The 72,089-nt window shown below is 45.0% G+C and overlaps 1 pseudogene; it reads left to right on the forward strand.

The window, feature by feature from the left end:
* Positions 1–43,015: 43,015 nt before the first annotated feature.
* Positions 43,016–44,541, forward strand: LOC147708040 (uncharacterized; annotated as a pseudogene).
* The last annotated feature ends 27,548 nt before the right edge of the window (positions 44,542–72,089 follow it).

A 72,089-nucleotide genomic window follows, 5' to 3' on the forward strand; every position in this document is an offset into this window, starting at 1 on the left:
TCTAGTACTTCTTGTCTAGCATCAAGCCACCGTTCAGCTTGTGACTTCACTACGTACATTGATGTAGTGCTTCGCTGCATCGCAGTCTCACGAGCTACGCGATCTGCAAAGGCATTGCCTTGTCCTGTCTTATCAGTCACTTTCTTGTGTGCGCTACACTTAAAAATAGCTATTTTCTTTGGATATGTCAGTGCAGTCAGAAGGTTATGCACTAGTTCTCCGTGCATTATCTGCATCCCATGGGACGTAAGAAAGCCTCTTTCCTTCAAAAGTAGGCCAAAATCATGGGCCACTCCAAAAGCATAGCGGCTGTCTGTATAAATGTTCACACGCAAGTCAGTGCTAAGTTCACACGCTCGTGTCAAAGCTATTAGCTCAGCTGCTTGAGCCGACTTCTGTGGTATACGAGCTGTCTCCACTACTGTCTGAAGTGTCGTAATTGCATATGCAGCTGAAGTCGTGCCATCTGGTAACTTCAAACAAGACCCATCAACCCATAGTTCTCCATCTACATCCGAAAGGGGCGTATCTTGCAAATCGACGCAACCCTTTGTCTGTTCCTCAGTAAGGAATATACAATCATGAGATTCCTGTGACTGAGGCTGAGTCGCTGGATATGGTAACAAAGTAGCTGGGTTCAGAGTCGCACACCTCTTCAAGGTAATGTGAGGGGCCAACAGTGTCAATTCGTATCCTGTCAAACGAGCACTAGTCAAGTGTTGCGTTTTAGTCTGATTCAAAAGGGCATCGACCGCATGGGGTACTAGCACCAACAGTTTATGTGACAAAACTATCCCTTCACTCTGACGTATGGACACAGCTGCTGCTGCAACTGAACGGAAGCACCCAGTCAATGCACGAGCAACTGGTTCAAGAACTGATGAAAAATATGCACAGGGACGTTGCTTGTCGCCGTGTGTCTGCACTAAAACTGACAATGCACACCCATCTTTCTCGTGTACATAGAGTGTAAAAGCCTTCGTGTAATCACAGTGCCTAACACAGGTGCAGAGCAAAGAGCTTGACGTAACTGACAAAAAGCATTCTGGCATTCCGTCATCTATGGAAGAGGCATTGGAGTGTCTTTGGTCAAAAGTGCTAACAGGGGTTTAACAATGTGTGAAAAACCTAATATCTATTGCCTCCAAAAAGAAGTAAGACCAATGAATGCACAAACATCTTTCTGAGTAGAAGGTACTGGTGTGTCTAAAATTGCTTGAATACGATCTGATGTAAGTGCACGTCCCTCCTTAGACAGAAGGTGACCTAAGTAGGCAACCTTCTGTCTACAATATTGTAATTTCTTCTGTGACACTTTGTGAGATGTGAAGCAAGAAAGTAAAGTAAAGACAAAGTACATTTTTCACACTGCTCCGGCGTATCGGCTGCCAACAAGATGTCATTGACATATTGTATGAGACCCACTCCTTCAGGCAAAATGAAAGAATCGAGTTGTCTTTTCAATGCTTGGCTGTAAATACTAGGACTCTCAGTGTACCCTTGAGGAATTCTACAAAATCTGTACGATTGATTATTCAAAGTGAAGCCGAACAAATATCGGCTATCAGGATGAATGGGAATCGAAAAGAAAGCGTTTTTGAGGTCGATAACAGTAAAAGTAGTTGCTGTCGGAGGAACTAAAGTAAGTAGTGTTGTTATATCAGAAACCACAGGGTATTGTGGTACTACAATCTTGTTAACTTCTCGTAAATCAATTATGAATCTGTAAATCCTAGTGTCAATGTCTTTTTTCAAAATAGGAAGAATAGGACTGTTGCAAATGTTATAAGGAATCTCTTCCACAACCCCCACTTTAATTAAATCATGGACAATGCGAATAAGTGTTTCTTCACCTTCTTGAGAAATTTTGTATTGAGGCAAGCGCGGTAGTGAACCGCCCTCCTTGACACTAATATGTACTGGTGGAATAACCATTTGCCCCACATCGGTGTCTGAAGTAGCCCACAAAGTACTAGGGAGTGAAGCTAATGCAATAGTCTCTTTAACAAGACAAGATCTCTCAATCACTGGGTAGTTGTCATTCAAAATAACACGTACACTTTCTGGAGAACATCGTATTGTAGCCCTGAAATATTTGAGCATATCAAGACCCACAATATTGCCCGGTGTATTCAGAGAAAGCAAAAATGGACATGGAGCAGTAAATTTGTCAACATGAAATACAAGTGGTTGTGACAATGGGCTAAGGGAAGGTGTTCCATCGAAACCTATCGATGTAATGGTTAAGCCAGACAGGGGAGCCCTTGGAACCAATTGTTTAGACAAGGCGCTACGAGTAGCTCCTGTATCAATCAGAAACTGATCAGTAGAACCCAAAACATGTACTGTAACAAAGGGACCCTTCTGATCTACTGGAACTTCAACTGATTCCTTACCCCAACCTAGGCAAGCCTATGCATAAGCAGAATCTATCAATTCAGACGGCACATAATCGGACATTTGATATTGCTTCCGTCTATCAAAAGCGTTAACCCATCCTGTCCATGTGTATTAGCATCAAACCTAGCACAATAAACCAATACTTCCTCTAGTCCTGAATATCCTGAACGATTTCTCATTTGTCCCTGTCCACGTGGATACTGCTGAGCACGCAATGCCGGACAATCGGCAGCCCAATGTCCAAATTTCCTGCAGTACGCACACTGGTCAGCAGACAAAGTCGAACGAGTATGAGGAGCAGAAGATGGACCAGAAAACCCACGTCCACCTCTATCATTACCTCTAGAGGGCGGACCATAAACCTGAGCTAACATAACCTTAGTTTTTAACTCTTTAGTCTTCTTATCCTCATTGCCCTTTGCTTCTAACTCCTGGCGTTTGTAATACTGACCATGGTCAAAAGAGAAACCGGAGAAGAGGTAGTCCATGAACTCTCACTGGCCTTTAGGTGACTAGCTATTCTTGGCAACAGGTTGGCGACATATTTATCTACAAACAGATGTCTGCCCGTGTCATCTGTCAATGACTGGCCACTAAAATCGTGGAATGCCTCCTCAAAGCGTGTAAAGAAGTCAGAAACCGATTCATCTGCTTTTGCTTACAGGATGCTAACATGGTCCAGTCTATCTTTTTAGGGGAAATAATCATCTTTAACTTAACTAATATAGCGGCGGGAAGTTCTACAATTAACCGACATGGTTTCTGTGAGGGTTCCCTTTTTACGTCCATTTCTTCTATGTCTTTCCATAATGCCCCAAAAGTCGCACAATCATCAACTTTACGAACAGTTCTCCACATGTCAGGGGGTAATATCAATCCGAAAAACATATCAATATCAGGCATAGTCATGGTACAAGAGCTAACAGCTCCCTCAACTTCTTCATAAAAAGCGGCTGGATTTTTTCGCGGATCAGGCAATGCAGCTTTAAGAGCCATAACATCCGCTCTATTCCAAGGAGTTTAAACCCAATTATAAATAAAATAACCCTTTGCATCAGTGAAATCTTTATCATCATCTATTCCCGCACCTCTAGGAGGAACATACAAAGGTGCGGCCTCCCGCATAGGTTTCGTATGAACTATCATAGTCTTATCTGTTCCAGAAGCAGAAGCCTGTGCCACGCTGGTCAAGGATGTTTGTGCAACTCCCTTAGTTCCTTTTTTCTCCTCTCGCAGACGGACTGCTTCAGTACGTAGTTTAACCAAACGCCTGATTTAGTCAGCCACCTGAGAAAAGACAAAAAGCATTTGCTTACAGTAATTAACTACATCATTTGGCTCTAACTCCTCAGAATATTTCCGAAACCGCTCAAGGACTTCTGCGGCCAATGCCTCAGTAAAATATATTTGCTCCCTTTCCTGTCAACCTATCATGTTATCTAAAAGTTCAGAAGCAGGAGCAATACTACGAACGGCTTTACGAGCAGCAGATCTAAGCTCAGACGACCGCTCTGCGGATAACATAGAACGAGTTTCTCATGCTTTCTCCTGCTCCCTACCTTCTCTCTCTTTTAGTTCTTTTATTTCTTTATTTTTCAACTCTAATGCTTTCGCATAAATATTCTTTCGTTGTTCCTTGTTGACCAAGGCTGGCTCACGCTTCATTCGTTCACGCACTTCTTTCTCCCACATTCGTACACAGTCAAACATATCTTGCCTAGTCTTTCGCTTAAACATACATTGTTTCACATAATGAATCTTTCGTAAATCAAATGACCCATGCATAGGCCAACGCAACTCAGGATCCTTACTAGTATATTTATTCCATAACGTGCTGTACATTATAGAAGAAATACCATACTTAATATACATGTCCCTTTTAGGGGTCCCCTCCGGGGTGACCGGTTGTGCTTCATCGAGTCTCAAACTGGTATCACCACAAAAGCAACACATTCTACGAAGTGTGCTAGAAACAGGCATGCCGAAAACAGTGCAAAATATGCAGTATTATACCCAAAGTAGCACTTAAGGTACACTTGTACGGTGTGCCATTCAAATCCTATTCAAAGTAGAGAAAAGTCTCCTCATTACCTGCCTATATAAATTGCAATTTATATATTCCTAATCACAGATTCCCAAAATTGCCCATTACAAATTCCAAAACCAACAGTAAGTCGCATAAACGATTTTACCAATCCCTGGTATTAAACCAACAGCAAGTGTTGAATCAAAACGACCCCTACCAATCCCTTGGTGTCCAGATTCCAAGTACCAAGTTCTTGAATCGACCAAATGGTCACTGCACGGTGAATCAACAAAAGAGATTGCAGTCAAGGACCGGCACCACCTGGAGGGTCAGATCAGAAAGAGAGGAAAAACGCCGTGGTTGCCAAGACGCGGGTCTCCTCGGGCAGCGATCGTCCGCAGCGAGATTCCAATCCACCATTTCGACCACTCCTTCGGGTATCCCTACCAGTGCTAGGGGTTCGCCCTTCTCTGCTCCAAGTCCTCAGACCAATAGGATAGAAGTTGGCACGGAAACTGGAATATAAAAACAATCTTTTATTAATTTCATGAGATGGAACTACATTCACACAACACCCTTCGGTAGTGTATGAAATAGCACACTGACCAGAAGGAGCATGGTCCTTTTATACCCACACAGGGGCTCAAAAGAAGGCGGTACAAGTACAAAAAGAAGGTTTTATGTACATATAAGGTCATATAGAAAATGTATAGTCAACAAGAGGGAGGAGCTAACAGTTGCTAATTCTAGCAAACGCATCCTGACAGTTACAGACTAAAGACAGCTGCATGGACAACTACAAGCTCAACTGAGCATGTGCAGAGTAGAAGAAGCTAAATATAGTTTGTTCCTAGGCAGAATACAAGAGCAAACAACAGTAAGGAAGGACAGAGCACATGGTGAGCACATGGCAGCACATGGCAGACAAGATGGCTGCCGAAAGCAAGATGGCTTCAGCTAAATGCTAACCCGAATGGCTGCCAATTTACAACACGGGGCTGTGATTGTCCAGAGAGAGACAGCTTCCGGGTACCGGGTGGTATAGTCCACCAAAACCAAGATAAATGTGTTGCCTAAGGCTGTCTTGGGTTCCAGTGGCCCCACAATGTCAATTCCCACCCTCTCAAAAGGGGTGCTCACCACTAGAAATGGTTGAAGGGGAGCCTTACACTTCCCTCCACTCTTGCCACTGGCCTGGCAAGTCTGACAAGACCTACAGTGTGTGCCAATGTTCCTTCTCATCTGGGGCCAGTAAAAGTGGGTGACAAGCCTCTGAAAGGTCTTGTTGCACCCCAAATGTTCTGCAAGGGGCACGTCATAAGCCAGACCCAGGAGGAAGATCCTGAAGCATTCGGGTACCACCAGCACACGGCTGCACCGGACTCAGCAACCTTAGGCTCACTATACTGTAGTGTAGTTCCAATTTTCCCAATAGGCTCTGCGCATTGGAATAACATAAACAATAGTTTAGACGTAGGACTGAGGTCGACTAGGTCTCTATTGAATATGTTAGACTTAATTTAGGTTTGCCAGCTAGCTCAGAGGTCACTAGACATTTTCTCGAATGAACAGGGAGGAGTGAACTTCCCTGATTAGACAAGAAGGGATTCAGCTTCTGACAACCGCATAAACATGACAACTTGGCTCCCCCAGAATAAGGAGTATATCTCCAGAGTTGTGTGAAAACAATAGATAGCTATTTCACTCAGTCAATCGTGCATACTTAGTTTTACCAGAGTGCAGAGAAATAGAGAAACAGGCGTTTTCAATAAAAGGTGTTATTTATTGAGCAGTCTTCTTTCTCATGCAAGAGAAACGAATTGCCACAATTGCAATACTTGTTATAAAGTAAAGTGCGTACAGTAAAAGGAGTATTATGAAATAATACTGTAAAAGCATTGATATGGTTTCTGAGCCATATGATACTTAAGAGGTATAAAATATATACAGTTACATGCAATGATAAAAGTTTGACTAAACGTACTCAACTGGTGCTTCTAAATACGCCTACCCCGGTGTACCTAACCTAAGCCTAGTACGTGGGAAGGAGTAAATGAGCTGTAGTTTAAGTTAAGTTAGTTTTTGCCAAGAATCTGACTCAAGAATTCTCTACGGATCTAATCAGCTCCGTACCTTGGTTTTAGAATGAAGAAGGTCTTGTATCTCGCTCTCAGGACTCGATCTCCCAGTTACCCGCAAGGGTGACTGGAAACACTGGAGCTGGATTTTCTCGGCAGGAGAAAAAGACAGCGTCTTTCTCAGTGCGTCAAATGGGAGGGACGGCTCCCTTCGGCACTTGCGGCACTTTGAGGTAGTGTGGCTCACTGGTTAGAGGCGGCAGACCCGAGAGCAGAGGACGGCCCGGGACCAAGGGTTCGATTCCCGGCGCGGCAGGTTTCTGGACCAGGGTCAGCGGACTCGATAATTCTCTTGCCTCGGTGCCCACTCTGATCAGCGATCACACTCGGCAACTCTGGGCATTAGCTTGCCTCATCTTCACTAACGGCCCCACCAGACCGCCGGGGATGCCTGGTCTCACCCTGGAGATACCCATTAAGGGACCATCTCTCAGGGAAGCCAGGAAGGGTTTCGCAGCGGTCGAAGCGCGGAGATACTCCCCTGGGAGTGATTCTAGCGCTATATAAACACGCAAATTAAATTAAATTAAATCAGCTGGGCTTCGAATAAGTAGATAGCCGCTCTGCTCCACACCACCGTGTGTTGCTTAAGGCAAACGCTGGTATATTTATACCTGGAAGGTGCCGTGTTTGACGTAAGGTTGGACATAAGACGTCAATAAAAGATGTCACTAAGAACTGGCCGTTCTTTCAGTGCTCGCATGAGTTCTAGGACAAATCAAAACAAAAACATGGGGAATTCACAGGTTGCTGGAGGTTTGGTTTGTTGAAAGAACTTGTTGTACTTTCTAGGAGTCTAAGGAAGTAGCCTTGCCGTATTTGGTTTGCATTGGCTATTCCTAAATATGGATTTGATTCTTATGCCTTGATAAGGTTATGATTTGTTATAACCACATAAGGGCATAAATCAGGATTATTTAAGTAGGGTCCTAGATATGATCACAACAATACAACAATCCATCTTCCCAGTAAATCAGATGGGATCTGGACTGCTTACCTGCTGCCTGGTCTGCAGGCTGTTGCCACAGACCAACAAGAGTAGGGCACTCCATCTGCGCTTTGCATAACTCCTCCCTAGAGGGACCCCCTTCCTGCTGCCAATGGGTCAGCTCATGCAGGTCTCCCAGTTCAGCTACTTGTTCCCCTGTAGGTTCCAGGGCATCCCCTTCAGATTCTGCCTCCTCCTGGAACGTGGGAACTTTGGGGTCTGGTTTCCCACGCCCCCTGCCTCTCCTCTTCCTGGAAGGCACCTGGGCCACTGTTTCAGGCTCCAGGTCCTCTTGAGTACCCCTACTGGCAGCCATTGACCAAGTGGTCACACAGACCCACTCAGGCAGGCCCAACATATTCAAATGAGCCTGGCGTTCCACCTCCCTCCATGGGGAACTCTCCAAGTCATTTCCAAGCAGACAGTCTACAGGCATGGATGGACTGATAACGACCTTCAAGGAACCTGAGAACCACCCCCCCCCACTCAAAGGGAACTAGTACTTCCTTACATAAGCGCTCAGAGTTGTCTGCTGACACTAAAGGGTTAAGTACATTGAGAATAACCTGCTCTTCAGATACCCATTGACAACTGACAGATGTCACACTGGCTCCTGTGTCTCTCAGAGCCTCCACCCTCCACACATTGATGGTCACCCACTGCCTGTATTTCTTAGTGATCTCAGGCATATAGGATCTCTGGACTATCTCTCTGTCTCCTAATGAGACAAGGGTCTTAACTGCTTGTTCCACCCCTTCACTAGATACCAATTCCTGCCCCCGCGCTACACTCACTAATCCCGGTGACTGTGCACCAGTGGGTGCTGGGGGTGCGTTGGGGCACTTGGGATCTCTTGCAATGGGGCCCACCTGACCGCATGAATACCACCGTTGGGGACCCCGGTTGTCGTACCTGCCCTTAGAGAGCCAGGACGTTTTAGGCCTGGGGGGCTGAGACTTCTTAACCTGGGAACTGTTTTGGGGCCCTTTAGAGAACTCCTTTTGGTTACCCTTGTCCCCCCACTCTTCTGCTTGGGACCCTGCCTACTGGATCAGTTATCTTACTATCCAAAAGATGCTGGCACAGCTCTGGAACACACAGACTACTCAAGTGCTCCCAACTAATCAAGTTGCACAACCCCTGGTAATCAGTTACCTTGCTGCCTTTTATCCAACCTTCCAGTGCACGTGCATACATGTTCACACATTCAACCCAAGTATGTAAATCAAGCTTTTTGAAGTTCCTAAACTCTTCTCTGTACTGCTCTGGAGTGAGCCCATACCTGAGGCATAAAGCCTCCTTCATATTGGGATAGGTCAGGGTACCCGTCTGCTCTAAAGGTGGTAGGGTGTCCCTCCCAGTGGCCTCAAAGTGTTTCCACAGGCCCGCCCCCACTTCTTCTCTGGAACCTCATTCATTCTCAAGGCTATCTCCTATGCCGTAAACCATGCATAAATATTATCACCCTTCTGGTAATTCTGAACTAAGTCCTTGGGTATGTACACCTTACCCCCTTGCACTGGCTGTACGCTGCCACCATTTGAACTGGACTCCACTTGCATGGCCTTAATGTTCAGTTCTCTCATGCTCAACTCATGAGCCAAAAGCAATTTATTTTCCTCGAAAGTGAGAGCCTTCTTGCTTTCCTCTGCCATTTTCTCTCTCTTTCTCCATGGCAGCCTTTTGGTTTTCCATTTCCAATTGCTTCATTTTAAAGGTTAAAACTTGCAACTCATGATTTCTGACCCTCTGCTTTTCCTCCAGCTCCTCTGGGGAAAAGCTCCTAGCGGAATGATGGCTGCCAGCCCTGGAGGATGCCCTGGACACAGGCAGATCCTGTGACCTGAAACCATCCCCTTGTGCATCCCCTTCTGCATCACCTGTCTCCCCAGCCTCTTTGGCCTCCCACCAGGCCCTTAAGGCCTTCTGCAGCTCCTCTTTCTTAGAACTGCTCCTCATGGGACATCCAACATCTTTGCAAACATTTTTGAGCTGATCTACTTTGTAGGTATGCAAACCTCAATGTAAAACTCCAATTCTGCCTACTCACTTGCTGGGTTACCCTTATGAGACATGATGCGTGGATACTTTAAGGGTCATTCAAAAATAGAACCAAAAACGAAACACAGTATGTGGCTGCGTTGTGGTCTGCACTAAACTAGAGAAGTACGCCAATCACTTGGCAAGTAAAAAATACAGGTTCGAATCCCCCCACTGCCACCAATGTTAGAAATGGGGGTCTCTAGTTGCCAGAGGTAGGTACCTTTGTCCAAATAGGGAGCCTTACTTCTAGTCAGGGTAAGGGGGATACCCCTGCTCACCCCCTTTGTAGCTTGGCACGAGCAGACAGGCTTATCCCAAAGGCAATGTGTAATTATTTGTACCAACACTCACAGTAACCCAGTGAAAACACCACAAAAGGACACCATACCAGTTTAGCAAAATATAGTATTTTTATCTAAACTAAACAAGACCAAAAGGACATAAATCCAATATACAGATACTTCAGAAAAATGTCTTTAAAACGGATATTGCAAAAATAAGCTTGCAGAAATCAAATAGCACCAACTGAGGCTATTGCGATGTCAGGACATCACGAAATCCAAAGTACGGCGCCGCCCACGAGGATTGCAGCATCGGGCACACAGTCCCACAGATCCCCAAACAACTGTACCTTGTGAACAATGTCGGTGACGATGCACGGCGTTGAAGATGGCGATGTCGGCTCCGTTGATGATGCGACATCGGCAAGTTTCTCGAATCACCCTCTGCGGTTATCGGCGCAGCGATAACAAGATGCAGGTGCTGGCGATGACTAAGTCGATGCGAGAGCTGGCATCAGGCACAGCCGATCACTGCTGGCATCGGGGGCGTCATAGGGCATCAGAGCTCTGGAGCAGGCCGGGCAATGCATCATTCACTTCACGAGCGGCTTCCCGGGCCCCGGTGCAGGTCGCAGCACTACAGCGTTGGCGTTGTTGGACACAGGGTTTCTTACTTCACTTGGGTTTCTCCCAGCTCCCAACAGCAAAAACATCCTCCAGAGGCCCAACACAGTTACGGGCACCTCCTGGCAGGTCAGAACTCCCAGCAAGGAAGTTCAGGGGAGCTGGGGGTGACGTCTTTATGTCCCTGAGACTTCAAAACAGGAGGCAAGCTCATCTTCAAGCCCTTGGAGACTTTCCTCAAGCAGGGGACACAGCACACAGCAAAGTCCTCTCCTTTCTTTTGCAGAAACAGCAACTGCAGGCCAACCCCAAACACAGCAAGGGCAGTACTTCTCCTCAGTTTCTTCAGCTCTTCCCCCCAGCAAAGGTTCCTCTTGATTCCAGAAGTAGTCTAAGGTTCAGGGGTTTTAGGTCAAATACTTATACCCCAAATTGCCTTTGATCCCTGTGTGCAAGTGGCTCTAAGTCCAGTCCACACAAGTTCTGTCTTCACTGGTGCAACATGACCACAGGAGGTGGAGACAGCATCGTGCAAAGGAGACAGGGCCCAGGCAGGTGCAAGGTAAATTTCCCCCCATCACTCTATATGCAGACAGGGTCTATTCCGCTCAGGGCTGGGTCATCCAGGAAGGGCCACGCACACCTCAAACCCCCAGCGGCTGTCTACAGGGAATGCACATCCTCTGTCTCTGTCACACTGAAACCAGCAGTCAAACCACAAATAGGTGGAGGGAAGCGGAAAGATTAAACAAGACAACAGCCACTTTCTAAAAGTGCTACTTTCAAGCACAGAATTTAAAAACCGTCCTTACTAAAAGATGTGTTATTAAATTCTGAGTTCAGGGAGGCCAGACTCCAATTTTCTATATTATCCCTATGGGAAGATATGTTTGTAAAATGTTACAAAACATTCCCCATTCTGTCCTATGGGGACTAGAGCCTTTTAATTGTGAAAAACGAACTTGGCAGTATTTCACTATCAGGACATGTTACACACACCAGTACATGTCCTACCTTTCACATACACTGCACCCTGCCCAGGGGGTACCTTGGGCCTACTATAGGGGTGTCCTATGTGCCAGGAAAGGGAAGGGTAGGGCCTAGCAAGTGGGTGCACTTGCCAGGTCGACATGGTAGTTAACAAAACTGTGCACAGGCACTGCGGTGGCAGGCCTGAGACCTCTTTACTAGCATTTGCGTTACCAGCCCTTGCACACTCAGTGCACTTTACTAGGGACCTACTGGTAAAACAAATATGCCAATCAGGGAGAACCAATCACAATATCAATCTATACAGGGAGCACTTGCACTTTGACACTGATCAGCAGTGGCAAAGTGCCCAAAGCTTCTAAGCCAGCAAAAACGAAATCCGGCACAGGGAAAACCAGGCCAAGGATGCCAGGTCTAACACTGTGCAATTGTGTAAAAAGTGAAATTATAACAATTGTGGTGTATGGCTTAGTTGCCTTCCATGTACGGTGTTGATCTCCAAACAATAACTTATAAATGTTACTAAAAGAGGACAGTACCTTGGGGCTTTGGGAAAGGAAAACAAATGGAGCAAAAGAGCACAGAAGGAAGGAATGGAGGTGGGAGATGGATGGATGGAACACAAAAGTGATAGGTGGAGAGAAAGATGGATAGATGATGGAGGGAAGGAAGTAAAATGGATGGATGGATACGAGAAGGAAAAAAAGAGGAGGAAAGACTTACACAAGTATGGATGGTTTGCAATTTTAATTGTAAATTGTATTTATATAGGGGTTACTATCCCTAACAAGGCATTGAAGTGCTTTGCTGTGAGTAGCACACTACTCTAGAATCCAAACTTAGAGTTTAATAAATTGAGATACAAAGTATTCCATTTTTTCAGAATGTCTTCCCAGCGTAGGGGCTAGGGGTCAACCCTGAATGAATTCCAGGCTTTCTTGCTTCACTTGCTTGATCATTGTTATTTGTGACCTGGTTCAAACTAGGGGTTATTTTACTTTCTGTCTATTCTCCTGCTTTGCCATGAACTTCTTCTTGCTTGGTGGCACCGTTAGTCTGCTTCACAAATACCCTCACCAAGCAGAGTGCATGTTTCTATATTTTTTTACTCCAAACCCAATCTTGGCGAACTGCAGTTTATGATGGCGTCTTTTTAGTGCTTAGCTGCCTTGAATTTTCAGCACCCACAATTTTGTTTCTTTCACCCCTTTATAAATGTTATTCCGATTGTGAAAACGCTCCCACCCCCATAGATAAATAAATGTATCTCATAGGTGATATAGTGAAATTATTAAATGTAAACAATTAAGACAAGTAATTTAGTCATCAGTGTTACCACTTTCTGAGCAGACTAAAACCATCCTATTTGATAATACAATGGAACAAGCATTGGCAAAGCCAATAGGTCTGGCCTAAGCAGGAGCTTTGGGTTTGCTGATGTGTTTTAGCCATGTGTTACACCAGTGTGGCTGCTGTACAGCATGGCTAAAAGTGAGGAGAGTGGTATGGAGTGTTGTAGAGTGGAATGTGGAAGAGTGGATTAAAGTATTGTAGAGTGGAGTGGCAGAAATTGTTGTGTATCGGAGTGGCATAGAGTGGAGTTGTGTAGAGTGACATACACTGGAGTTGCATAGAGTTGCGTGGACTTATGTAAAGTGCATTGGCGTATAGAAATGATGCTCAAAGTACAGCCTGGGGGTCGCATGTGGCCCCCTGGGCAACAGCAGCACTGGGCTGCTGTTTACTGAGCTCAGCACTAACATTTAAAAAAGTTAAACAAGCAACAAACATTTATTTGAAGGGTCATTTCAGTTATAGAAAGGCAGTGACTAGGGTGTACTGCACCCCCCAGGTTGTCCAGTTCCACATTATGCAATTCAGTCCAGCCACTTGATGTACATGCTTCACTTCCATTCGACCCACTTTACAACCCCCCTTACACCACCCTTCTTGCATTAGTGCAGCCCTCGGTCACACCAAAGACAAAAATGTTCAATCCCATGGAATATGTTTGTGAGTACACATGGCGTAAAGTGTTGAAGAGTATAGGGGCGTACAGTGCAGTGGCATTGAATTCAGTGGCATACAATGCAGCGTCGTAGAGTGTAGTGGTGTAGATTAGAGTGCTGCATAGTAGAGTGCAGTGGTGTGATGTGCAGTGGTGTGACGTGCTGTGGCTCAGAGGGGAGTGGCGCACAGTGGAGTGGCGCAGAGTAGAGTAGAGTAGTGTTGTGTAGAGTGAAGTGGCGTAGAGTGCAGTGGTGTAGAATAGAGTGTTGTAGAGTGGTTCAGAGTGGAGTGGCATAGAGTTGTGTGATGCAGAGGGCAGTGGTGAATAGCAGAGTTGAGTGGCTAATGAGCAGGGGAGTAGAGTGGTGCAGCATAGAGTATCATCGAGTGGTGCGGAGTAGAGCACAGTGCTATAGAGTGCAGTGGCGTAGAGTGGAGTAGCTTAGAGTGGAGCAGAACCGAATACAGTGGCGTAGAGTTTAGTAGCAGAGAGTGTTGTGTTGTAAAGTAGAGTGTCAGAGTGTAGTAGTGTAAAGTGGAGTAGAGAGCAGTGGCATAGAATACAGTGATGCACAGTAGAGTGCAGTGACCCAGAGTGCAGTTGTGTAGAGTGCAGTGGCATAGAGTGAAGTGGTGTAGAGTGGAGTGGTGCAGGGTAAAGTGCTGTTGCGTAGAGTGCCATAGAGTGTAATGGCATAGGGTAAAGTTGTGTTGAGTGCAGTGGTGCTGAGTAGATTAGGGTTGCATACAGTGGATTGGTGCAGATTGCAGGGGCATAGAGTCCAGTGTTACAAAGTGAAGTGCACTTGTGTAGAGTGTATTGACATAGAATGCAGTGGCGTGGAGTGCATTATTGCAGAGTGGCGTATGGACGGCGTGGCGCGGCGACGCAAGATGGCCGCCTCTTGAGGAGCTCCGTCTCTTCGAGCAGCGCTCGAAACAGCTGGGACCTTTCACGGGACTGGCTGCTTGCTTCCGACTGTGGTTCCCGACGTCGGAATGTTTGGGGGCAACATTGAGCAAGTATCAGACCTTGTCATGGTCTGAATGTTTTGTTTTTGCGCATTTGTTTCTCCTGCAACCCTGCGGCCGCCATTTTAGCTCATCTCCTCAACGCGCGGAAACTCCAGTCAGCGTGATGCTCCTACACCATTCTCTCCCTCACAAATCTTCCTCCTTTATTCTTCCTGCATGAATACGCAGTTTTTTAGAGCGTAATTGAATATTTAATCTCCTCTGCTGGTTACTTCACTACTACCAAGGAGTTGCATAGGTTTACTGCGCCATCTCTTCTTGCTTCATTTTTGTAGTGGCAGTCCTGCTTCCATGCACCGCTCTCTTGACTTTTATTATTGTTTGTCTCTTGCCAATTCTTCTACGGTGCTACTTTGCAGCCATAGCTGGGGTGTTTGACGCAATTTTAACTGTTACAATCCCGACATCACCTGACTGCTATCAACTGCCATTATTATTCAATCTCCGCAATAATTATGGATCACTCTCATAAATCTCAGGGTCCTGCTTCAGGTGGGTGTAAGGATGCCAATGCCGCACCAGGCAAGCAACTTAAAAAGGATCCGCCTTCGCCCTTCAAATCACCTCCCACACTGGAGGACATTATGGAGGAATTGCGCCTCATACGCCCTTTTATGACTGATACTGTCGCCACGCTACAAGGTATCAAAGAGAAATGTACTTCTCTTGATTTAAGACTCTCAGATGTTGAACTGAAGGTCAGTGATGCCCAAGATGTCGTCGCCAACGTAGAGACTCTCACTAAAGACGTTAATCAACTGAAATTACCACAGAGGATTTGGAAACCACAAAAGACGCAATAATTTGCGCATTTATGGTATGCCGGAGAATTCTGACGACACTGACTTGATCGCGTTCTTGAAAACTCAAGTTCTTCAACTTGTTGGCCTCCCAAAGTCAACGGACTTCAATATCCAAAGGGCACATAGACTTGGACCCAGGAGCGCCTCTACTTCTTCGAAGCCCAGAGGCATCATTGCCTATTTTCTTCTTTATTCAGACCTCATTGCAATCCTCAATGTTGCAAAGCAGCATAAATAATTCTTCTGGTCTGGCCACAAAATCTTCTTCAGTCAAGATGTCGCTAAATCGACCGCCACTCGTCGGAAGGAATTCCTTGATTTGAGTCCTACAGTGCGCTCCATGAATGCACGTTATGGTTTAATCCATCTCTGGTTTTTTAAGGTTACTTACAAAGACAGAACATGGAGCTTCGAGGATCCTGCTGAACTTCGGAAGTTTATCCACTCTCACAAAGGAGAATCAATGGAATTGAGCAAGCCATGAGAATAACTTATTGTTCTTATTGTTTGTACTGTTCTATGTTTGTAATGTTCCTCATCTTTGTTTAACATCGTTTTCTTTTATCCTCTTTTGTGTCTTCTAGATTAGTTTCCCACAATGTAGTTTGGACTCCCCATCCATTTGTTGCTCTCATGTACACCCTGTGCGTATTGTATCCTTCGCGGTCCTGTTTATCCCAGTTTATGGTAAGCCTTCCTTATTTTCCCATTTTATTATCTCTTTTTGCTCATTGTTCCTTTTCTGTGTGGTAGTCTTGCCTCTCGTCGCCCCCATTCCCTCTTCATTGTTTTTCCTTATGTCTCACCCTATGGCTACAGTCTCCGGACTTTTAGTCATCTTCTTTTGGATTTCTATTTGGGTGGAGCTCTTTCCTCCACCTCCTCTTTCTTTGGCTTCTGTTTTCTTTCTTTCGTCTCTTCTCCTCTCTTTTCTTTCTGAATCCTCATATGCTCATCCAATTTTCAGAGTTATTTTTCTCTTTGCATTTGCTCCTTTATCTTCTTCTTTTTTCTTGTCCTTCTTCTTAGGGTCCTATTCGTTTCTTTTAGTCCTCAGATCTTTTTGTATCTTTCTCTTTCTCTTTTTTCACCATGTTTTCTTCTATCAATTGAGGCCTTGTTCAATTCACATTCTTCAGTGTTTTTTCTCCCTATGCACTGTTTCTTTTGCTGTACAACTTCTTTATCCCTCTCTATTCTTGATTTTTTATATTTTCTCTGCACATCTGTTCATACTATCTAATTATTCTTAACTACATTTCAAAATACTCACTGTTATTGTTTTTCCTCCTAAATTTTCTTACAATTCTCTATCTCTTTACCTCTCTTATCTAAGAAAGAATTACGTATTATATTGTGGAATGTTAAGGGAATGCGCAATCCTATTAAACGACAAATGGTGTTATGAGACCTTGCTAGACTGAATTGTCAAATTGCAATGTTGCAAGAGTCTCATCTCAAACTTGAAGGTTTATCTATGTTATGTAAGCATTGGGTTGGTGAAATCTTTTGTTCACCTGCTGTTAATAATAAGAATGGTGTGATTATTTTGTTTCACAAATCTTTACATATTTCATTACAGAATGAATTTGCAGATGCTATTGGCAGGTGGTTGTATTTAGACGTTACAGTTAACAATCACCAGTTATCGGGGGAAAACATGGCGGCCGCTTGCTAGTGCGGCGCGCTCGTCCTCAGCGGAAGGTTCCTGTCGACATGCCCCAGACAACGAATTGAGCACATCGGTCACTTCTGACCACTTCGGATGGGCGAGTGGTGAGGCGGCAAACAGGACGTTATCAAAATTATGTGAGGATATCGAGATGAAGGCTTAGAGCGGGTTCGGCAGGTTCGGCAGGTGACAGGCGGGAGGGAGTGAATGTGAGCGGGCAGGCGGGGCTCCGAGAGCTCCGGGCGTGTTGTGTTCAGCGGAGCTCTGACCAGCAGTAGCGAGAAGCAACTCGGAAGCGGCGGTTCTGAAAGCTACAGATCCCCGGAACCCAGCGGGGGATAGAGCTATCTGTGCTCTAAACACTGAGACCCTGCCTGCAGGAGAGGTAACGAGCGGAGCAGGCTCTGACTAGATTATACATAACACGGCGCTGTGCTGTGCTATCGTTGAGCCTACCGCTGAGTAACAGGGAGTGCGAGTGAGTGAATGCAGGTGGGGCTCCGGCAGCTCCGGCTGTACTGTGAGAAGCAGCGGTGATAGATTTGGCAGCGGCGATTCAGAAGGTGCAGAGCCCTGGAGCATAGCGGTGGACAGAGCTGCCAATGTCCTGAAAACATCGAGATCCTGCCTGGTGGGGGGTGTGACAAGTTGTACAGTGCTGCGAGATCTTCAGCGTTGTGCGGTGCTGAGTGGGAAAAGGAGCAGACGGGAGCCTGGGACTCTTGTGGGATTCTTGTGCTGAGACAAAACTTAAAGTTCAACGGAGTGGAGGTGGAGGTAGCCTGAGGTAGCCTGAACTTCCGGAAATTATACTACTGCGCTAGTACAAAGCTGGATAGAGCTGCTGATGTGTTGGGGGCAGGTTTTCCTCCCTGCACCCCACCGCTGGGATGACGCAGCCGTGGAGCTTCGAAGAAGCAGAAGAGCAGCAGTCTACGGCGTCTCTGCCAAAAGAGTGGCAACAGCCAATTGGTGTGGTAAGGGGGATATGCTGGGTGGGAAGGTGTTGAGTGCTTCGGGGGTGAGACTCAGTCTACTCATAGTCAGGAGCCTACAGATATACAGGACTGTCACCCTTTGCGGAATATAGACCTTATACACAGAGTCTTCACATTTAAGGCACAATTTCAAGCCTCTAGCCAGGCACATAGTGAGACTTCTTACATAAGTTCTGCTAGAATCCTGGGGAAACGGAAGGCTAAGGGGAAAGGGAAAGGTAGCAATAAAGATAAAGAATCAGTTGCCCCTGTAGGCCCCAGGGACACAGGTCAAGTGCTAGCAGCCGAAAGAAGCTTTGGGGAACAGTCCCTCACAGAGTCGGAGCCAGTATTTGAGTTCGAGGTAGTAACCGATACATCACAACCCCCAGTCTCAAGGGCACCGAGAAGAGGCAAGGGATATCAGCTACGGTATACCGCTCCAAAGGAGCTACCGCATAAGGCGAGCCTGAGTAAAGGGGATTCTAAAACAAAAGTTAATAAAACCCCCCGAATCACTCCTTCACTGAAGTCTTATTTTAAGGTCCTGCCCCAGGTCTTAAACATAAATCAAGAGTCCCAAAAAACTGTTAGCACACAAATTGTTCCCACGTCAGCTGAAGATACTGAACTTACAATTACTTCCACATCTATACCTGGCAATTTGGAAGGAAACGAAGTGGAAGTAACAGGAGCAGGAGAGTCTCCTAGTGGTGTAAAGATGGGGGACCCAGTAGAGCGAGTCACCAATGCAACTCCACCTCTGGACAAGCAAGCCTCCATCATAGAGGGAAGTGAGACAAAAGAGTCGGATCAATGTAGTGGGGGCCGCGAAGAAAATGGTAGGGACGACACCCTCCAAACTATACTTCTTAGCATGAGGGAAGAAATTAGAAATGGGTTCGAGGAGTCGAAAAGGTGCTTCGAGGAGTCCAGACAAACTCAATCAGAGATTCGTACGATGTGCGAAAACTTAGAGTCTAAGGTAGATGGTCTCTCACTAAGAACCGGAGGCTTAGAGGACTGCGTGGAAGTGCTTAAGGCAAAATTGGAGTCTGCTGAGGTGAAGATTCAGACGTTACGACGGGAAGGCAATACAGTTAAAGAGAGGGTCGAGTATCTTGAAAATTTCTCTAGAAGGAATAACCTGAGACTGCTAAAAATTCCGGAGGGGAAAGAAGGAGGAGACTTAAAGAATTTTATAGCTACCATATTAAAAGACTCTCTAAATTTGGACGAATCCTTGTCTGAGATAGAAACAGATATTCAGAGGGTACACCGGGATCCATTTCGTCTCAAACCAGGCAGAGATAAACCAAGGAAGATCCTCGTGAATTTTCTAACATATTCACTGAAAGAGAAGATTCTGACTTTAGCCGTGAAAATCAAAACTTTGAAAGCTTTAGATTTTTCTTTTGAGGTGAGGTCCGACCTGTCTAAAACCACATTAGATAGGCAGTGGGAATTAGGTCAACGGATGGAGAAGTTCAGAAGCCTAGGTGCCACCGTGCAAATAAGATTTCCTGCCTTTTTGAGGATAATAACAAAATGTATAATGTCAAGTCTCCTTTTGAAGCTGATGAGCTACTCGTTACTATTAGTGAACACGCAAACCCCCCAGATCGTGTGTAAAATCCTAGTAAAACAATAGACGAAATGTAAAAACGAGACAAAAATATATATATATATATATATATAAAAGAGTGATAAAGGCCTTAAAGGAAAAATAAATAAATAAATAAATTTAAAAAAAATACAGGGAGAAAAGGGAAAAGAATTAAGGAGGGGGGAGGAAAATTCACGATCACCTGGGCGATGATAAAAAGGTAAAAGAAAGGAAAAATAATGCATAATAAAGGGGAAATTTAGGATAGATGAGGAATGGGAAAAAAAAAGGAAAAAAAAACACAAAATACAAAGAGGGAAAGATAAAACAAACACAACCTTTTCACTAAAACTTAGCAATCCTAAATAGCACTGGGTGATATATAATAAAGGGATATTAATACGGGAATTTCACTATAGACCTCAATCCCCATTATACTTACTGTCAAAAGTCCTGTGTTACATTAGGCTGCAATGGCTCCTATTTTTAACTCCTACAATGTCGCCCAAAAAAAAATTCATCTGAGAAGTATCACTAGCAACAATATGTTTTAAAATTAAATATCAGATAAAGGATAAAGGATCAATACCACAGTCTTACTAACCATCAATTGCCACTGCTTACAGTGTAAGCATACTGACCGATAAAGACCGAAATTAGAGCATGGAACGGGAACACGCCAGAGACGACAAGCTGGCAATACACCATGCCAGAGTAAGTTGGGGGGGGGGTTTCCAAGAGTGGGAGGGGTGGGAAGGGAAAGGCAAAATATAAAAGTCCTCATAACCCGAATTCTATAATCGAGAAGAGTATAGATCCAATGTTGTCTCAAAGCCGCTGTTTTGTTAAAATAGAAAGAAATATAGCGAATGACAGGCAGCCTTACAAAAAAGGAAAAGAAAAGAAAGGAACAAAAAGAAGGAAAAAAAGTATCAGAGGTGGAGGCTTGGAAATCTATGTTAAAATAGCCTAAAGTTTAATGTCAGATATTAAATTTCTATCCTGGAACGTAAATGGTCTGCCTGTTAGGGCGAGGAGGAATAGAATCTTACAATATCTACGTGACTCACCCGCACAGATCATCGCGATCCAGGAATCACATTTAAACAAACAAGAGATTACAGATATACTTAAAAAGCTTAAATGGGTCGATAAATTTGTAAGCACGGACCATAACGCTAATATTCGTGGCACTGTTATCATTTTTTAAAAAGCAGTAGGAGCCCAGATCACGGACTGGAAAACAGACGCGAGCAGTAGATGGTTGATAGTTAATGTCCAATTATACTCGAAGGGATTTACCATCATTAGTTACTACGGACCTAACCAGGACGACCCTTCCTATTTGAATACCCTGCAGAATTATTTGATTACCTGTTCTGATCCCATAATATGGGTAGGGGATTTCAACCTTGTTCTTGATCCAAAGCTAGATAAATCTCCCACTTCTAGGGCTGTGGGACATAGTAAGATGAGGGATACACTGCTTAGATGTATGTCGAATCTTGGTCTAAATGACCTATGGAGACAAAGAGCTGGTAAAGCTATGGGAGTCTCTTATCACAACTACAAATACAGACATAAATCACGCATCGATTATGCTCTATTTAGCCTCTCCATTAAAGATCAGGTAAAGAACATAACAATTCTATTGGAGGAAGAGGAGAAAGATTATCTGACGAAGGAAACCGTTTCCTTTTTAGAGCAAAATTTAGGCTCTGCCTCTTTGGTAGTTGTATGGGAGGCCTGAAAAGCTTATATAAGGGGCTGCATTATTAGCAGGGCCTCATATAGGAGAAAGACATATGGGGAGGCAATTCTACACATAGAACAAGAACTGACTCGTTTGGAATCATCAGATCAAGTCCCCTCAGATAATCAAGAGCAGAAAATAGAATTAAAAACTAAGCTAGACACTCTACTGCAAGAAAGGCTAAACAAAAGATGGCAGGCAAGCAAACTCGCGCATTTCGAATATGGCGAATCTGCTGGAAAATTGCTGGCCTGGAAAATAAAAGCTGACCAGTCTAGAAACTTTATTAAAGAAGTGAGGGTTCCCGGGGAAGTCAACAGTAGGTCAACAGACATTGACATAGGTGAAGCCTTCAGTGAGTTCTTCCGGAACATCTATACAGAGGATCTCAATACTAATTTAGATGAAAGGAATGAATGGCTGGATAACATAACTCTCCCTGAATTGGAAATCTCCCAAACTGAAAATATAGATAAAGAAATCACGGAATTAGAAGTTTCTAATACCATCAAACAATTAACACAGGGTAAGGCCGCAGGTCCGGATGGTCTCCCAGGAGAATTATATAGGGTACTTAATCCTATTCTCACTCCAGTTCTTACGAACCTTTTCAATGACATATTGATTAGTGGGAAGACACCACCAAGCTCCTGGGGGGAAGCGAATATAGCCTTAATACTAAAAACAGGCAAGGACCCAGCCGAGTGTGGATCATATCGCCCAATCTCGCTTCTCAATAATGATTACAAAATGTTCACGTCAATTTTGGCAGCGAGATTGGGAAGCGAGATTGGATCGATCATCCATCCTGACCAAAAGGGATTTATTAGAGGCCGACAATTGGCCGACTTAACCTATGATTTGGTGGGAGCAGTAGACATCGCCTCAACTTTCGGCCTACCCCTGGCTATTATGACCCTTGACGCTACAAAAGCGTTTGATAGGGTAAACTGGACATATTTGAATCTAATAATGGAAAAATTCCATCTGGGTCCCAAATTTTGTAGGGCCATAGGCTTATCATATAATAATCCCAGAGCATCCTTACTAATAAATGGTACGCGAACAACTCCTTTCATAATTAGCCGAGGAACAAGGCAGGGCTGTCCCCTATCCCCCCTTCTTTTTAATTTATATGTAGAACCGTTTGCCCAGTCACTTAGGGAGGATGCTAACATTCCACACTTTACTTTTTCGGGCTGGGAAAAGAAGATTGGCCTCTATGCCGATGATATACTTATCTATACAACTGATCCCGCGTTGGCATTCCCTATAATTATAAAGAAAGCAGAGGATTTTGGGAAATTCTCAGGATATGAAATAAATGCAGGGAAAACAGAAATTATGGTCTGGAATATCCACAATCTTCAACTCCCGGTAAAATCCTCAATGAGGTATTTGGGAATCACAATAACCAAAGATTTAGATCATCTGGCTCAAAACAACTTAGCCCGGATCTCCCGAGAATCCCAAACCTTGATGAAAGCTTGGTCTTTTCTTCCGCTTACCATCTATGGGAGAACCAGTCTGATAAAAATGAGTATTCTCCCGAAATTCACCTTCATTTTTAACTCCATCCCGTTATCCTTCGATAATAAACAGCTTACAAAATGCCAGCAAAACATTAATTCATTTGTTTGGGGATATAAATCGAGCAGACTGGCCTGGAAAAAACTAAGAAGGAGGAGAGAAAAAGGGGGGCTTGCGTTGCCAGACCTGGAATATTACGCCTGGGCATTTCATCTGTCCCATTCCAGGATGCTACTTAAGACCCCCTGGCAGAATGCAAATGGGTTTATGTACAAGGCAATGTTATTGGGTTCGGACCTTCCAGTGAATGGTTTTCTCTTCAAGTTCGGCCACCAGAAGTTCTTTAAAAAAATTATACTAAAGTCACTGTCGGGCATTTCAAAAGAATGGTCCCGAATAAAATCTAAGGCAGGGATAGGATACCTATCCAAATATGCTCCGATCTGGGACTTACCTGGGCTATCATCACAAGAAGCCAACATAGTTAAAAGAGTCCTATTAGACGCAGGTATAACACAGTGGGGGGAACTACTGGTGGAAGAATCAATTATGGATTGGGATATTTTTAAGCGTAGGGTAACATCACCACTCTCTTGGATCGTATACTTACAACTAGGTAGCTGGCTTCGGTCTCAAACTAAGAAGAAAGCAATGATCGGAGATTATAGTCCTCTAGAAAATAGCCTAGTTGAGAGACCTGCGGGAAGAAAGGAAGTCGCACTTTTCTACTGGCACATCATAGAGGATGGAGAGCGCGACCTCGACCTCCCGGAAAAACTCTGGGGTGCAGAGGGAGAACTACATATGGAGGACATATGGGAAGAATCTTTCATCCTCCTCTATAAAATCATCAATCCAGCATGGCTGAGGCGTAATCACTTCTTCACACTTCACAGAGCATATTACTCTCCTAAACGGCTTTCGAAATTTCAACCCGGGAAGTGTTGCTGTAAATGTTCTTTTCCAGCCGCCTCAGACCTCCATATGTTCTGTGACTGTCCGAGTATTGCCACCTTTTGGCAAGAAGTCAGGACAACACTCTAATCTATTCTCAGATTATCTATCCCGAACTCATGGTCTTTAATTATCTTTGGACTAAACAACAACATCAAGGGTTTGGAGAGAGAGTTTTTATTTTATGCCATCTTACTAGCAAGAAGAGAAATCTGCAAAAACTGGGTCAATACAAATCCTCCAACACATGCAGAGTGGCTGTCTTCACTATATGCAGCATCGAAGGTCGACTTATCTAGAACATGTAGCCCTCGATCTTTGAGATTCTGGGATATTTTGATCAATTGGAGAAGGGATAGTTAGCCAACCCGGGTTTTTTTGTTTTTTTCCCCCGTGTCCGATGATTAGGCCTAAAATCTCCTGTCCAAAGGGAGGTACCGAACAGTCATTGGACAACTGGCCGAACGGGTCCGAAGGGAGAATGTCCATCCATGCTCTGCTGGTAACATCGGGACTGACTCTCTGGGTACCGGGAGCTTAGTACTAGGCTTCTCAGCGCTTCAGGGCTCGGGCCTCGTGTTTTCTTTGCGGCTAGGAGCACAGTTGGATCGGCTATATGGCTAATGAGGACAAAAAAAAACCAATCACCAGTTATCTTTTTGTAATGTGTATGGCCCAAACGGCATGGATGTATCTTTTTGGAGTGACCTTTCCACCTTTCTTTCTTCACATGCAGCCGAGCACTTAATATTGGGTGGGGATTGTAACCAACTCATGGACCCTTTCCTTGACAGGAAATCCCTGACCAGATATATCCCGAATAGGATGCAGAAAGGCTTTTTCAAAACCATTGCCAATAGGGGTTTAATAGATACATGGCGTACTTATCACCCTGATACCCTAGAATTTTCCTTCTTTTCCCCGTTCACAAATCACATTCACGGATTGACTATATCTTTCTTACACAATCTGCATTCCAGTTTATGAATAAAGTTGAGATTGGTTTTATCCTTATATCTGATCATTCCCCTGTATTGTAATTGTATTGTAATTGCATTTATATAGAGCTTACTACCCCTGACGAGGCATCAAAGCGCTTTCTCAGCGGGTAGCACGCTACTCTGGGACCCATAAAGGAATAGTGTTGAATTAGTATAGTGAAACATGCAAGTACATTTTAAGTTGTAAATAGGTTAGTCAGTTATTTGGATTTGGAATGATAACAGAAGGATAGAGGAGGACAAAGGTTTGTATTTATTTATCACTTGTTGAAGCACGCTATTCAGGAAGCCTATAAAGGATTAGTGGTGAATTAATATGGTGAAATATGAGGTAATTTCAGTGGTGGATATTAGTCTGTTGCTTGGAGTGAGAAGGATAGCGGAGGGATAAAAGGGAAAGAAAGATTTGCATTCCTATAGCACTTGTTACCCCTGATGGGTGTTGAAGCGCTTTTCTGGCCAGTAGCACGCCACTCCGGAACCCATAAAGGATTAGTGTTGAAAATTAGTATAGTTTAAATATTAAGTAATTTGAGTAGTAGATATGTTATTCAGTTATTTGGGCAGTATATTAGTATAGTTGAATATGGAATTTGAGAAGTGAACATGTTAGTCTGTTAATTTTGATTGAAAAGGATAGTGCAGGGATAAAAGAGTGAAGGATTTTTTTTCTTAGCAGTAGAAAGAGGCTTTTGGATAAGTAAAAAGGAGTTTTGGAGGGGAGGAGTCAGAGAGGAGAGTTAAGAAAGGTTTGTTTTAGGGGATAGGTGTAGTAAAAAGAGGTGTCTGATGATGCAAGGAGGGGTAGAGCAGGAGAGAGTCTAGAAAGGGTTATTTTGGCGATCATAGTAGTGGTATGGGGTTTGGGATAAATGAGAGAATGGACGTAGAGGATATATTGATAAATGTATAGGATGAGAGATAGGGTAATTCATTGGAAGGAGTAGTGGAAAGTAGTTTGAGATGAGTCAGAAGGTTGGGCTAGAAGATATATTGAGCGAAGTATAGGCTGAGAAATAGGCTGGTGCATTGGAAATGCTAAATTAGAAGAAAGTGATAAATATATAGATCCATAAATACATTGAAAGTATATAGATCGCAGTTCTTCAAACTGTGTGGCGCGCCCCCCTGGGGGGCGTGGATGGGTTCCCAGGGGGGCGCAAAGGCCTCTGCAAGCACATGTAAATGAAGACGCCTGGAAGTGCAGCGATGTTTATTTGCTGTATTTCCAGGCTATCTTCATTAACTCCAAAGCCCTCAGAGTTGCCATGGGGCCAGAGGTCAGTGGGGGCTCGGCGGGCAGTGTCTGGAGTCTTATTAAGACTCCAGCACAAAGTATTTCACAGGTCTTTAAAGACCATTTAAATACCTTTAGGAACTGGTTACCGAAGCTTAGTTTTTTTTTCTTTTTCCTGGGCCCCGACTCTGCCTATTCCTTACAATTGCATTATAATTTTACTGCTGCAGTGAGAAAATGCATTTCATGAAAAGGAGTACAAAAAAGGGTTGCCAATAGAAAAAATGCCTGCCTTGTATGTTTAAAGAGCATGCAAAGACCCTGCATTGACACTAAATATGGTCTTAAATAGAAAAGTATGTATTCATTTGTAAAGTGACTTTCTGTATGTTCCTTTTATTTTCAGTTATGAATCATTCAGGCAGCCCTAGAGCACATTTAAAAGTGCTTTATATTTGCTTTTAAAAGTACGCATAGATAAGTGCTGAAAATAGGGCTTTAGGTTTCAGGCAGCCCTAGAACACATTTAAAAGTGCTTTATATTTGCTTTTAAAAGTACGCACAGATAAGTGCTGAAAATGGGGCTTTAGGTGAATGTTTATTTTTGTAATGTCTGCAACATCAAAATAATGAGCTGGCAACCCTAATCAGAAGACTGGAAGTTTGTTGCGGGATCAGCACATTATTTATTTCACCCTCGATTCCATGATTAATTCCATAATAGCAATAGATTAACTTATATCTGAAACCCTACCCCACATCAATAACATGCTGATTAACTTCAAGTGTATGGGAATTCACCCTGCATTCAAACAACTCACTGCTCATTCTCACCCTTCACTATCACACTCACCCTGCACTCTCAGCACATAGTTAGGGTTTTCCCTTATTTGCCACATAATCCATCATCTGCAGCATAATTTGCAGATTTAAAAATGTAGCAACACACGTTACCTCGCAGTGGAAGGCCCTTTCTAAAGGTGGACTGGTCATCTTTCTGTTGCTTACTGCTATATGTGGTACTTATGAGGGGCAATACAGGCCAGGACAATGTTAACAAGTGTAAAAATAGCAAAATAGTGCAGTAATGCTATCACAAAATATGCTTATGAACAGGAGGGGTTTGGCCCTAAGGGTTAGAGGATAGGTAGGGCCTTTATATCAAAAAATAGAAATGTACCTAAACCTCAAATTATTTCAATCACATTACTAATATGAAGTAAGATAAACAAAAATTAATACGTTTATCTTGGCAATGAATTTTGCCTTTTTATTTCATGTCTTTTTTTTAGGATTATGCTTTTAATCACAAAAAGAACGCCTCATCTACTAAACAGAATGTCACAATAATACAAAAACAGTGCAGAAACAAATAAATTGTGTCTTATCGTGCATATAAATACAAATACATGTTCAATATATTTAAACACAACCAATGATATGTCACAAAACAGTTATATTCAATACATTTACACACAACAAATGGTACGTCACAAAACACTTAATATATACATGATTAATCTCATATAGTTGTCAAAAATTGAGAAACTTTGAACAACTAAAACACCCCTGTACCTAGAGAATAAATGGTTCTAATACTCTAAGCATTTGTGGACTTAAATCAGTTTACTCGTTATTCAAGGACTTAAATTCCATAGCCACCTAATTTCATAGCCACGACATTCAGCAGAATAGAACAATATTATGTGTCAGGTTTGACTAAATTATGCAGCAAGAAAAGGTAAATTATGTGGCACAATGCACCACATTGTGTGATTAGCATTACTTCATTATTTTGTCATTTTAAATCACGGTAACGCTGTCGGGGGAAATATTTCACCTCATTAGTACCAGTTTAACACCCAAATACAGCAGAAAGCAACTACAAGATTACCAGTCAATCTTTGCAATCGGCCTTCCACTGCTCCGGAACATGTAGCAAATGCACTAAACTGATAATAATGTGGAAAAAGCTGCTGCTGCAGAAACTCCAAATTCCAGTGGCCCTGGCTTTAAGTGACTCAGTCAATTAATGGCTGGTAAGAAGGCCGGTTTCTTTTTTAACTTTCTGCACTACTGCCACACCCTTTGTTTCAGGCACCTGCATATCAAAGTCAGTATTAACCATTCAGGGGAAGTTTTTTGTGAAAGCCGAGTCCATGGGGTGGCAGGTAGAAGGCCAGCAGGGTTGCATTCAGATGCAGAGCCCTAATCCTCTCGATCCTTGGGGCCTCACAGAAATGGTCTAGGAAAGGAGCAAGGTTCAAAGATATTGTCAAAGAGAAAGCCCAGAATAAGAAGCACTGTATGCAGACTCATTTTTATGTTTACAAATGGCCAGAAACCGCTTCTTCAGAGAGATACCCCAAAGAAGGTGACAATATAAGTGTTTATTTTTTTTTATAGGGTCATTCATTAGTGAAGCTGGTACTGCTGCCAAGTGTGTAAGTGGCCGCTGCTGGTTATCATAAAGGAGCAGATACAACTGGACTGTGGGCCAGGAATTTGGGGGGCCCACTGCATCACAAGTATGACTGTCTACCTTTATCAAAAGGGGCATCAGAGCCTATTGTTCTTTCAAGCATTAGGACAGAGGTGATGATCCATCATGGAGGGGACAAGGTAAAAGAGGCAGAGGAGATAGCCTGCTACTCAGGACTGCAGTTATCATTAGTGCAGCAGGTATTGTTGCATTGGGGTCAAAGAGTATGAAGGGCTCACAACACCCCAATTATGGGGAGTAGTTTTTTTGGGATATCTGTTTTTGTTTGATGCATTTGCTGTTTTATAAATCTCATATTTGGTGCGGTTCATAAGCTATAGAAAAAGAATTCCTGAAATCATCTCATAAGCCCCGCTCCCTGCATGCAGCCGTGTCCCTCCCGCTCCCCAATCCTTCCCATAAAGTTTTGGAGGGGGGCCTGACCTCAAAACATTTTGCTTAGGGGGGCTCAGAGTAAAAAAGTTTGAAGACCTCTGCTATAGATACATAAAGGAAGTAAGTATGTTTAGATTAAATATATTGATAGAGGCACAGGATGAGAAATAGGGTAGTGCATTGGATATGCTTTTTCAGGAGAAAAGTAATAGACACACAGATCCAAGTACATGGAAGGTACATAGATGCACAATGCAAGTACATGTAGACCAAAGATGATTTTTATTTATTGATTAACATTATTATTATTAATATTTTTTTTTCATTTTTCTTAACAACATAATTATTTTACATGTTTTATAAAGTAATACACAAAGATAGGTACATATCCATAGTGAAAACAAATGCTTATATACAGAGGGATATGCTGTAAATTTCTGTTTCTGTATGGTGCTTATGTGGGGAAGAACCAAATCTTGAGTAGTTTTCTGAAGATAAGGTGATTGTCGGTGGATCTTATGTTTTGGGGTAAAGAGTTCCATAGTTCGGCTGCTTGAACAGAGAAGGATGTACCACCCATGTTTTTTTTCTTGTATGGTGGGATTTTGAGGCGAGATGCACCTTTAGAGCGGAGGTTCCTTTGTTGAATGTGTTTGGTGATTTTATTCCTGATGAAGAGTGGTCCTATTCCATGTATTGCTTTGTGGGTAATACAAAGCAGCTTGAACGTTGATCTTCTAGCAAACGGTAACCATTGCAGGGCTTTCAAGGCAGGGGAGATGTGGTCTCGTGGTTCGATATGCAAGAGTAGTCTGGCAGCCGAGTTCTGAATCAGTTGTAGTCTTTTCATGGTCATTAAAGGTGATCTGTGGTAGAGGCTGTTGGCATAATCGAGTTTAGATAGAACAAGGGAGATGGTAGCTTGGACCTTGTGTGGAAATCCCAAATGAGGGAAAATTTGTTGCAGCATTTTTATAGTAGCGAAGCTTGATCTTTCTAGTTTATCCACTTGGGCATTCATCGACAGCTGGGAGTCCATGGTCATTCCGAGGTTTCTTACTTCCTTTGATACTTTAGGCAGTGATCCCAGTCATCAGGCCATGCGGCAAGCGGGTTGTAATTTGTCCAATTGCCACACGTGAGTATTTCAGTTTTTGAAGCATTCAATTTGAGATGGCTCCAAGTCATCCATGGATCCACGGCTCTGAGACAGCTGAAAATTGGTGATTTTCCAATGTCTTTGGGGCATTCCAGTTGAAGGAGTATTTGCGTGTCATCCGCATAGTTGTAGCACGTGAGGTGAAGTGTATTGATCAGTACTGGTAAAGACTTCATGTAGATGTTGAAAAGCATGGGCGAGATGATAGAACCTTGAGGGACCCCTGCTTTTGTGGAGTACGGTTTGGACGAGAAAGGTGGGGTATGGATGACATTAGTTCTGTTTCAAAGGTAGGACGCGATCCAGTCTAGAGCAGTTCCCTCTATGCCGGCTTCATAAAGTCTTTGTTTCAGAGTGTCATGGTTAACCCTGTCAAAGGCAGCTGAGAGGTCCAAGAGGAGTAGCGCAGCAACCCCGTTGCGGTCAACTGTATTCTAGATACACAATTTTCTACCCAATTTCTTTCTTTAGCACAGGAGTTCTTTCAACAGAACCTTTCCTCTGTCTCTCAATTTCACGTTACTTGGGATGCGTTTAAAGCCTATGCTAGGGGTTTCATCATTGATTTTGTGACCCGAAAAAAACTATCACTCCTCAAACAAATTAAAGCCCTGGAACACAAATACTTTACTTCTAATTGTCAGGATACTTTACCTCTCCTTATTCATGCCAAAATGCAATATAACAAACTCTCTTGTGGCGAACCGGGCCTTATGGGCCGGGCGGTGCAGGGCACGCCTTAATCCCCAAGTTCACCTGCCTTGTGGAAAACAGAGACACAAGACACTCCGTTGAGCGTGGAAGCCAGGTTTATTAGCTGCAGCTAAGCACAGTTGTCCCAGAAGTTACTCTCGAGGTGTATTCTAATGAGACTGCCACTTCAATCCGTGGCGCACAGTCTTTTATAGGAAACAAATTCGCAGAGTTTAGTCTTTACACATACAAAACGGACCAATAAGAAAAGTTTCTCACCCAAAGTAAGACGCACACCAGAGGGGGAACAATACAACGTTGCATAGAAACGTTTCAACAGATCCAAACCCAACAAGTTTTCTCCGCAACCAGTCATTAAAATAAGTGGAGCTACCAGATCGTAAGGACCAATCGAAAGAGGCAAAGGACAAGAAACTGGGTTAGCAACTGGGGCGCCAGTAAATCCTACAGAAACGTTTGTTAAGCCAGACAAAGGTGCCCCAGGGAGTTTTGAATGGATCATAGAACTTCTCATTGCACCAGTATCCAAAGGAAATGGCTCTGCAACACCCAAAGCAACTACCTCAACATAAGGCCCATTCTGATCCACTGGAACTGATACGACACCCTTACTTTGTCCATGGCTGTCCTAACTAGAAGGAAAATCCTGAACCTCACCTTCAACACAATAATCGTCATTGTAATATTGCGCAGACTGAGTATTCTGCTGATCAAAATAATTCAAAGAAGTCTGAGGGGGAAAGGGACGCTACCCTTGAGGCAACGCACCTCGCCCTCTACCCCTAAGTGTTGATTGAAAACCACCACGGCCTCATGGCCCTTTAAATCCACCATTACGCTGCAATAAAACCGGACAGCTATTCTTAAAATGGCCTTCCTCTTTACAATAGGCACACTGATTAGGACCAAGCAAAGCTCGCGGAACAAAAGGCTCAGGTTTCTGTAGCAACCTCTGAGGCTGAATAGGTTGCTGAAACTGACGCTGGCCAGAACGAGGGGGATAAGCCTGCTGAAGAAGAACTTTTGTTTTTAATTCCTTAGTCTTCTTCTCAGCCTTATCTTTTTCTTCTTTGTCCCTATTCTCATAATACTGAGCAGTGGCTAAAATTTGGGCAGACGAAGAAACAGTCCAAGAGCTTTCCGAATCTTTCAACTTATGGGACAATTCAGGAAGCAGATTAAAGACAAATTCATCCACAAATAATCGCTGTCCACCTTCAGTAATTAAATCCTGACCACTATGATCAATAAATGTCTCCTCAAACCGAGTAAAGAAATCAGAGACCCTCTCATCTTTCTTCTGCTTACACGCAGCTAACTTATCCCAGTTAACGCGTATGGCAGGCATCATCATCTTCATTAAAGTGATGATCCTACCAGGCAACTGTGTAATCAAATCATCTGGCTTAGCACCACCCTCTTGTGCTGCATCTGCGGCAGATATACCAGCCCAAGTACCACCCAAATCTTGATCGTGATCCTCTTTACGAATCTGAGCGAACAATGCTTGTGGAACTACATTACCCATCAGCATATCAATATCAGCCAAATTCATAATACATGCATCAACAGTCTGGGACAGCTCTTTATAATATCCAGCATGATTTTTACGAGGGTCCGGCAAAGACTGCTTAAGTGCTAGAACTTCAGCTCGTTTCCAAGGGACATGTACCCATATACGCTGAAAATGAGCAGGGACACCTTGAACAGCGCCCGCTTGCGGAACCGCTTCCCTTCATACTGGAGGAACTTCTCTCATAGAATAATTCTTCATTTTCTGTCTAACTGCAGGATCAGGTTCAGGAATAGTCTGGGAAGAATATAAGGACCTAAAAGTAATAAGTGTTTTTATAGCAACCTCAACGTCAGGACCCACAATAAGTCCTTTATCAAACCTGTCCTGTATATCCAATAGACCCTGAGGAGTTACATCCAACTCCATTTCCTCCCATCCTTTAATAAGTGTGTCACACATGACATTAAAAATGTCTCTCAGCGTAGGCGCATTCCACTGGAGAAAGGTAAGCAATATATCGGGTACACTATACAGTGGACGATTCATCATCCAATTATGAGAGAGATAGTCAAATACAACTCGTTCCTCAGAATCTGGGATTTGGCTACGGGATTGCCTTCGAGAAAAAGCAGGAGTCCTATTAAACGGCCCAAAGAGGGGGGAGAAAAGACCAGAGACAGTATCGACTAATCGATTACGAATCGGAGAAGAAGTAGAGAGTAAAACTGGAGACGCAGTATTAAGCAAAGGAAGAGAAGGACTACCCGTTACAAGAGAAACAGAAGGCGAAGGGGACTGAGGTACAAAAGTTGGTGGCAAAGGAGGTGCAGGTGGTAATACGAGAAGAGGCAATTGCGTAGGAGCCGGAGCTCCTGGCTGAACAACAGGTTGCTGCACAGGTGGCAATAATACAGGTGCATTAGCACCTGGCGCATAGGGCGGGGGTAATTTCAACAAATGGGACATTAAGGGATCTTCATCAGATCTTTGCGCTGTGGAGGTAACACAGGATAGCACCTATCAATTGCCATCCGATGTTGTCTATCTGAGACCTCAATCGCACGATCAGTCTCATTGTCTTTAAATTGCTGGGCAGCCTGTATAACCGAACCCGGTAGTGAGGGGTAGGCGTGACTCACATGGACACAGGCAGCAGAAACCTCATTCACAATGGCTTCTCCCCTGATGTCTGACCTACCGGGTACTGTTGACACCTTGTTACTCTAACTATTAGGCAAGAGCAGGTGTTGAACAGGTAGTACAACTTGTGTACTTTATGTAAACTGATACTCTTGTAGATCATGTTTCTGTAGATAGTAGTTTTTGATATATTAGGTCCTGATGAATTGCAGTTAATGAACTTTGAGCGCGAAACATGTTGACCACACCCTTCACATCTTAGTACTGTATCGCTTCTGGAAACCTAAGTTTCAGCAAATATAGACTATCCTTGATTTTATTTGTGGCAGAGGACCACCAGAATACCTTGTGCCTCATTTTATCCTCACCCACACCATCTACTCTGTTCTGGCCCCTCACCCACACTTCACCCATAGGCAGTTGGATAAAAGATCTCCGATAAAGAGCCCCTCTTTGAGGTGTGCCCGTTGGGTATTGCACCGCCTACCCAACGAAGAGCATTGCCTATGATGAAGCATGACACTCTCAAGGGTGTGTGAGGCCATTATATCCAACACAATGGATACCCAGGGCTAGCTCTCCTTTGAGTATTATCCCATGCACCTTAGTGACCGTCCCTTTCTCCTTCTTTTAGGAACAGACCAGCCTCCTTTTTGTTGTCCACATTGTTCAGGGCTGCGACTGTGGCTGGACCTTCCACTCATTTTCCTTGAGTGGTAATTTCAGCCCTACTGGATCACAATAGATCCTCCTCTTCCCCTCCCCTTTGTTCTACAGCCTGTATAACCGTCATATCTTTCAATTTCCTATCTCTTTTTGCTTGTTTAATTTCTCTCTGTTTGGCTTCCTTACGCCAAAGACGGAAAGAGTCAAACATTGCCGGCCGGGCTTTTCTTTTGAACAGAATTGATTCCAAATTATATAATATGTCTGTGGCCACCGTAAAACACCATCTTTCTTCGTGTATCGGATCCATGCCTCATTAAAGGCAATGGGACCAACACCACGCTTGGAATAGAGCTCATAAGTGGGAGTTCCAACCAGAGGAATCGGATATGAATCCTCGAGCCGGGAATCCCTAGTACAGCAAAAACAACAAAATTTCCTAAATCCGCTCAGACCAGGCATTTTAAGTACACTGATCCGTTTACTAACTTCAAGGAGTGAAAGCAAAGAACACAGTACAAGAGTACTCACCCCTCGGCTTTGACTATTGCAACAGACGAATAACAAAAATCAAAAACAAAACAAAGAAGTGGGCGCTACCCATGAATATTTAACTAAATGGTCTTCTCACGCCAACGGAGGTCCGTCTAACGTCTCGCGATACCAGTTATCACCAGAGGGTCCAAGGCAGGGCGGTGGTCAGGGCAGCAGTCATCAGCAGCCGTCGGAAAGGAGTAGCCGCGCTGCAAAAGACCTTCGGTCCACTTCGACATACAGGAGTCGCTTAACGTGGCTCGTGAATCCTCCGGAATTTTCTTGCGGGGCTTCTCACGACCCTCGGGCTGAACCGCTACCACTGAAACCGCCCCACGTTGGCCGCCAGTTGGAGAACCGGGCCTTATGGGGCGGGCGGCGCAGGTCACGCCTTAATCCCCGAGTTCACCTGCCTTGTAAAAAACAGAGACACGAGACACTCCGTTGAGCGTGGAAGCCAGGTTTATTAGCTGCAGCTAAGCACAGTTGTCCCAGAAGTTACACTCGAGGTAGATTCTAAGGAGACTGCCACTTCAATCCGTGGCGCACAGTCTTTTATAGGAAACAAATTCACAGAGTTTAGTCTTTACACAAACAAAACGGACCAATAAGAAAAGTTGGAAAACAAGCTATCAGGTGTTTTAAAATACGCCCCTCTCTCAGATCCTGTGTGCTACCCCTCCTGACAAATTAATCAGTGATGGCGTCGACAATCCCCTCTTGCAGGTGGCAGGACGTATTTGTGTGCCTCAAAGGATGGTTGTGTAATAGGATCATACAAGGAGAAAATAGTGAAGGCCAGTCGGATAATATAGCATAAGGAAAGAATAGGGGAGGGCAAATAGTCGGCTGAGACAGGGATCAATCGAGCCAGACATGGATTAACGAACTCAGCCAGACCCTGACATCGGGTTTCGTGAACAAGGGCAATGGAGTTACTTTTTAACTGAAAGGACACGTAGCAGCTGGAAAAGCAAAAGCACATCGTTCGCCGTGCTCCTGAGTGAGGGCAACACAAAATAGCGACAAGACACAAAATGGCGGCTAGATACGGGACAAAATCCAAAATCGAAGAACCTCACTTGAGATTCGGCTAGCAATATCCTTCTCAAATTCAATGCTAAAATGTATGGCGGTCGTAATAAGGCAGGCAGATCTCTTGCCAATTATCTTAAGATTAAGAAAAAAAAATCTAAAATCACAGTTATTAAGGATGACTCAGGGACTCTACACTACTCTGATTCTAACATTCTTGGTTGCTTTTCAAAATTGTATTCCTCTCTTTATACACCCGAGACTTGCCCATCTTCTGGTCTTCTCGATTCTTTCTTTCAAAATATTCCTAAATCCCCTGACAATCTTCCTGATCTTACTTCCTTTGATGCTCCCATCTCTTCTTCCGAACTTCTTGAGGCTTTGGCTCTGCTACCTAAAGATAAAACTCCAGGGCCGGATGGCTTTTTGGTTCGTTTTTTTCTTCACTTTCAAGCATTCATGATCGCCCAACTCTTGTCATTGATAAATTCCTTTTTGCTTACTGGCGAAGCCCAAGGTACTTTTACGCAAACAATGTTGTGTCTAATACCCAAAAAGGATAAGGATCCTTCTTTGTGCAAGAACTATAGACCAATTTCTTTAATAAATACTGACTGCAAAATTTATGCTAAGCTTCTTGCCCTCCGCATTAATAAAGTTATTCCTAATTTAGTTAACATATATCAATCTGGTTTCGTGAAAGGACGTTCTATCACAGATAATTCACACACTCTTCTTAATATTATTCACTTAGCCTCGAAATCTGATTTCCCTATTGCAGCTTCACTTTAGATGCTGAAAAAGCATTTGATAGGGTGAGCTGGGATTTCATATTTGGGTCTCTGAAATGGCATGGATTTAGCCCCACTATCATTAATTTCATCAAACTTTTATACTCTGCACCCACTACATCTGTTTGGGTAAATGGTTGCCAATCTCGGTATTTCCCCCTTCTTAGAGGCACCAGACAGGGTTGTCCCCTTTCTCCCCTTCTTTTCATCCTAGCTCTTGAACCCTTCCTAGAGACTATTAAGCGTTCCAAAGATTATATGGGGTTTCACTTCCAAAATGTAGACATAAAATTCACTGCTTACGCTGATGATATCCTTCTTTTCATTTCTAATCCTATGGTCTCCCTACTAGCCTTTTTTTCGTTATTAACATCATACTCTAGCGTTTCGGGTTATAAACTGAATGTTGATAAATCTGAAATTCTACCTCTAAACAAATTCTGGACTTGCACAAATACTATCAGGCGGCGCAATTGAGCTACCTGGTAGAATGGAGCAAATGGGAGTCAGAGAAACACTGGCTCTTCCAGGACCAGGCCGTGGCAGGCCGTCCGTTACAGGAAATCCCCTTTCTCCGGAAAGGCCACAGGCCTGCCAATCTATATGCCTCGTTCATCACGCGAGTCCCTTTGGAGGTGTGGGACGCCACTAGCCTTACCCATGGCCTTATGACTTTCCCGTCCCCGCTTACCCCGCTGGTGGATAACCCAGACTTAACACCGGGCACAGGGAAACTGACTTTTGCACACTGACGACCTGTAGGCTGCCGCTTCTTATATCACATCTATAGCCTGGAGGGAGTGCTCCCATTTACATATTTTAAACAAGAGTATGGCTTACCAGAGACAGAACGGATGAGATACCTTCAAGTCAGACACTGGGCACTCCAACCACAAGTGAGGACAGACGCAGACAGACGGTTCTTACCGTATGAAAGATGGCTCCTAACTCGCACCTCAAACGCTAAACTCATAACTGACCTTTACAAGATGCTGCAGACACCACAGACGCATATCTATAACCCCGGCAGGGAGCGGTGGGAGAGAGAACTAGGCAGGGCTCTTAGCCATAAGGAATGGGAGAAGATATTTTATAGAGCACGGCACTCCGCATACAACATTGGGCTGACAGAGACACTCACGAAAATAACAACATATTGGTACTACACTCCGGAACGCCTGCACAAGATGGATCATAGCAAAGAGAAACTCTGTTGGCAGGGTTGCGGCCAGGTTGGCAACCTGGTGCACCTGTTGTGGGAATGTAACCATCTCCAATCGTACTGAACACAGGTGCTGGATGATGTGGACAAACAATTCCAAACGGAGCTTCCACTCTTCCCAGCATATGTGCTATTAGGGCTTTCTAACCCTCTAAGATATCCCTTACGCTCCCGTCAATTAGCGTAAATTAGCCATTGGACTGGGTTCCAGGGTACAAAACATCCTCGCACACTGGCGCACCGACACAACCCCTTCCATCACTGGCTGGCTGCACAAGTTGTGGCACGTGCTGGGCATGGAAAAACTATCGCTCACCATGTCGGGGAAGGAGATCAATACGAGGAGCTCGGGCAACCATTTCAATCCCTCCTGATCACCGAGTTCAGAGAAATCGGCTGTCCTAGGTACCTCCGGCTGTTGAGGCTCACGCAGCCAAAGGAGGTAGACCCTTAAGGCAGAAATGGAGGGGGAGACATAGTGGACGGGTAAGGCGGGGAACCTGGGGGCGGTTATGAGCAATGGACCGGGGGTGGGGGGGTGAGGCGGGGAGGGACGGCTGGCGTGGTGGGGCGGGAAGTTCTTCATTTTGTTGTTATAACCTATCTAGGCATTACAGTGGCTGGGGGTTTATCAGACTGTATTTTGGAGACCGCAACGTACTTACATTGAACCTCATTTACTTGTATGTCACTTAATCAGTATACGACCCAAAGGTGAATGTTGTATTTTTTGGTTTTCCTTTCTGTATTGCTTTCAATAAAAAGAATTAAACCATAAACAAATTCTGTCTCTCCTCTATGTTTACTGATTCTGGTTTCGAATGGACTCCTTCTCATATTAAATGTCTTGGTATTTTATACTGTAATAATCTTAAAGACCTTATTAAACTCAACCATACCGAAATTCTCAAAAAAATCACGGCCCACACCAACAGCTGGTCTCCCCTTTTCCTCTCTTGGTGGTGCAGACTAGCTACGATCAAAATGATGCTTCTCCCCATTATTAACTTTTACCTTTCTATGCTTCCTATTTCTCTTCCCAATACTTTTTTCCGTACTATCAATAGTTTGCTTATCAAATTCCTCTGGAACAATCGCAAACCTAGAATTTCTCTGGCCCTTCTCCAACTCCCCAAAAATTTAGGAGGAGTTAACTTCCCTAATCTTAGACGATATCATTCAGTTTTTTCTTTGAAACAAATCTGAACCTTTTTGTCCGATTCCAATGCCTCACCATGTACGGCGTGGAGCACCTTAGAACAGGCCCAATGTTCTCCTTTTTCTCTCCTCTCAGCCATTCAGGTCACTTTACCTCCAAACGCCTGTCTTTCCCTACCCTTGTTCACTCTAAGGCTTTAATTTTTCTTCGCTTTCCGCGCATTTTTCCTCCACTACTTGCTCTTTTGATACTCCTCTTTGGTATAACAAAAACTTTAAGAATAATAATCGCGCCTTATTTTGGAAGGAGTGGATTGACAAAGGTATTATTACGCCCCACCATTTGAGGAAAGACGATACTTTCTTACCTTTCTCTGAGCTTCAATCTCTCTACGGCATCTCCCCGCATCATTCCTCTCACTACAGCATTCTCATGGATGTTCTTACCTCTTATTATTTCCCTACTAACCCTAGTTCCAATACCTCTCCTGATCTCTCAGCATCCTCCTCTACATCTATTGACTTTTCAACCCAATTCAAAGCAGCTACCATTTACAAGTTGATATCCCATTCCCCTTCAACTAGAATTAAGTTCCCTTTGTGACTTTTTTGGGAAACGGACTTGGCTCTTGACATTCCTGTAGAAATCTGGGATATCCTTTGGTCCAAGATTCACACCACCTCTCGCTCGGTCAGCACAACACAGACCCTATACTACTTCTACAATAGATTATTCCTTACCCCCAATGACCTTCATAGATTTAAACTGCTGGACTCTCCAAAATGCTGGTCCTGCCCCCATGTTAAGGGAGATCTTCTCCATATGTTCTTCTAATGTCCCCTCATAGTCAATTTGTGGTCTAATATATGGTCCAAATCAAATGATATTCTCATGTCAGACATTCCTTTTCATATTGAACATGTTTTACTTGGTAACCTATCACCTGTATTTGATAATCATAGAGACTCTGGTAACTTTATCAATGTATGTTTAGCTACTGCTTTTCAGATTATTACGTCTAATTGGAAGGACACCTCAAAAATCTCCTTCCAAGCATGGTGGAATTTACTATGTTACCACCACAGAATGGACAGAGCTTATGCTACTTCCACTCCTTTGCTGATTAAAAGAGACTTACTATGGTTGCATCTAACTACCTTTTTATCTAGAAAGTCACCTTAACTCTTATTGTTATTGTTTTATGCATTGTTATATTTTGTTATTCACAGTTGATACATGTTATATTTGCTTCTCTTTTTTACTCCTCCTTTTAGGACTCTTCTCTTTTTTCCTTCTTCCTTTCCTCTTTCTTCTTTCTTCTTTTCTTTCCTTTCTCTTTTCCCTTCTCTTTTTTTCTTCTTCTCTTTTAATAAAAAATTATTTCTAAAAATTCATTTCCACTTAGTATAGTCTTATTTCATAAGGATATTATGTATTACTGTTTTTTTATCCATGATAAATGTTATTAGTTTCCTGCTGGTTCTAGACTATGTACTGATGTTTTACATTGTTGTGAATTGCAGCGTGGCGTAGAGTGTAGTGTTGTAACGTGGAATTGTGCAGAGTAGATTGGTGTGGCCTAGACTGGTGTGGTGTAGAGTACAGTGGCGAAGAGTGCAGTGGTGTAGAGTGCAGTGGCGTAGAGTACAGTGGAGAAGAGTGCACTGGCATAGAGAAGAGAGGTACAGGTTAGAGTAGAGAGGCGTAGAGTGCAGTGGGGTAGAGTGCAGTGGCTTGGAGCTGAGTGTTGCAGAGTGCAGTGGTGTGAAGTGGTGCAAACTGGAGTGGTCCAGAGTAGAGTTTAGTGGTGTGGAGTGGAGTGGTGCGGAGTAGAGTGTAGTAGCATAGAGTGGAGTATTGATGGTGTGGTGGCATACTGTAATTACAGACATTACATTTTCAATTGAAATGACCATTACATTTGCACAGACATACAATTTTACTACTAAAACTATGCAGTGCACAGATGAAAATGTGTGGAAATTGCATCACCTAGTGTTGATCATATTAAAGTATTTCTTTCCAACACACTTCAGAAATAACATATGCTTCATTTGTGTTCCTAATTCTGATATATTCTTAAATACTTACATAGTTCATTTAAATGTTGTCCTGTGCTAGAAAAAAAGACTCTTCCCTACCCCCGGTATCCAGTAAGATTGTCACATAAATCCTCTCACTTTAGAGTCAGAGAGAGAAAAGTAAACAAGCCCCCTTGGAAGACAGCCTGACAATTGACGTCGATCTTTGAATGCACAGCAAATGTGAGAAGATAAGAACAAGATTTACAGGCCTGTTTACAGAAAGCAAGCACTAGGAAGGATACTGTAAATAAGGTTTGGACACAGGAAGGTAAGAACTCACGCGGGACAGCCTAAAACGAATAAAGTCATCAAATGGAAAGCAAGATAATATGTGTTACAAACCAAAAGCGAATGGCAAGCAACGGGCAGAATGCATTCCTAGGTCAACTCTCTGAGTGTTCCCAAGATGTCTTTAGAAAACTAGACAGCTGCGCTGTCTGGTAGGCTACACCTAAAAAGTAACCAGTAATTTGATTTACTAATAAAGACATTACAGTTGCCCCTTAAGCTACTCAAAATGTTGGAACGGTGCCTATAAAATGCACATGAATGTCATCTGAGGGTAGCAGCTTCTATCCCTAACTTCCCTTTGGGTACCCCTCCCTAGCACAGCCCGTGCAAGCCCTGTCATCAGTGGTCATGATACACCAACAGGAACAGAAATCAAACAGAATGATAAGGGGGTGCTCTTGGCCCCCCTGCCCGCATGGCGGCGCGGCGATCGTCCCCCTCCTCAGTGCTTCTCGGTGGTGGGGCGTGCCCTTCCGGGCGCGCCTCACCACCGATTGGTTTGCGCCCTCCCTGACCCGGATGTCATTTTAGGACTTCCGGGTCAGGGGGGCGGGCTGCAGGAGGGGCTGGGTGGGGGCGTGTCCGCCCTCACCTGGCCCCTTGTGAATAAAGAAGCGGGGAGCGCCCAGGAGACCCTCTTGTTCTCTGGACGCTCCCCCACAGAGTGTCGTGCCCCGCGCTCGGGGCTTCTTGTTTTATTAACTTTCTCCATTTATTTTACAGGCTTCACGGTCCAGGCGGGTTCCAGGGCTGCCGAGTTGGACGCGCTTCGAGGCAGCATCGTGAGCAGAATTCTACCAGGCATCGCGCTGGAGCTGTGGCCTCCGTGACACTCAGTGGCTGGGGAGCGGGTCCGAGAGCGATTCGTTAGGCAGTCGGACACGAGGTATTTTGCGGGGGGGGGCGCCGCATCGCGGACCTGTGGACCAGCCGGCAATTTTTTTTTTTTTTTGTTAGAAGGGACTGGCACCTGGGTAGCACACGCGGACCAGAGCGGTATCAGCGGAGTTGCAATTTCCTTTGTTGTGGGCAGTACGAGGGTTTTCCAGCCGTCACAGCGACGCGGGAAGAATTACCGTTTGTTTTAGAATATCCCATCTCCGCTTTTGTTCTTCTCCGCGCTCGGGCTGGGTGGTGCAGCTTACATGGGGAGGAAGTGAAGCAGGGTCGACCAGGGCAGGACCTGGATGGGAGACCTTTAGTGTAATTGGTAATTTTGTGTAAATCACTTGACATTACAAAAAAGGGATTGTTTAATTTTATCATAATGTTTTTGGCCTAAGTGAAGGTGATTACAAATTGATGGTCTATCAAATTTGGTGCAGGGGGGTTCGAGCCTCCAATAAATGTGGGTGTTTTTAAATCTGCTCCTGCTTTATATTCCACGATATTGATACAATCTTCTATTCCAGGCAATTAAAGACATTATTGGTGCAATTCAATTACCGGAAGGGCCATAAGACGTCGTTGCTGATCCAATACCGTCTGGGTGCACGCAGGACTTATCGGTAAGAGGAGAGCGGGGGGCTAGCATTCATAGCTTCTAGTTGCCGCCGGGTGGGTCTACGTTAGAGTTTACCCATCCCTGACAAACCGGATAAGCCGGGGCGTTGCGGTTGCTGTTGCATGGTGCTTGGAGCCCCCTGTACATCCTCCAGCTGGTGAAGGTACAAAGCGCACGGTCTGTTAACATAAGGAGTGTAGGGCAGAGGCGTGCGAATCATGCCAGGGCAAAGGGGTGGTAAAAGGGGGTCTAGCATGGAGGCGATGATGCAGGCCATGATGCGTGAAATGGCTCAAATTAACAAAAAGTTGGGGAAGGTTGATGAACTAGAGGCCCGCATGAATGATAGATTCGCTGACCCCCCGGGCCCATCAGGTAGGCCAGTGCGGGAGAGAACGGCTCCTTTGCCAAGGGGGGATTTCGTTACCCCACCTAAGAAATCCAGGGCTAAAAAGCCGAGGTTCAGTGCCCCAGCCCCGGTGCCTTTAGCACCAGTCCCTACTGTGCCAATACCCGCGATACCAGTTCCACTAGCTCCGCTGCCAGCGATCCCAGCGCCGATGGCACCGGTGCTTCCTGCTACTCCGGCCCCTCCTGCAGCACCTACCCCGCCTGCACCTGGGGGACTGGTACCAGTCCCGGGTGGGCCACCGTCACCGGCCCCATTGCCTAATATGCCTGGTCCCCCTGATGTTCCTCCTGGGGTCCCAAATGTGCCAGCGGGTAACCCGGACCCAGTCCCTGATGTTCCTCCTGGGGTCCCAAATGTGCCAGCGGGTACGCCGGACCCAGTCCCGGTTGAGCTGGAGTCTCAGATAGCGGCATTATTGCCTTGGCTGCGTAAAGGGGGTGTGTGTCTTCCCTCATCCGACCATGCAGCTGAAGCAGTTAAACTGGTAGAGAAGATTAGGGCTGCAACAGCGGCTGATAGTACTGCGGTGCCCGTATCTTCTTCACTTGCAGGTTCCAGTCCAGCCCAGCCAGGAGGAGATAGTGTGCCACCAGCACAGGCGCCCGTAAATGGTAAGGAGGTGGCACTCCCCCTTTTGGGGGATGGCATAGTGCCATCCAGGAGTGAAAACTTGGGGCAACATGTGTCTCAGGCAGTGAAGGAAATGATTTGGGCGGGAAAGTATGTATACATTTATTCCTTGTTGTTAGACAATAGGGAGATGGAACAGGCTAAGTTATTGAAGGAATGGATGCATCCAAGTGAATGGAGGGCACAGTGCTCCAGGTTCAAGGTAGTGGAGACTTTGAAGAATTGGATCAGGGCGTTTGCCGTCCTTTCCGCGATTACAGCCGAACGGCCCCCAAATGTCCAGGCAGCCATGTCTTGCTACATGAGTAGGATTGTGGGGTGGAGCGATCAGTATACTGGCGATGCCTGGAAGGAGTATGATATTAATTTCAGGAAGGCCAAAGAGTTTGATGCATCATTAGCGTGGGACAGGGTGGATTCCTTGTCATGGCACAAGCAGTTCTCAGGTGACACGGCCCCTACACAGTCTACCAGTGCTGTCAGGGTGTTCTCCGCCAGACCCCAACAACCCTTTCGGTCACACCAGGGGAATGAGGTCCCTGGGAAGAATAAGGGGGGGGGGGGTCAGAGAGAAAGGGGGTGTGTTGGGACTTTAATAAGCGCTCCTGCTCAAGGCCCCAGGGCACCTGTAGATTTAGACATGCGTGTGCAATCTGTGGTCACCCGTCCCACCCCGAGACAACGTGTAGGAACAAGCAAGGTAACCACGGTCACAGGGGAAGGGGGAAGCCTGAGTAATTCAGTCCAGCTGGCCCCCCCAACGCCAATAGACGTTTTTGCAATGATCCCTTGGTTGAATAGATACCCTGATCGCACAGCGGCCACCCTATTTCAGGAAGGTTTTTCTCAAGGTTTTAGGATCCCAGCAATGGGTTACACAGGGAGCCCACACTGCAAAAATTAACTTTCAGTAACACAGAACCCAGAGGTGGTGGCCGCTAAGATTTCCAAAGAATTGTCCCTGGGCAGGATAGCAGGCCCCTTCCAGGAGGTGCCCGTTCCCAATTTTGTGTGTTCTCCTCTGGGGGTAGTACCCAAGAAGGAGAGAGGCCAATTTAGACTGATCCACAACCTATCGGCCCGAGGGGGACATCCTTGAATGATGCGATTGATGAGGGGATTTGTAGTGTCAAGTATGCCTCATTTGATCAGGCGGTTGATTTACTGCGTGCTCTGGGTACAGGTGCATTAATGGCAAAGTCTGACATAGAATCTGCTTTCCGCCTTCTCCCTGTACATCCGCTGGACCACCACCTCTTAGGTTTCACTTTTGATGGCAAGTTTTACATGGACAAATGCATGCCTATGGGCTGCTCCATATCATGTGCATACTTTGAGACATTTAGCTCATTCCTAGAATGGGCTATGAGACAGGTCACTGGCCACCAACAGGTCATGCATTACTTGGATGACTTCCTTTTCTTAGGGGCGGTGGACTCTCAGGAGTGTGCTTGGGCATTGCAGGAATTTTGCGTGCTCATGCGTGCTTTTGGGGTTCCGCTGGCACCGGGGACGGTGGGGCCAGCCACCTGCCTGGAATTCCTTTGCATCGAAATTGACTCCGTTGAGGGATGCTTCAGGTTACCCAAGGACAAGGTGTCTAAGTTTAGGGCGGCTCTGCGCCAATGCCTATGTAAAAACAAGGTTTCCTTGCAGCAGCTGCAGGAAGTAGTCGGGCAGTTGAACTTTGCTCTTCGGGTCATCCCTATGGCCCGCCCGTTCTCACGCTCCATTGCCCAGGCTATGAAGGGATTGCGGGAGAAGCATCACCGCACTAGGCTGTCATCTGAGGTGCGCCAGGATATGCATATATGGATGGCATTCCTGGAGGGCTTTAATGGCAGGGTAGTGTGGTCAGGGCCCCCTGCTACATCGGCAGAGTTAGGCCTGTGGACTGATGCGGCTGGGAGCGTGGGCTTCGGTGCCATCCTTGGGAACAAATGGGTCGCCCAGCGGTGGCCGGAAGAATGGAGAGCACGGGGTCTGACAACCAACATTGGCTTCTTGGAACTTTTCCCGATATGGGTGGCAATGAAGGTCTGGGCAGAACACCTATGTAACCAGTCAGTGGTGTTCTGGTCGGATAACATGACAGTGGTGGAATGTATAAACCAACAAGGGGCTCGCTGTCCGTTTATACTACGCCTGATAAAAGAGATTGTACTGCAATGCTTAAAGTGGAATGTAGTTTTCAGAGCCAAGCATGTCCCTGGCATCCTCAACAATGCAGCCGATTCCCTTTCTCGTTTTAAAATGCAGGTCTTCAGGGAACATCTTCCTGCAGCAGACCCCTCGCCAACACACTTCCCGTCAGTTCTTTGGCAGATTGGTGCCCCAGATTACAGGACCTCGTGGTTGCTAGCTTAGCCACCAGGACAGCATATGAAGGGGCGTTTTTGTCTTACTGTAATTTCTTGGGTCAGGAATGGGCAGTTAAGTGGGCACAGGAGGCCAGTTTTGAGGCCTATTTAGAATGGATGCACAAGGAAGGACGCACGGTGACAGCGGCAAGCAGGCATAGGGCAGCGGTCTCTTTCTTTTCACAGACTAAGGGCATGCGAGATCCCACGAATACCTTTATAGTGCGCAAGGCTCTAAGGGGATGGCGCCGGCTGCAGGGACACTCTGTAGATACGAAAAGGCCCATTGGATTGGCCCGGTTGGCAGCACTACTGGAGGCATTGAACCAGGTCTGTAGCTCACAGTGGGAGATCTCTTGTTCAAAGCTGCATTTTCCCTGGCCTTTTACGGGGCCATAAGGATTAGCGAACTGGTGGCAGGATCAAAAGAGGATAAACTGGGTGGCCTGCAGCGGTCTAGTATTACCATCAGAGAGGATACTATGTGGGTGACAATTCAGAGGTCCAAAACAGATCAAGAATCTCGGGGTCACACCATAGTGCTCCACCGGGCCCGGGTCAACCCTTGCTGCCCGGTCTCCCACGTGGAGATTTTCCACGGACAGCGGGGGGCACGGCGGGGGGGGCACTGTTGTGTCACGCTGATGGGACACCATTGACTAGGTACCAGTTTAGGAGAGTCCTTGAGTTAACAGTCAGACAGGCAGGGTTAGATCCTAGAGAATTTGCCACCCACTCCTTTAGGATAGGGGCATCAACTGAAGCGGCATTAAGGGGTCTCTCAGCTGAGAATGTGAAGAGTATCGGGAGATGGACATCTGAGTGTTATAAACGTTATATACGAATTGACATGTTGTAACAATTTGATGCTCATGCTTAGTATGTTTTGGTTTTCAGTTTCTCAAACCTGTGACGCGGGGGAGGAACTCGCCGCCGGGCAGCAGCGATCAGCACCATCACAGCACAAGCAACATGATGAACACAGGACAAAGGTTATTTGGATTGTGGGGCACTCTTACGTGAGGCGTGCTGAACTTGTTTTTCTTTCAGGAGACCGTGAGGAAAGGGCGGCGCGTAAGGGGCTGGCTATCTCATTCTTTGGGAGGGGGGGTCTGTGCCTCAGCCAGTTTAGGGTTTTTTCCAGGGACTCTTAGCTCAACAGCCCTCCACCCCGTCGGTGGTGATACTCCATGTAGGGGAGAATGACCTGGCAAAGTTAGGGAGGCGCATTCTGATTGAAGAGATCATCTCCACTGCAGGGTGGGTGGCCAAGACTTGCCCGGGTTGCACTGTAGTGTGGTCTCAACTTATTCCTCGTTGGCAGTGGCGAGGGGGGGACTCGGTCAGGGCTTTGAATCACTCGGTAAAGAGGATCAACACTCAGTTGGACAAACTATTTCGAGCCCCCCGGTTGCAGACAATTCCACATGGGTGTATCTGGGGCGAAAGGTTCTACCTGAAGGATGGGGTTCATTTAACTGAGGCAGGGAATGTCCTTTGGTCTAATAATCTCTGGGCCTGGTTGGAGGGTTTTGCTGGGTAAACACACTCCTGGGTGAATTCTTGAATAGGGGGAGGCCAGATCGTCGGTTAACAATGCTGGCCTGTGGCGGTAAGGTCATGACCGGTGAGCAGCTATTTTAAGGTCTGAGGGGGCGGGCATCATCCCATGGAGGTTCCCGCCCAAGGGGAGGGGCCCCTGGCACCTCCTAGAATTTCAGGGGCAAGGTAATTGCTGTTTCAAAGGGGCGCGGGTTGGAGTAGTCACGCTTTCCTTAGGCTGGTAGCCACCCCGCGCGCGCATACTCATGACCTCACCAGGTGGCGCAGAGTAAGGGCCCTCCTTTAGTGGGTAAATGGAGTTCACGGCGTGGACCGGGTAATTACCAGGCCCGGCTGCGCATGCGCACATCTCAGGTGAGGCGCAGCTAGTAATTGAGTTCACGGCGTGGACCGGGTAATTACCAGGCCCGGCTGCGCATGCGCACATCTCTAGGTGAGGCGCAGCTAGTAGGACCTGACACCGGTTAGCGACCTTGCCATATGGCCAGAAATGTAGTATACAAAAATCTAGATGAGGATGTTAGATTTGGTTAGGAAACAACCTGTATTAGAGTCTCTGTTAAGGTTAGTCTCTCAAGCTTGTTGACAAATTTGTATCTAATGTCCTGCTGATTTTTGTATAAATTGTTTATCATGCTATTAAAATTTTTAATTTTATATCTTAATAAATACGGCCGGGGGGTCCCGCGACCCCCCGCCTTCCAAAGATAACCATGTTTCATGTTGATGTGTCCGGGAGTTGGTGTGGTCATTTGGGAGGGGGGCGGCAGCCAGTCGCTGACCATGTGATAAGGGGGGGCTCTTGGCAGCAGGAGGGGCTGGGTGGGGGCGTGTCCGCCCTCACCTGGCCCCTTGTGAATAAAGAAGCGGGGAGTGCCCAGGAGACCCTCTTGTTCTCTGGACGCTCCCCCACAGAGTGTCGTGCCCCGCGCTCGGGGCTTCTTGTTTTCGCACCCACCATCCCTGGAACTACATAGTTGAAGCTGTACTAGTTCGATGTATATATACTTTGCTGGAATATTGTTAGTACAATTCCTTGATTTAGCGAGCTTTATGTGACTAAAGTATTGTTTGATACTGTTTTCTTTTAGGAATTTTTTCCCCCTTTTAGCGAACTATGCTATAATATGTTATGTTGTGGTGTTTATGTTAGGACCTTTTTTCCTTTGTAGCAATACGTTGACTTTTATTGTGATTTAGTTAGAGGAGTTGTCCTTTAGCGTTTTTTCCCATAGGTCGTCGTATTTATTAGGTTTGGGGCATGCGGTAAGGTCATGACCGGTGAGCAGCTATTTTAAGGTCTGAGGGGGCGGGCATCATCCCATGGAGGTTCCTGCCCAAGGGGAGGGGCCCCTGGCACCTCCTAGAACTTCAGGGGCAAGGTAATTGCTGTTTCAAAGGGGCGCGGGTTGGAGTAGTCACGCTTTCCTTAGGCTGGTAGCCACCCCGCGCGCGCATACTCATGACGTCACCGGATGGCGCAGAGTAAGGGCCCTCCTTTAGTGGGTAAATGGAGTTCACGGCGTGGACCGGGTAATTACCAGGCCCGGCTGCGCATGCGCACATCTCTAGGTGAGGCGCAGCTAGTAGGACCTGACACCGGTTAGCGACCTTGCCATATGGCCAGAAATGTAGTATACAAAAATCTAGATGAGGATGTTAGATTTGGTTAGGAAACAACCTGTATTAGAGTCTCTGTTAAGGTTAGTCTCTCAAGCTTGTTGACAAATTTGTATCTAATGTCCTGCTGATTTTTGTATAAATTGTTTATCATGCTATTAAAATTTTTAATTTTATATCTTAATAAATACGGCCGGGAGGTCCCGCGACCCCCCGCCTTCCAAAGATAACCATGTTTCATGTTGATGTGTCCGGGAGTTGGTGTGGTCATTTGGGAGGGGGGCGGCAGCCAGTCGCTGACCATGCTCGCTGCAGAGCCCTATTTACTATTTGTGGTTACACTCTTTGACCTCCTCCTAGCCCTTTAGCAGCAATTACTGAGCTATTCAGGGCTTACTGATGGGACAAGGCCCAGTGATGTGACGTCGTCCGCTGTCTAAAAGCTAATGATGTCATTTCCGGTTGGCTCTTCGGTCAACCGAAACCCACGAAAATATCTACAATGATTCAGGCCATAAGCACACTTACCACTGTCCCACCAATTCACTGTTTTTAGACAGAAACAACCCCTGAAATAATCACATTCCACAAAATATTTTTTGATTAAATTGTTTTATAGGTATACTTTCAGAGGATATGCCCCTCACCCGTGTCCTTTTAACAAGCACAACTTGTTTTTTTTTTACTTTCGACAGGAAGTCACAAAAGCCCTGAATGTGGTGCCAAACATAACAACCCGCTACAGATGGGCCGGTTCTACAGCTGCAAGCTTCAACTTTGTAGCATTTATTTCAAATATCAGAGCTAGTAGTGAAGCTAAAAAGAGTGGGCACACTTCACAAAGCCTTTGGCGCAGCAGCAAGCACCGCTCGGTGCCCAAAACTCATGCAGATGTGCTTGCAAAACATTTAATCAGCAGGCACAGCCCCGGAGCCCGTCTCAGATTTGTCTCCGTAATCTCTGCCTAGGCGCCAATTAGATATCCGTCGATGTTCCTGGGCAAATTACAGTGTTAATTGTTCAAATTGTCTTACATTGTGCATCTGCTTTGGGGTGAGAATTCGGGTGCAATCAATACCAGAGCGGTTCCTTTTGTTTTCTTCAATTGGGTTGAAATGCGCGTCTAAAAATAGTGCACGGTCCCCTTTCAACTCGACCGTTTTTTTGTGTGTTTGTTTTGCGAGGGAAACATTTTTAGCGTTTAGCACAGGGGCAATGACACGGAACCGCGAAGCAAAGACGCGCACGTGGGTATGGCATTGTTCGCACACAAGAACAGAGAAGGATAAAAAACAATATAGGCGACGATTGGAGCACAAATTGTTAAAGTACGAAACTCGTCTAAAGTTTGTCGATTCTGGATGTTTTGCCTTTTTGATTTGTGCCATGCGTGTGAAACTGCTAGGGGTTCATCTATTTGTGATGTCATGATGTAGTGGCGTCTTTATACCTGATTTTGGTGGAGTGGGGAGAGGGCACAGATAAAACAGGTGGGTCACCTACAACAGGTGATCATGAAGATTGTGTGTATATTGTATTGTAATTGCATTTATATTCAGCCTACTACCCGTGACTTGATTCCACTCCGGAACCAGAAAAGGATCAGTGGTGAATTAGTCTAGGGAAATATTAAATTCATTTGAGAGGTGGATATGTTAGTCTGTTATTTGGATTGAAAAGGATAGTGGAGGGATGGAGGAGGGAAGGGTTTGCATTTATAAAGCATTTGCTCCCCTGATGAGGTGTTGTAGCCATTTTTGGCAAGTCGCCGCTACTCTGGAACCCAAAAAGAGTTTGTGGTGAATTTGAGAAGGGAAATATGAAATGTATTTGATTTGGGGGGGGGAGGGGGGGTGGACATGTTAGTCTGTTATTTGGATTGTAAAAGGAATAGCAGAGGGATAAAAGAAGGAAGGGTCTCAAAAGTTTTTGGGAGGTTGTATGTGTTGTGGGACCTCGCTCTCTCTGTATCACACAAACACAGACAAAGAGTAATGTAAACTTTTTAAGCATACAGTGAATTAAAGCCATTGGAACAGAGAGGCGTCCGTCATTGTCCGAGGCGATTCGTGGGCGTTCCGTTGAATTTTTCTCTTTTTGCCCACGTCATGCGGCGGTGGGCGGGTTTTTTTTTTTTCTACGACATCCTTCGTCACACCAGCCAGACGGCTCTCCCTGTGAGGACGCAGACCCGACCCGCTCCCTACTCCGAGCCGACTCACGGAGGTACGTTTCTGTTGCTCTGTTCCAGACTTGTACTGACTCTGTTCTAATGCGCCCTCCTCCGCCCGTCGCAGTCACACGCCTACACTCTTATCCAGTTCCATCCCTTTAACAACTCCTCCCATGCGCTGCCCTCGCCACTCTGCAGCGCCCCTCCACCGTTTCATCCAGTGCCCAGTTCACACGTCCTAAGACACTTCCTCGCCCAGAAATCGATGTAGAAAGCATTGTGACGGAGAGGTGACGGAAGAGTGGGGGGGTCCCTGGCCGCGCGCTCCGGGGTCCTGCATCTCGCAAGTGCTGCTGCATCGCACGCGCCGGCTGGTTCAGAGAAGCATCCCTCTGCAGACCAGCTCCAGATCTCTGACCTGCACCCCCCTCCCCCGCACATGCGGGACCTCTTCTCTGGACCTTCTCCTTCCCGTGGACGAGCTCTCCTACTGCCCTCTTGTTCCTGCAGCGCCTCTCATGCTGCACCCTGTCACTGCTGCAATGACGTTCCTGTAGCATCTCTCCTGTTCTTTTGGTGCGTTCCATGTCCCGGGCAGGGCCTCTCCTGCTGCATCCACGTAACTTCTCTCATTTATGAAGCACTGTCCCCACAGTTTCTCTAATATTTCAGTCCTGTTAACAGGGGAGTGGTGAAGCTCGCACGCGCGCTACGCTGCTGCTGTGTGCTTCGCTTAGCGCTGGACTATTTTTAAAAGAAAAACCCCGTTTTTGCATTTATTTTATTTTCTGTTATTTTACCCTGATTTTAATATTGCGCCTGCCCACACACTTGCATTCTAATTGGGCCCCCCACTTGTGTTGACAACTGGCCTGGTTTAGACACAGCGCCTGCCCACATACTTGCATTTTAATTGGGCCCCCCACCTGTTTCTTGAAACTGACCTGTCGTGTTGCTTCAGAGCAGGCAACCCGGTCGCCATCTTGGGAGTGGCGAGTACAGGACGTGCCACTGGTCAGAGCGCTCTAGCGCTCCTCACGAGCCAGGTGAGCCAAGATTTAAGGCGAGCTGATCATTTGCTCAGCCTTGGAGTGGTGAAGCTCGCACGCGCGCTACGCTGCTGCTGTGTGCTTCGCTTAGCGCTGGACTATTTTTAAAAGAAAAACCCCGTTTTTGCATTTATTTTATTTTCTGTTATTTTACCCTGATTTTAATATTGCGCCTGCCCACACACTTGCATTCTAATTGGGCCCGCCACTTGTGTTGACAACTGGCCTGGTTTAGACACAGCGCCTGCCCACATACTTGCATTTTAATTGGGCCCCCCACCTGTTTCTTGAAACTGACCTGTCGTGTTGCTTCAGAGCAGGCAACCCGGTCGCCATCTTGGGAGTGGCGAGTACAGGACGTGCCACTGGTCAGAGCGCTCTAGCGCTCCTCACGAGCCAGGTGAGCCAAGATTTAAGGCGAGCTGATCATTTGCTCAGCCTTGGAGTGGTGAAGCTCGCACGCGCGCTACGCTGCTGCTGTGTGCTTCGCTTAGCGCTGGACTATTTTTAAAAGAAAAACCCCGTTTTTGCATTTATTTTATTTTCTGTTATTTTACCCTGATTTTAATATTGCGCCTGCCCACACACTTGCATTCTAATTGGGCCCCCCACTTGTGTTGACAACTGGCCTGGTTTAGACACAGCGCCTGCCCACATACTTGCATTTTAATTGGGCCCCCCACCTGTTTCTTGAAACTGACCTGTCGTGTTGCTTCAGAGCAGGCAACCCGGTCGCCATCTTGGGAGTGGCGAGTACAGGACGTGCCACTGGTCAGAGCGCTCTAGCGCTCCTCACGAGCCAGGTGAGCCAAGATTTAAAGCTCACTACAGGCGCGCAGCGGTGACGCGCAGCGGTAGCGCCTGACTCGCGCCGGAGTCAAGCCAGAGTCCTGCCCGTTTGCGCCCGTCAGCGCTACGGCAGGGCTATGGCGGGGGACGCTGGCTCTCGCCGGATGCTATCGGCGGCGACTTTGCGCTCGCTGCGTTGTAAGGTAAGAGATTGTCCTCATGGCTCTCTGGACCCTTTATGTGGGCCTTTTCAGTGCCCCACTTGTTGTTTTAATATCCCGATATCGCAGCCTATTGTTAGTTTATTGTCTAGTCCTCCTATTACCCGTGAGTTGGAACTGACGACTGATGCCGCCAGACAACCAAGTCTTAAAATATTCCACCTGAATGTCAGGTCCCTCACCTGTCACTACCAAGATGTCCTTACCGTGATTACTGATGACAAACCGGACATATTTTTCTTTTCTGAAACTTGGTTGCATGACCAATCTACTGCTGTCATAAACTTAGCCCTCCCACCGGGATACACCATGCATTCCCTACACCGGACTACCAGAGGTGGAGGTATCGCACTTGCACTAAAATCCTGCTATTCATGTGTGTGGAAGCCCACTACTGTAGCAGGGTGCGAGAGCGCGTATTTTAATATCTCAGTGAATCCTAATTTTTCTTTAGCAGGATTACTAATCTACAGGCCACCTGGCCCTGAGGGCTCCTTTTGCCATAGCCTCTTAGAGGTTGTTTCCTCTTTGGTTTTGAAATCGTCCAACTTTACGATAATTGGCGACCTGAATTTACATATGGACGCCCCCCTTTCTAATCCGGTTTCCAACTTGCTGACTGATCTCGAAGCCTTTCAAATACATCAACTAGTGCAATCACCGACCCATATAGGTGGTCATTTGTTGGATCCTGTTCTGACGAATCTTACCACTAACATTCTTGTGCTCTCACCTAGGCCTATGGCTTGGACTGACCACTGTTTGATAGAAGCCCTTGTCACTATCCCCAATTCCTCCTATAACAATAAGACCTCAGGTCTTCTTAAGCGCCCTTGGAGAAAACTTGATTTGGAACATTTCCATCAGTTGTTGATGGAACATCATCCTCAACCCCCCTCGGAGGTCTCTCTTGGATACGACAACTTCTGCAAGTGGCTTAATCACTCCCTAGACGTGTTAATACCAGCTAGGTGGAGCAAGACTAGATCTAGCCCTTCCAGCCCATGGTATGATGAATCCCTTAGACTGCTCAAATCTACCTGTAAAAAAGCTGAACGTGCATGGCGAAAAACTTACGACGCGGACCTTAAGTCCGCCTATAGGGCCTGCACGAGAGTCTATCATCGGGCCGTCTGCTCTGCCAGAGCAGCCTTTTACTCGCGGGAGATAAAAAATAGTTCCAATCCCACGAAAGTAATTTTTAAGGTCTGCAAAGACCTTACAAGTAAACAAAATCAATCTGCCACTCTGGCAGCCTCCCTAGAGCACTGTGAGGATCTGGCGTCATTCTTCATTGAAAAGGTCGAGGCAATCTATAGGTCATTCTCCCAGTCTACCATCCAGGAGAATGACATAACACCTAAGGCTTCCTTACCACTGCTGACTATTCCCAGCCCTACGCTAGAGGAATTTAAAGCCTTGACATTAAAGGTCAAATCCGGCTCACCTGATGACCCCATGAGACCCATTCAATTCCAGGAAACTGCTGAGTGCTGCTACCCGGCCATGCACAGTCTCATTGAGCTGTCTTTTAACACCGGCTGTGTGCCTAGTGCTTGGAAGCAGGCTACCATCATTCCTATTTTAAAAAAACCGGCCCTCGACCCCACTAAATCGGAACATTATCGGCCGATTTCCCTGCTTCCTTGGCTAGCGAAACTAGCAGAATCTCATGCTAACCGCATCCTGTCACTCCATCTGCAGGAAGCGAAAATACTGGATAAATCGCAGAATGGGTTCCGTGCGGGTCACAGTACCGAAACGGCTCTTCTAGCAGTGGTCGAGAACATCAGGAAAATGTTGGACCTAGGTCAAACGGCGGCACTGATCCTATTGGATCTTAGTGCCGCGTTTGACACGGTGTCCCATCAGATCCTCCTCCATCGCCTTGAGGAGGCCGGAGTTGGAGAGAGAGCACTCGAGTGGTTTCGATCTTTTCTCACTGATCGAACTTTTAAAGTATCCACTCCCCCTTTTGTTTCTGCTCCTCGTCCGATCCTACAGGGTGTCCCACAGGGGTCGGCCCTAAGCCCTACCTTATTTAATTTGTATGTCCAACCGTTGGCTCAGGTCGCCCACAGCTTTGGTCTCTCCATGGTGTCATACGCCGATGACACGCAGCTGGCGGTGGCACTTAACGGAGAGACCAACATGGATGCTGCCTCTTTTCAGACCGCGCTAAAAGCTGTGGCGGGCTGGATGGCGAACAACCGCCTCCAACTGAATGCCTCTAAAACCGAGGTTATTATTTTTGGTAGGGAAAGTGAGCTTTGGGGCGATCAGTGGTGGCCATCTGAATTAGGCCCTGCTCCCACCCCAGTGGCTGAAGTTAGGAACCTGGGGGTGTGGTTGGATGATAAACTTTCATTCACCGCCCACACTAAACGGGTTGCCGGAACCTGTTTTGGTGCCCTGAGGTGTCTGCGACCCATTTTTAAGTACTTTGATGCTGACACGAGACAGATCATTGTCCAGGCCACAGTCTTGGCTAGATTAGATTACGCCAGCGCTTTATTCTTGGGCGTCAATCAAGCAGAACTAGTGCGCCTCCAGCGGGTGCAAAATGCGGCCGCCAGGATGTTGGTCGGTCTTCCGAAGTTTGTTTCTGTGCGTCGCACTATTCAGGATCTTCACTGGCTGCCTGTGGGGCAAAGAATTAAATTTAAAACTCTTTGCCTAACTTTTAAAATTTTGAAGTTGGCTTCCCCCCCTATTCTGTCCCAATTAATCTGTCACTATGAGCCATCCAGAGCCCTCCGATCCTCAGGGACTAATCTTGCTGTAGTGCCACGTTTTAAAAAAGCAAGGATGGGCGGACGCTCTTTTGCTGTGATGGCAGCAGCTCTCTGGAATTCCCTGCCTGCCTCCCTTCGCTCCATTCCTGATCTGCTCCCGTTCAGAAAAGCTTTGAAGACCTTTTTATTTTCTACTGCTTAGTCTTTTTTTAGCCACTAGCTCCCGTGTTGTGTTTTTTACCTTCTCCCAAGCGCCGGGACGCCTCTTGGCTGCGGCATCCGTGCGCTTTACAAAATAAAATAACATAACATAACATAACATAACAGCTCAACTTCTGTTCCTGCAGCATCTCTCTTTGTGGTCTAGCACTTTTCTTGTCCCCGCAGTGCCAACGTTCCTGCAGGAATGTTCACGCAGCACATTCCCTATAGCAAGTTTCTCATCCACACCGTGCCTTTCCTGCTGCACTCCAGTCACTGGCGCGTTCATGTCCCCCACAGCATCTCTCGTGGTCCGGAGCACTTTTCCTGTCCCTTCGGTCACATTTCCGCATCGCCTCTTCTGGTCCTGCAGCATCTGTTCTCATGGTACTGCGTCGCCTCCACATGTCCTGCATCGCCTCCCCTGGTCCCGCATCTTCTATCTGGTTCTGTTTCACTTCTGTCCCTGTGGCCCCCTTCAGCCATCGCTGTCCGCAGCACCTTTCCTGCACCCATACTGCCTCCCCGCAGCCCCACGCTGCTCCGGTCCCCGCTACTCCCTCCAGACTAAACTTTTCTTTCCGGCTGTCTCCCTCTCGCCTGCTCCTGACTCAGCTCTCCTCTCCCCCTCCTCTGCCTTCCCTTAATCCTGGGTTTTATGGACTCGGGCATTAAGAGAATTCACTTGCAATTTGGGATTAGACAAAATACTCTTATTACATAAAGGGGGTTAGTGCTACTCGATACCTCCAGAGTTTCAGCCGGGGGCCGAGCACACGAGCTCAGCAGGGCAGCCTCCCTGGCGGGCGTCAGAGCACCTTAGGGTGCATGTCCATCAGAGAGCATCAGAGAGCCAGCCTCTATTCATACATGTGTATTTGGAGGATGGATGTATGGGAAATATTTAATGTTGAACTGCAGTTGAGTCATAGACAGACATGTAATAAGCTGACCTACTGTCTTGATGTTGTAGTCAGCAATATCATATAGGCTGTGTATACATGACTGTACATTGATCCATTCATCGATCGCAATGAGGCAAAGTAAGGGTAATTTCAGCCTCGCTTGTCTCTTGGAGGCAATGAGGATGCCAGTCACGCTCCTGGTTTGGTGAAGTGGTCCAGTGAAGCTCGGTGATGTGAGTCTCGGGTCTAGTTCCATAGAATCAAAAGCATGTAACCATAACCCGCCACTAAAAAAAAGTTGTCTGACATCAAATTTCTTGAAAACGCCAATGTCCGAAGTACTTGCCATCGCAAAGATTTTTGAAACAGTGGTCACTTCTACTGTAGACCGGGAATCCAACACAGTCCTCTTGATTTCCATTCCTTTTCAGGCTTGTCAGGTAGCCAAGATGACCTTAAAGAACCACTGGAAGGAGCTGCTAACTACAAGACCACCTCAGGAGCGGCTGCTAATGTAAAAACATCTTCCCATGCCACCTGTGTCTGTTGTGAAATATTATATAGCGTGCAGCTGTCTGTTTTGTGCCATTCAATTATATTCTTCTCTTTTCAGATTGAGGATCATTATTGTAAAGTTGGCAGTAAGAGCAATGAGGAAGGGAGAGACTGGCAAATCGATGGTTACAATGGGGTTCATTTACGGAGCTTTTATCTTGTTTAAGTTGCTTTTACACCTGGATCAAGGCAGAGCAAGTGATTGTGATTCATTAAAGTGTCATGTACTTGCACAAGTTTGTTTTATGTATTGTTTTGTAACTGTATTTATATAGTGCTTACTACCCCTGACAAGGTGTGGTTGGGTGGATGGAGTCAGTGGGTGAATGGAGTTAAGTGGTGGCTAGGTGGATGGACTTAGTGGGTGGATGGAGTGTGGCTGTGTGTGTGTTTGTGTGTGTGTGTGTGTCTGTAGCTGTGTGTGTGTCTGTGTATGTGGCTCTGTATGTGTGTGTGTGGCTCTGTGTGTGTGTGTGTGGCTCTGCGTGTGGCTCTGTAGGTATGTATGTGTGTGGGACTCTGTGTGGGTCTGTGTGTTTGTGTGTGGCATTTGCAAGAGATTAAGCTATTGGCATTGTAAATGACAGTGCCATTTATTTATCTATTTTCAAAACCAACACATAAATACAAATGTTGTCATTTACAATGCCAATAGCTCTAACTTTTTCAAAGGCGAAACTGTTGCATTGAAAATGCTTGTTTCACTCTGTCCTGCACATACTTCCTTGCATCTCCTTCATTTCACGAATCCCCCACACTCACGCAATGCACCCACTTAACTGCATGTCAGTACTTTGACAACTGTGTACCTCTTTCACATATTTTAGTACATAATCACAATTACAATGAACACACCTGATCATTGTGCTGTGCTCTCTGAAGAGAGGCTTACGATTGGATGAGCATGTATTGCGAATCCCCTTTGTGACCTACTGACAGGCACTGCAAGAAATGCACTCTAAGTCCTGCCTGAAATCCACAGTTCTCATTTGTGGCTCACCCACAGCCTGAACTCACAGAGCCACATACGAGCGACTATTTTCACACTACACATTACACAGAAGTAATATTTAGCATAAAAAAACTACAGAAACACACCATCCTGAAAATAGTAAATACACTTAGGGAATGCAAGAGTAAGTGAAACTTGAAATGTGAAACAAACAAAATTGCTGTTCCCAGGTTGAGGAGGCGGTGTCTTTTTCTGCTGGCTGCAGCAGTCGTCAGTGCTGTGACATGAGGGCGGGAGGGGTGGCTGGGGGAGGGAGGATGCATGACATTTCAATATGTGGCAGGACCCCACAAGGCTCTCCTACCACACTCTACCTTCCCCACCTGTTGCAACCCCGCTTGTTCATAAAAGCTGTAAAAATCGACATTTTTCAAGTTATTAAGGTACTCCCCAGTCTGAATCCCGCTGGGTTTTAGCGCAATAGAATTAGCAATGCTGGTGACAGCACATCCTCCACTCTGCCCTCCCTGCAAAAACATATTGACTCAGGAACAATATTAGAACACATTCTCACTGCAATATAATACAATACATGCGTGCAGAGGCACACCACGCACTGTTAAATAGTCTTCAAATAGTAAAATCCAAGCAGAAGAGGTTACATCCAGAGGCGCAACTAGAGCTGATTTTCCGTGGGGGCTAAGAAAACATTTGGGGGGGGGCTGAACCTTCAATCAGTAGGCAGAGTGGAGCTGCAGGGGCTCTTAGAAGGGGGTGAAACAAATGCAAGGCCTAATTAACATTCAAATGGTCTCCTAAAGACCTGTGAAACGTTCGGGTGCGGCTGTGTGTGTGCCCGGGATTTGTCTCCTTCCGGGCTGCCACACACGACGGGAGAGGGGGGGGCGGGTTGGGGGGGGGGGGGGCTGAAGCCCGGTGAGTCCAATGGGTGTTGCGTGCCTGGTTACATCTACGCAGTTGAATGCAATTTTAGTGAGCACACATCCCTATAGGCACCTAACAGGCCAACATATTTAATATAATAATAACTATAAACCCGTCAGGTGCATGCAATATACCGCAGAGGCACGTCCCATGAGGCCCCCTTTGAGCTACTCATACCCCATCACTTCCGGGGCACCACGTTTTGGGCCAGAAAGAGGCAAGACACCTCTGGCAATGATGCTCTAGTGGAAAAGCGAAAGTAAACACGAGTTAACTGTCAGCAGGAATCTATGTCAGGATATGGTGTGTGGGTGCCTCTCCCCAAATATCAGGAATTTTAACAAAAAGGATTTACGACGTGTGCATAATTGTGTGCACGTTCGCTATATTGTAGTCTTTCTTAAGAAACCCTAATTTTTTAAGTTCCTAGAACCGTTATCAACTAAACTAAAGTAATCTACTAGTTTTGCAATTGAGTGGGCGTGCACGGAAGAATAGAGTCCAAAAGCTAGCAAGTTATTTTTACCTAAGTTCCTTTATTATGAGTTTAATATCAAAACAGAACTTTAAAATCCAGCCAACGTGTTTCGTTCTCCTTTGGAGGAGAACGAAACGCGTTGGCTGGATTATCCACGCACGCCCACCCAATTGCAATTTGGAGGATCTGGAGCACAGTGGCACCACTAGACGGTTGATGCCTGGGCTGTTTGCGTTGGATTTGGTTGGATATCAGAACTGGCATGAGGTGCATAAATCTATAGTCAACCGTCCTTTTTCTTTGTAATTACATTATAATCTACTAGTTTTTCCTCACAGGAAATGTAAATCACAGTAATAGTTCTAGTTGCTGTTAAATCCAGCACTAGAACCAAGTACCTGGTAAACTCAGTGTTTATTTCATTGCTTTTTTAAGAAAAGAACCAAAAGGCGTACGTGAGTTTAGATTCTGTCAACCATCTAGGCAGAAAACGTAAAATACAAGGGTAAAAGGCTTGATCTCTAGTTCTGAAACTAACTCTAAACTCTAAACTCTGGGTCATATTTATGAGGAAGTGGTGGAGCGCAGCGTTAGCCTCCTTGGCTTAATGCCGCACTCCGCCACTTCTGAAACGCAGGGCTGCACCGTATTTACAAGAATACAGGGCAGCCTTGCGTTTGCCCCTGAGCTGGCTATAGTGCAAGGGTGCCTGCGTTGAGGGGAATGATTGCTTATGTGCAGGAAGGTGTCCCTTCCTGCACATCATCCATCTGAAATGGCGTTTTGAAACGTCAATGTGTGCTGCCTAATGCAGCACACATAGAAGTTGCAAGAACATTTTTTTTAAATGATTGTTTATATGCAGTAAGGGACATCTTCCTGCTTATAAACAATCAAACAATCACTGACATGTTGCTGTTTCCATGTGTGCTGCACAACGCAGCACACATGGAAACAGCAAAAATAAGGAGAAGTTAAACATTTCTCCTCATTGCGTCAGGTTAAGGCCAGGTTTTCCCTGGTCTTAATTTTGGCGCTGCCCCATATTGACGTCACCCTTCTCAATATGGGGCAGCGTCAAAATCAACGGGTGTTGCAGTGGAACGCCCACCACAACACCCATTGCCCGCCTCTTTCACGCTAAGTATAGCGTGACAGGGTGCCTTATTCACACGGCGGCGTTAAGCCATATGAAGTGGCTTAACGCCTCCTTGTGAATAAGGTGTAGCCCCTATCGCCTCCACAATGTCGAGAAAAGTAATGTTGTGGTGGCAAAAGGGGCTTGTAAATATGCCCCTCTGTGTGTTAAGGCAGTGTATCTGGGGGTACTAAGAGGTAAGTGCTTGATAAAGTCCGCATCTATTCCACGTAAAGAGTTTTGAATAGACCAGGCAGAGAGTGCCACAATATGGTAAAGGAATGTCTTTGAGGGTCAAGCAGTCCATCTTCTTTGTTCTCACCCATCTTGTGAAAGGGCAAGCTTCCTTCAGAGGAAGATGTTTCAGATGAAGTGTTGTCTTCTGGTGGATACAGGCCATGAAGACAGACTATATGACCAGACAGTCACGGGCTCAATAGAATTCTTGTCCTCACTCCATTTATGACAACTTCCGGGGTTGAGTACAGATTCATGGGGGGATATTACCAAATCTGCAGATGAAAGATGCATGGCCTGATTCTTGGGGTTTGGAAAGGCAACAGCAATATCCTGGGCACCCTGAACCAGACTAGCACTATCTTTAGGAAGGCAACAGCAATACCCTGGCCACCCTGAACAAGATTAGCACTATCTCTAACCCTATATCTCTCCAAAGCCATGACAAAACTATGCTTTAATAGATAATCTTGAACTGTGTAAGGCCTGTCATGTGAAATGTAATGAAAATGAAATAAACACAAAATTTATAAAAGAAAGCTACTACCCAGAGATGTCTACGTGCTGATGCTCACAGGGCCAGCTCCTCAGCTAAGGCAGAGGAGTGCCACACCACTGACTGCTCACAGAGCAGAATAAAATAAAAAAGATAATAACCGTGTTATTATCATTTTTTTTTTTTTTTACTATGGGGCAGGGTGGGGTGGGGCTGGGGCCACATGAGGAGGAGTGGTTTGCCAGCCAAACAGCCATGCGCACTTTGCATCTTCCCCACCAGGCTGTAATGCACAGCCTGGTGAGGAACATGTACAAGCTCCCTGTCCCTTCTGAGCGCCGAACCACAATGCTCAGACCAATCACAATGCTGCATTGCAGAATTGTGATTGGCTATGGGGAGCCTTGGAGCTGCCTCATGCAGACCTCGCCGAGAAGAGCGGCAATGCAATGGAGAGACGGCGGCTGTTTAGTATGCGCTTTCTTTTACCAACCCCCATCCTCTCTCCCCGCTACCATTGTTCCCTGCTAGCTGCAACTGGATGCTCAGAAGAAAAGGAAACAGAAAACCTACGCAGAGGTGAATGTTTTGCCATTGTGCAACATTCCGTCCATCATCTTGTGTGTTTTGCTGTTCACCCTATGTGGGAAGGGTATGCCCAGACGCGGGTCCTTTGCTGACTACCCCACTGGAGTCTAGCTATCCTGGCTGAAGACGGCTGATAGCCAGAAACCAGTCCTAGGATGCTTGATTCCGGTCCGGGGAAGACATGGCTTGGCAGTTCGGGCTGGACTGTTCCCATGAGGCACAGGGTCAAGACTGATTTGCATATGGCCATGTCTGAACTGGGGTGGCTTGGAGAGCAAAATAAAGATGGATTAAACCCAGATCTGTGACTGGGGGTGAATGTTTTGCCATTGTGCAACATTCCGTCCATCATCTTGTGTGTTTCGATAGCAGAACGATAGCAGATCTGCATAAAAATCATAAATTAAAAAGGCATGTTTTGAGGGCTTTGCTGAAAGAAAGCAAGTCTGCCAGGAACATAACGTTGAAAACGCTGTATCAAATAGTCGGGTCCCAAGCCATGAAGGGACTTCAAAGCGGACTCTAAATTCAATCGTTCTCTTAACCGAAAGCCAATGTAGGAGTGGAAGAGCATGAGATACAGATTTGTATTTTGGAATAGACAAGAGCAACAGAGCAGCTGCATTTTGTAAAATCTGCAGTTTAGTGAAAGAACTTTTCAGGATATTGCTGAAGAGAGCACTGCAGTAATGCATTTTCGACAAAATCAGAGCAGAAATCATCGCCTTCAGCTATCTAGAGGAATGTAGGAAAGCTTTTTCCTAAGAGTTTTAAGTATGAAGGCACCAGATGAAGAGATGGAGTTCACATGTCTATCGAAAGTAAATTTATTGTCGAAGTAGAGCCCGAGATTTTTAACTTTAGAGACTGGCGCAGGTGTATCACCCAGTTTTTGCGGTCATCACTTACGAGACCAAAATGGAAGTGTTAGACCCAAAAAGTAGAACCTCGGTTTTGCCGAGTACAACTTTAGACACTTGCCGGCCATCCACTTACCAATTTTGAGCATGCAGTTGTGGAAGCTTTAGGGTGTATCATCAGGACTACTAGATACTGACACCATGATTTGGGTGTCGTTGGCATAAGAACACAACTGCAAAACCTCACAACCTTATAAAGTTTCGAAAGAAGTTGCTTACAAGTTAAAAAAAGTTGTACTCAAAGATGATCCTTGAGGGACCCCACAAGGCAAATAGAAGGAGGGAAATTTGAAACCATTGAGCTCGACTTACTTCTCTCTGTCTGAAAGAAGCGATTTGAGGAGCTCAAGAGCTTTACCTCTTATGCCAGTGTTGAAGAGATGATCAATAAAAAGTCCATGGTTGACCGTGTCTAATGCTGCCAAGAGATCTAATAAAATTAGAGCAGCATTTCCTCCATTGTCCATGGTTTGCCTAATTTCCTCAGAGGCAGTGATCAATGCTAGCTCTATGCTGTGTTGGCTTCTAAATCTAAAAAGTGGCATCAAGAAGAGAATTATTGGTAAGATACTGAACTAGCTCTTGGTTGATAGCCTTTTCAATGATTTTCAAAGGAAAAGGAAGGCGAGAAATTAGCCCATAGTTTTTGAGGTCACTGCTATCTAAATTAGCTTTTTTTTAAAGTGGCAAGATAGAAGCCCTTTTACATTTGATTGGGAAGGATCCCAGCAGAAACATCCTGTTAAAGATGTCCATGAGATACTTAGAGATAATGGTTGGTGCTAGCTGAAGAATCTGAGGAGAGCAGGGTTCGAATGGGAAGTTAGACTTAGTTTGGTGCATCATGGACGAAACAAATTCCTCTGTTAGAGGGGGAAATAAAGTCAACAAGGATTTCCCTATGAGATCCGAGGGAGAGATGTCCGGTGCCATGGCTGGAGAATCAGCCAAGATACCTGCCATAGCATGCAAGCCGAAAGGATTATAATCTATTAAATTGGTGTCATTAATCTCTTCAATCTTCGTGTGTGGGGTTTTAACAGAGTGAATGGCCGCACGCGAGTTATAGATGGCTACTACCTTATTTTGAAAAAATATGGCTATTGTAGTGCAGAATACTTCGCTGGCTGACTTATTTTTGTGTTCAGGAACCATACTTAGCTTTTGTACTGTAGAAAAAAGTTATTTTGGAACATTGAAGGAAGATTTGATTTTCTTTGTAAAGTAGCTGGATTTGGTTGTGGAAATTAAGTTTTTGTAAGCTGCTAGAACCTGTTTGTAGGCCAATTTTTAATTAATGTCATAATAAGTGCTTCATTTCCATTCTAGCCTTCTACAGGCTTGTTTGTGAGCTCTAAGATTGTGATCGAACAAAGGTTCGAAGAGAGAGTTTCTGCAATTTTAATTTTTTTTAGGTGGTGCCAGCAGGGAAATGATGGAGTCAATACACCTATGATAGTTTTTGTTAGCCACGTCTAAGTCTGATGTAATTTGTGGCCTAGATTGCCCTAAACATACGTTAAGTTCATCAGAATTAATTTTATGACAGGGACGTGAAGAAACCTGACATAAATGCTGGTGAGTAGGAACATCGTTCCATTCCACTTTCAAGCAAAACATGACCGCCAGCTGGTCAGACAAGAGTAATGGAAGCAAGGATGTCACTTGGAGAAATGGATTGTCAGAAAAAATCCTGGCTAAAGAATTGCCAGCTGCATGAGTGGGCCTATTAACCAGTTGCACAAGGCATATGCCCGATATGAGGTCCAAAAGCTGAGTTCTCAAAATGAAAATTAAAATCACCAAGAATGGTGAAATCAGAGTGGCTAGCTTTGCTATCCCACAGCTGAAAACAATTTTGTACAAAGGCTGAATGTGGGCCCAGTGGCCACTAAATCCAGACTTCATTGAAGGACTAGTGTGTAACTGAGTTTTTAAATGAAGGTCTTTTGCAGTCGAGTGTTGCCAATAGCACACAGGATACTGTAAAGGTGTCACAATAGAATTTTCCAGACCTATCAAGTCTAGAAGTGGCATAACCAGGTGCTGTATAATGTAAAAAACAAGGACCCCCTGCAACTAATGTAGATTCCTAGGACAGGGAAAATCCAATAATTGAATATAAACCCCTAGGCAACCATCGGTCTAAACAATATATAGGACCTAGTATAGCAGAGACATGGTGTTAGAGACTCAGTGTACACTTCAATTCAATAAAATTTCATTTTATTAATACAAATTCTTTATGATGATCATAACAGATATTTAAGTAATTCCATAAAAATAAAATGCTAAACAGTAACATCCCAACATAATTCACAAAATGGACAAAAAAGATTACAATCAACAGATGTGCATATCGACTGAACACAAAAATGACAATAATAATTAATCTTCAAGGTGAATTAATGGAAAGAACCGAGTCAATCAGGTAAACAATGATTTAATCAAGTGGCTAGATGATGAATCTTCTCAATGCCTACGCTCGTTTCGGCGTACCAGACGCCTTCTTCAGGAAAGCCACAGTAATTCCTAAGCCTAAAAAAATTGAAAAATGTACACTGCGTATAGGTTAAAAATAACATATGTTACAAGTTAAAAAACCTTCTTACTCCGTGATTAGAAAAAGGCAGTGATGGCAAACCTGGTTCGGTAGCAGAAATAACGTCTGGGTCTGCAGCTGCATTTGCCCAGGTTTCTGTAACAAAAGCCCTGTCTACCTTGTGGGCTTCTAGAAAGATTTTAAAATCCATAGCATTCTTGGGAAGGGACCTTGCATTTATCAGCACAGAACTAAAATCCCTATAAAGAGTGGACAGTATGGGGGGAAAAGGGCCTGAAAGACTGAGCGCATGAACCTTATCTCAAAATAAAGGAAGTTTCAAGATCAAACAAACACGTGCCTTTGTTGACTCATGTGGACAAAATGGGCCCAGGGGAACTCTTACCTGATGCTCTAAGGTTTAACAACTCTCTCCAAGAGTAGCAGATTGGAGTCTCAGGATGGGTAGCAAAACCAGCAGGGGCGCTGGTTTTGAGCGCGGTCCAAGTACAGATGGGCCTGCAGCGCCCACTGCACTCATCTGCTGCACAGACGCAATGTGAAACCGGCTTTCAATCCACGCATGTGGGCATGTCAGGTACGTGCCAGGGAGCGCAGTATAGTGCAAAGAACCACAATTAAGTTAAAATGTGTGGCGAAAGTAAAACACTAGCTGGGGTCCAGCAACCTCTGTTGTCCCTCAAAAGCTCTCTTGTGCAGAAACAGCTACTGGTAACCAAAATGAAGTTAAAGGAAAAGTAAGAAATGCTAAAAATCATAAAATCAAATAAGAGTCCGACAAAGTCAAGCCACCTACATATGGAGACCAGGGAGCCAGGCACCTCCCAAACCTGCACACTTGTGAATACAAGGAAATGAAACAACACTTATTCACAATTAGTAGCAGCAGAGTAAAGCCTCCTCCTGTGAGCAGCGTGGACATGCTGTGAAGCCAACTTTGAATCCCAATGTGTATGGTTACATAGGCACCAGGCACAGAACACCACCATTTAACATGTGCGTGTTTAAAGTTGACATGTTTTCCAAAAAAAGACTTTTAACACACATTTGCTTGTACATCCATATGGGATAAGGTTCTCAGAAATAGACTCTAGGGCATTCTGGCAGATCCACACACCCTATGCATATTAGAATTGGAAGCACTAGGTATGATATAGATACAATTATATGTATTCATGTAATCACTGTAACAGCATAATGGTTTGAATTGTTTATTTTCTTTACCATTCTCGCAATGCTGATTACTCTGTTTTGTTTCCTTTTATTAACCATTGCAGCACACATACTTTACACAAGAGTCTTATTGCTTCAGTAAATGTTTGAAATGCCAATTTGAGTATTTTCTGTGTTTCCCTTTGGGAATGCCTGAGCTACTCATGAAAGTGTTATAACTGTTTTCACAATTCCTTGGGGAGTCAGAGTTGTCATGTTCTGTGGTTGCAGACATCATACACTACCTTGAAAGGTTTAGAGGTCCAGATGGTGCACTGTGAGCTAGCTAGGATTTAGGTCAGCATATTCTGATGGTATGCACAGACTTAGTCCCTCATATTTTTGTTGCTTATGTTGCCTAAACACTCATTCTTATCTAATAGTAAGAACCGTACTACAGACCACCCCTTTATTCATTTATTGACTGCAGGTCTAATTCCACCTTAATATGACCTACCTCAGCGAGGTGCTCTTACACTGTGAGTCTTTGGGTTTGAGACACATGTGCAACAGTCCAATATTGTTGCAAATCCAACATGAACGCTGCCCTCCATTCACTGTTGTAGGTGTTGCCAATATATGGCTAAAATCATGTGGACAGTAAGAGGATATTTAGGAAAATTGATAGAGAGAGAAAGGATAGAGAGAGAAACCACAGTTGCTGCAATGGCTCTTCTGATCTTGACTAGTTGAGTGATGGTAACTGGTCACCAGCTTTGTGGTAAATGGCGTTCAAGAGGTAAGTCTGAATGTGAAAGAAACCCATACTTTAAAATCCAAATTGTAAACTCAGCAAAATGCCAATCATGAAAAAATAACAATTGGTCAACAGCTCCTCAGTTGGAAAGCTCTTACCAGTCCTTCCGCCAATAAGGCTGTGATGACTGCTGAACAAAAATCCAGGAGACATTCCCAACAACTAGATGAAATGTTAAGATAACAGAGAGCCAGTATATGCAGGGGAGAAAATGAAGGCAGAAAGGTACAACAAACACGTTCTAATCAAAGCAGAAGGCAAACAGAATTAAAGAACCAACCAAGGAATAAAACAACAAAGGATGGGAATGTCTGGGTGAAAATGTTAGCAAGAGTATAAAGGCACAGCAATGTGCACACTTGCCTGGCAGTGAGCAACTAAATTATGCTCATTCTTTGCAGGCGGACCTGTGATGCCCCGGAACAGAAACCTAAGAGACAGGAAGCCTTACCTAAGGGGCTGGAACACAAGACTTCTAACATATCGATCTTGCTGCCTGTAAGAAATACACCTTTTCTGCGAGGTCATTCATCCCAGATTTTTAACCTTGACCCAAATGTTGTTGATTTTAGAACTCTGAGCAGGTTACCCCTGCTAAACAGGAGTAAACTGCCTATGCTCTCCATTTAAACATAGGTAAATTGTCTTAGCCCTAACTGACGTATTTAACTTGCCAATAAGTACCTAGTATATGGTATAGAAAATATATTCCTGTGGCGTGCAGCATCTTGTGCCAAACACTACACTACATTAACAATGAAAACAGAGCTGCAGGCCAACCCTAAGTAGCCCGACAACAACAGAAATAACCCTGCTGCACCAGACTGTCAAAATTCTGCTTTTAACAGGAAGGAACACGAGATCTTAAATATAAAATAAATCAGCTGTAAGCACACAAGGCATGGTGCATAATATTTAAGACTGGACCATGTATGCCATTAAAAATAGCATGTTTCCACAGACACTATGTCCAAAATGACATTGTCACTGGTCAAGCCTTAACTGATGCATAGGAAATGTCAAAATATATATTACCCACTTTAATCTTTAACATTTTAACTGTACCAATTACATACTCCATTTAGGGACTTATTTTTATATTTAATAAAAATCCAGTCTAATGGTAAATTTGGATTTTTATTTAATATAGCAGAAAAGTACCTTTTAAAAAGTTGCCATTAACCTGTCTGAAGTTGCTGGAGGCTAATTCGCATGAGCTTTCCAGCCACTGCCTAGCCTGTACTTTGCGTGAATGAGGTGTGAAAAAGGTGTGGAAACTGCTCCCAGAGCAGACACAATGGACTGGGTGTTTGGGTGTTTTTCTCTTTGCAGGAAGACCTGTAGGGTGGACCCAGGAACTTAATGTACTTTAAAGGGGGATGAGCAAGTAAATGTCAAGTGACACGACAACAGGGAAAGCTCGAGCTTTTTTCTCCGTAGACAGGCTATCACCAATCCCAGTGGGAGAAAAGCTAACCCAGAACCAATTTTGAATGGCCACAGAGGAGAGGACTGTTCAATACCAAGGCCACACCTCTGGGTGGGCACACTGGCTGTGCACAAGGAGAAAAGGGTTTCCTCATCTTGGATTTTGATGGTGAGGGTAACTGTATGATTGTTTGCAGTAGGGCAAACAGCGACTGCAAAAACAAAGTGGGTAGGGTTGCCCACAAGGACATTTTACCCCATTATTTAAAGACTGAATTAGAGCTGTCAGTCTCTGGATGAGAAATTATTGCTTAAAACTCAACTCTGGAAAAACTGAGATGGGGGGAAATATGAATCTCTTGGGAGACTGACATGGGTGATGGGGTACAATAACTTTCTTGTCCAATCAGGCCACTCTGTTTGTAAAACAAATTCAGTACCACAGACGTTTAGCTTGATTTCCGCAGGAACAACCGTACAGATATACCTATTTTTTTAAAACCCTTTCAAGCTCACCTAGGACCTCCTTAAATACAAAATTCTGAAAAACAGCTGAACAGATTCACACCAAATCACACAAATGATGCTTTCCGAGTAAAGTTCTAATTTTCCTCCAAATTTGCTCTAATTCCATTCAGCTGTTTTTTTCTGCATTGCTTCTCAAAATGTAGTATGGGAATTAACAAGGGAAAATGATGTTCTGGTACCACCCTACATTTTTTTCACCCCGCTTGATGGATCACCCTGAAACTTTCCAGGGAGGAGCTGAGTAGGATTAACCTTTTCTTTTCAAAAGTATCATGAAGATTTCACAAATGGTGTAAAAACTGTTAGAAAATGAAAAGCATTCATCATATGGAAACTCTTACCACACGCACACACAACATAACATACCTATTATTATGAGGACCGACCACTGACCATAATGAAGTGTGTTTTTGCTATTCTAACACCACGTGCGCTTTGATTGGAGCGTAGGTTATAAAGTGGACCGAGGCAAATATAACTGCACTTATAGTTTTTGATACACTTGCTTGAAAGTACAAACACTCCACACGTATACATATATATATTTTATAAATTAAGCTTTGGACCCGAGGTGTTCTGCCGTTAATACTAAACTGTGCAATACTCTATTATAAATATACTCCACTTGTTGTTTTCTTTAAATACAGGTTTTACAATAGAAACACTGAAAACAGGACTGTCCAACTAAATCGAAGTCTGAGAATCAAAAAGCCTAGAAACTGCAATATACAATCCCTGATAGCCAGATTCATGATTTGCAAGGCATCATATTCTCCCAAATCTGCTTCAATCTCACTACTATCAAATAATACCTACAATACTGGCACAACCTATGCTGTTCTTTCTCATGAACAATGATCAAGACCAGATGACCACCATGAATCATACAAAACGTAAATATGGCCTACACTGTCATCTAAAACAAATGACTAATCTTGTGTACTCATTATAAGGACGGAGATATGCTTATTGGTGGATAATAGTAATTGTCTTGGATTTCACTTCCAAAAATCTTCACAATGATCTTCATCTCAAACTGTAGTTAAACAGTCTGATAACCATGAAAGGACTGGATCCTTTCAAATAAAATTTCCCCTCATTAGACTTTAAAAGAAGGTGTTTATGAGTTCCTCTGGCTCACACTTGACTGGTCTTAAGAGAAAAGAATGGAGATAACTGGGGGGTGTTTCATTTAAAAATGTCAAGCTTCTGTGGTAAAGAATTGGAGACATTAGATGAGGTTAACCGACAAACCTGAGAACACATCCATGATTTTATCTGTCAATGTCCAATGTGAACTTCCAGGCCAAGTCCTCCTTGAACTGCATCTCACTGGGACTGTGCCACTTGAACCGAGCTACACCAACTGATGAGCCCCAATCAATTGCTTCTGTTCCAGTTCAGAGATGACCAGCCTTGGCAGTCTTGCCCTACTTTTTGAGTAGGGCAAGACTGATTTGCATACTGGTCCAAACTGTGGTGGCATAGTAGGAAAAAGATCAATGAGTTGGAATGCTACCTCAAGCATTTGCTGGTAGTTAGACGTATTTACAATCATTCCTCCCCTTACATTTTGTGTGTTTGATGTAATGCCCTAAGTGGAAAGGATATGCACAAACGTGTGCCCTGTGCTCACTGTGCCACTGCAACAAAGCTCCATCCAACTAAAGAGCCCCAATCAAGTCGAAACCTGTCTTGGGTTGCTTGTGTTCTGGTTCAGGGATGTCCTGGCAATTTGGGCTGAACTGTTCCTATTGGAGCAGGGTCAATACTGTTTTGCATATGACTGGGTTCAAACTGAGGTGTTATGGTGGGCAAAAGAATGATGGGTTGGAATGCCAACCCGAGTAATTGTCAAGGATTAGATTTATTG

Source organism: Lissotriton vulgaris, chromosome 6, assembly GCF_964263255.1.
Source record: "Lissotriton vulgaris chromosome 6, aLisVul1.2, whole genome shotgun sequence".
NCBI classification, from domain to species: domain Eukaryota; kingdom Metazoa; phylum Chordata; class Amphibia; order Caudata; family Salamandridae; genus Lissotriton; species Lissotriton vulgaris.